Source organism: Chamaea fasciata, unplaced genomic scaffold (assembly GCF_029207755.1).
Source record: "Chamaea fasciata isolate MVZ Bird 193981 ecotype frontalis unplaced genomic scaffold, bChaFas1.0.hap1 SCAF_19, whole genome shotgun sequence".
Taxonomy (NCBI): domain Eukaryota; kingdom Metazoa; phylum Chordata; class Aves; order Passeriformes; family Sylviidae; genus Chamaea; species Chamaea fasciata.
In genome coordinates, this window is record NW_027094104.1 from 3973928 (window position 1) to 4044294 (window position 70367).

At 49.0% G+C, this 70367-nt stretch overlaps 2 protein-coding genes across 3 annotated transcripts in view; both read left to right on the forward strand.

Moving 5' to 3' along the window:
• Positions 1-12850: 12850 nt before the first annotated feature.
• Positions 12851-48753, forward strand: KCNJ16 (potassium inwardly rectifying channel subfamily J member 16). Of its 2 annotated transcripts, XM_066200585.1 has the most exons (3): positions 12851-12901; positions 26404-26511; positions 43473-48753. In XM_066200585.1, the coding sequence occupies exon 3, from the start codon at positions 43528-43530 to the stop codon at positions 44806-44808; it is 1281 nt and encodes a 426-aa protein (XP_066056682.1). In that variant the 5' UTR covers positions 12851-12901; positions 26404-26511; positions 43473-43527; the 3' UTR covers positions 44809-48753. The 2 variants fall into 2 exon arrangements, with proteins under 2 accessions (XP_066056682.1, XP_066056683.1); XM_066200586.1 differs by lacking the exon at positions 26404-26511 and having other exon boundaries at positions 12856-12901.
• A 13765-nt stretch (positions 48754-62518) lies between these two features.
• KCNJ2 (potassium inwardly rectifying channel subfamily J member 2) overlaps positions 62519-70367 on the forward strand; it is a 10283-nt gene continuing 2434 nt past the window's right edge. Inside the window, exons 1-2 of the mRNA XM_066200398.1 lie at positions 62519-62651; positions 67473-70367. The exon at positions 67473-70367 is cut by the window's right edge and continues 2434 nt beyond it. Coding sequence (XP_066056495.1) covers positions 67689-68972 — 1284 coding nt within the window. The 5' untranslated portion in view covers positions 62519-62651; positions 67473-67688 and the 3' untranslated portion in view covers positions 68973-70367. The remainder of the gene's footprint in view (positions 62652-67472) is intronic.

Sequence of the window (70367 nt, forward strand, 5' to 3'; positions counted from 1 at the left end):
CCAGCAGTCCCAAGGGACTGAGTAATGGCAGTGAGATGGAAATTTAATAACACACAGTGTCAGGGCAGAAATGGCAATAGCAAGAATTTTTGCTACACGATCAGAATATAAAAGATAAAAAAAAAAAAAGGAAAAGAGGAAGATGTGGTTATGAACAGAGGAAAAAGATTAATCCAGCTCTAGACTCTATCAGAGGAAATATTCCCAGACAGGAAATTATTACTGTTGTACTACTATAAGTTACTCTTTCTAGCTGAGACAATGACTTTTTCTTTTCAAATGTAAGAATTAATTTGATGTTCTGCATAACTCTTTTTACTCGGTGGAGTGGAGCACCAAACATGAAACTGGCACTAAAAAGTGGATGCATCAGTAACTCTTCAATCATTGATACTTTTGAAATCCTCCTTAGCCGAGCGTCAGAACACACAACTGACTTCCAAAGAAGAAATTCTGTTATTTCCTTCCCTCTTTTTCTTTTTTTCTTTTTTTTTTTCCTTTTCCCCTGCTATTTCTTGCCTCCTTTATTACAGCGATGTTTAGCATGTGCCTGCTGCGCAGAGCAGGCTCGTTTCTCTGCTCCCCACTTCCTTTTCACATCACTCTTAATGGGCCTTTAAGGACATCCCGGTGTTGCCGTGGCGTTATTTATGGCTCTGACATCACCCCTCAAGGTGAACAGCAGAGCCCGGGCTCTTTTACGGCAAATCTGCCCGCTGCTTTCTATAAAAACAGGAAAACAGCTGCAGCTTTTATAGGTGCGAATGAAGGTTTCTCCCCCTCCTTAAAAACGTCCACCTCGTCACGGGGAAGTTCAAAATGAGATTTTTTTTATTCTGGGGCGGGGGGAAACACAAAGGCTGAGTGTGGTCTGACAGGGCTGAGTTTTATCTGTCAGCCTCCAGCTGCCGTGAAATGAAAGGCAGAAAGCCATTCCAGATGTTTTTGTTATCACTCAGGACTTAGATGGATGCAGTGTGGGCAAGCACGGAGCAGAATAGAAAAAAAAGTGGCCTTGATTCATGGGATCAAGTTTTTCTTTACATCTTTTTTTAATGTTGTTACATTAATAGCTGGTCTGTGCTATTTACTTGTTTAATAAAAATAAACCCTTTAGATAACAGCCAATTTACCGGATCTCATTACAGGCCCAGCTAAGAAAATCTGATGATGGTGATGTGTTGCGCAGACAGCATTTATGAAGACTCATAAAAAGGAATTTGGCTACTAAATGTTACCTCTTCACGGCAGGTAAATAGAATTTGCATTTTTAGATGAGGGAGAGCACCAGGCTTGGCCACAGTTGTGTGAAACCTGGAGCTGACCCCGGGCTCCTTTTTTGACTCTGTACAGGAGAGGAATTTACTAATTTATAACATTTTCCACCCACTTGATATTTCCAAAGAACTGGAAAAATTAAAATCAGGCAGGTGAAAGGGAAAGGAAACATCTCAACAACCATTTGTAAAGGGATGAGGGTATTTAGTATTTAACAGGGAAAGCTTTTCAAACTATTCATTAGGCTGCAAGAGTGTGCACAATGTCCTTGTTGAGTGAAAATAAATCCATAAAGAAATACAGTAAAATTAAGAAATAAGCAAGTGGGTGCTAAGGTTGGCGGTCCAGGGAGATCTGCTCTCATTAATACTGATGTTAATTTGCCTAATGAGCTTCAAATCACATTCAACCTGGCCAAAATGTAGGCGCTAATATTTGAAATACAGAGCAGGTACCAACAGGTTCTCATTTGGAAAGGTGTTCAGATTCCTTTGGGATTTCTGGGATGTGGATGCAATGGGAGAGGAAGGATGAGGAACTTTGGGTTTTGCTCTAAAACTCTGGGCAATTTGGGAATGAGCCTGTAAATGACACACTGAGATCAGGTGCAGGCAGCTGCTGAGAGGGTGAAACTGAAATTGAATGGCAGGAAAAAAAAATCCAGGTGTGGATATCTGGAGAGATGAACTGGAGCAGGAACAATGAGTAAAAAACTTCATTAAAAATATCAACAAATCACAGGCATTGGGAGTTCTTTTGTTACAGGGGCAGAGCAGGCTCAGGAGGCTCCTTAGATCCCCACTTGTCACCCCAAGAGCTCATTTGGTAAAGAGAACTTGCAAACACCACGCCAAGAGCAGCTCTGGAGTGGTTTCTAGCGCCCGCATCTAATTAGAAACAAAATTAGCTTTAATTACTCTGAGGTGTTTTGTTGGGGTTTTTTTTCCCTGTTTTTTAATTGCAGTTTTAAAAGAAGCTGTTTCTATTATTTACACTTTTAACTGGTGTGAGCAAGGTGATATCATGGAGTACAAAACACACCTTTGCCTCCAGCCCTTCCTACACTTAACCCAAGGAAACTCCTGGACGAGCTGGAACATCTGAATGTCTGGATGTGTCACATGGAAAATTCTGGGTGTTGTCACCTCTAGGATGTGTCTCTGTGTTGGCGAATAGTGAGAATTCATGAAACCCTTTTGCTCATCCATTGGAGGACTCCAGGTGCTGATCCATTCAGGGGAGTTTGTGTTCCAGACCTTTGCACGGGAGGAAATCCAGTGTAAAACCAAAAATCAGCTCTGTTCTGATGGAAAATACCCACTTGTCTCCAGCTTCAGCGTTCCTAAATGGAGATAAATTTGGTTCCTAAACCAAAATTATCTTTACCTACAGACTGCAGTTTGTGCAGGTGTTTCTGCCTCCATGAATTGATGCCAAACCTCCCAGATCTTGCCCCAAATTCTGGGTACGGTGTTTGCACCTCTAGACACCTGGATTATAAGCCCCTGAGTGTTTCTTACTTGATTTCTCCTCCCAAAATGGATAATTTGCTGTGCCAGAGCAGTGCTGAGCTGCTTCAGGCTCCAGCAGCAACGAGAGGCTTTATTTGACTGAATGAGTGGTCAAACTTTATTCCTGGGACTCCCAGCAGCTTTTCCTCTGAGTGTTCCCCACCAGCCAACGGGGATGTGTGAGTGCAGGTCTGTTTAAATAAAGACAACTCATGGAAAACGTTCCCAGGGGCACTGCTGCCTGTCCTGAGCAGGGATCTTGCTGATGTGTGCAGCCTGATCCTGCCACCACAGCTCCCTCAGAACTTTAGAATTTGCTCTCTCCTTTTTTTTTTCATTTTTTTTTCCACTGTCAACCGGCCAAATATTTCAAACATTTTCCTCTAACAAATGTGTCCTTGTGGGGAAAAGTCCATTAGTAACAGAGTAGTTGCATCTTGTCAGGACCAGACTTTAATGGCTGTTTGAATTTTAACTACTATTTGCTAACTATTTCTGTTCAGGCCAACTAAGACCATCATAAAAGCCATTAAATCCCAAGTAAAGTGGCCCCAGTGTAGCTGCAGGGTGTAGCACTGAGTCTGATCTGAATTTATCCACTGCAAAGCAAAGCCTGTGACCCTCACAGACTTTTGGGGGCTGGAAACTTTTTCTGTTTTCCAGCAAGGATTGCCTAGAAGAATAAAAGTTCTCTTCTTTGCCCCCGGGAAGGCCCAGCAGGGCCTGCAGGTAACATGACACACCGAAATCCGTGTTCCTATTTGCAGCATGAATGAAGACACTGTCAAATGTCTGGCACCGAATTTCTAAAATATGTGGGACAATGCAAGCCAGTGTTTGGATGAGTGGAAAGGTTCCCTGTGCAGAGGGACAGAAAGTACAAAGCTGAGTGTGGCTCGTGGTGAGCAGGGCAGGTGAGGCAGACTGAAGTTGGCATTTTTTGACCCTTTTTATCCAGTTGCTGCTCCCTGAGCACCTCATGGCACCATCCTGGGAAGTGCTGCCCAGTGGAACAGCAGGAATGGGCAGGGAAGGGACGGGAATGGAGGTGGACACCCACGGCCAGGTGGAAAATTCACCTGCAGGAGCCCTCCCAAACCTCTTCCATGGATCAAAGGAGGGGGAAGTTGTTCCTCACCTCCTCAAAAACGAGAGCACAGCCCCTCCTCGAGCACAGCCCTGCCCTCCTCCATCCTGAGGCAGGAATAACAGGGGGAATGTGGATCTCCTGAGCCAGGGGAAATAAAACCCAGCCCCGGAGAGATTTATCCTCCACATTCCTGTTTCCTGCAAAGGCGTGGGGACAAAAATTAACTCTGCCAGCATTTGCACTTACTCAACAAATCTGAGCCGTTGAAGGTGGTTGGAACTAATAAATCAAAATCGGTGAAAGTTAAAAAGAGAAAAATTCAAGGCATGACTCTTAACTGAAAGAGGTTTTATCTTTAAATAGGTGTGAGGTAACAAATGAAGTAACGAAGTCAGTGCAGGAAAGGAGAAAGGTAGAACAAAGGTTAAAACAACTCAGATTTCCTGGTTGTTTACTTGTGGCCCAATCAAAGTCGACTGAAGGGAAGAGAAAGCCTCAGTGGGCTTTGGAATGGGCTGTTAAGACATTCGCACATCCTAAATGATCTCTGGATGTAACCAGTGCCTGGAGCGGAGAATGGAGAATTAAAAACAAGCACCGGAGGGAGCAGAACAGAGAGCTCACCAAGCCATTTTCCATGCACAGCCCTTTCTCTCCCAAAAACAGCAACAGGAAAAAGAGGCCAGCCCCAAACAAACCCCGGCCCTCACAAGTGATGTTCAAAACAATGTCTGGCGAGGAAGGAGAGCTCTGCTCCGCGTTCCAAGTGCCACAGCTGGAGACACAGATCCAAAAACGCTCCCTGAGTGCATGGATCAGGGAGAAACGGGTTATTCCCTGGGGAACAGAGACACGTTGGCTGTTGGAGCCCTGGGCACTGAGAATTTCAGGCTTTCTGTGCTGACAGGCACTGACCCCCAAGCAATCACTGCATTGACCTGAGGCCGTGGAAGAGGCTCCCAAAATTGAGTGACAGCACTGGGATTGTGGGTGTGGGGTTTGAATAGAAGTGTGCGATGTCACAGGGTGGAAAACTCAGAGTTTAAGGGTTTAGAATACAGTAATATATCGAGAAAGCAAGATGGGGGATTCAGGGCAGAGGCCGAGTCCTTTTACACCTTCTCCTTCACGGGTCTGGGTGGGGTTTTGTAATTGGGTAGAAAAATCCGCATTGCGAGCCAGGGGGGGTTGGTTATTGGGTTAAAATAAAAATAATTTAGGTGTCATTTCTTAATTGGACAATTCACACCTAAAAGACCTTGGAAAGAGTTATAGAGACAGAGCCATTTTCTGCTTTGTTAGCTAGAACTCACAGCTTGGGAGACTGTGACATAGACAAGAATTAATAAACATCTGAGTCTGAACACAAACTGCATCCCTCGAGTGTTTAATCCTGGCTCTGGCAACAGAAAAGAAGATAAGAAATCCGCATTTTAAAAGGTGCTGCCCAGGAATGCTTCACCTTTGCGGAGCAGTGGGTGCTGCTGGGGGCTGGATTCCAGGCCTGGCACACAGGGGGTCTGTTGGGGCAGCACTGATGCAATAGTGAAGGCAGCCCAGGATAAATGGTATTGAGATGAAAGGGCTCAATGGATCACGCTGGAAAAATCAATTCCTTGCGCTTCACTAACAAAAACCCCAAAGGTGAGGCTCTCGCTCGGAATGCACACCTCAGTGGCTCAGTAAATCACAGCACACACTTGGCTAGGTCATGGCATCATGGAATGGTTTGGGTTGGAAGGGACCTTAAAGCCTGTCTCATTCCACCCCTGTGGGCAGGGACACCTTCCACTATCCCAGGCTGAACAGGCCTTGGACATACCAGGGATCCAGCAGCAGCCACAGCTGCTCTGGGCACCTGTGCCAGGGCCTGCCCACCCTCACAGGGAGGAATTCCATCCTGAAATCCCATCTAGCCCTGTCATCTGTCACTTTGAAGCCATTCCCTGTGTCCTGTCCCTCCATCCCTTGTCCAGAGTCTCTCCATCTTTCCTGTAGCTCCTTCAGGCACTGCAAGGCCACAGTGAGGTCACCCCAAAGCTTCTCTTCTCCAGGCTGGACAACCCCAATTCTCTCAGCCTTCCTCCATCCCTCCGATCATCCTGCTGCCTCCTCTGTTGGAGTTTCTCCAACACCCCCACGTCCTTCCCATGCTGGGTACCCCTCACAGCACCCAGGAGAGCCACGCAGATCTCCCTTCCCTGGAGCAGCCTGTTCAGAATTCCCCTCTTTCCCCAGACCCCACAGTGCCGTGTCGTTTCCCAGCACTGGGAAGCCCCCACCCCAATTTACACCGTGACCTGAGCTGGTTGTGGGGAGCCCAGGCCACTGCTGTGCTTGGCTTTCCTGGTGTCCCTGAGGCCCAGGAAGGCTCTGGGAGCAGCACATCCCGTCTGCCCACTGGTGGTTTCACTGAATGATCCTGCAGTGCCTCACTCACAAGGCTAATTTGTTTCTAAATATGTTCTCTCTTTTTTTTGAATTTTATTTTATTAGGATCAGCTCAAGGGTTTGCCTGGTCTCAGCGCCGTTTAATGGGGATTAGTTTGAAGTGAAAATGTGTTTTCCATTTGTCAGAGAAAGACACCACAGGGAGCAGAGCCCCAGGGATTATTGAGAGCTTTGGGTGGTTCTGGGAGGCCAAAGGCCAAGCGACTCCAGCTTTCAGTGGAGTGTAATAATCCCCTGGAAAAGCACGGCCCGGGGTGTCTCCTTGTGCAATTATGGGATGGAAATGGCAGTGCCTGGCTGACCTGGGGGTGATTGGCTGGGTGTCACTAATGCAGCTCCACCAGTGTCGTTGTGAGGATGGTCACAACGCACAGAGAGACACAGTGAAAGTTCAGAAGGCTTCTTTTTATTACGGCTGCACGTTGTCTTCCATGCAGTTTTTACAAATCTCGAGGGTAACTGCTAATTGATTAATAGCTTTCTTGTTAAAGAGAAGTAAAAGACATTTCACTTGTCTATCAAATCTATCTGTTCTTGGGTTGTTTACGTATTTTCTTTACTGATTCTCATGGGACAAATCCCTCGTTATTACAGGTGCATTTGTTTTCTACCTTCAGAATAGATTGTGTTGTGTTAAAGGAATTTCTCATTCTCAAAACAGCTTCATGTGGGAACTCACAGATTACCTGTTAGCTGCACTTAGAAGAAATGACAGGCCAGATTTTTACCCCATTCCTACACACCAGGATCAGGAACGGGGTAAAAGCCAGGGAATGCTCTGCACTCCCTTCTCCTGCTCTCGTGGGATGCAGTGCCCCTCACTCCCCAGAACAAGAGTTTAGCTCTAGAGCAGCAAATCATGGAGGTGATCCCCTCGTTCCTGGATAATTAGTAATTTCATCCACCTCAGGGTACTTAAACAGTTAATTAGCGGCACACAGAATTCCTGTTTCTGGGCTTGGGGAGGTCACACTGCACAGTGTTTGCCTACTCGTGCCTGTGATTATGGGAGATTGAAATCTTTGTAACAATTAAATGATTTGCCAACAGAGGAACTCACTGCCTTGTCTCATCTCTATTTGTTCACTTCTCTGTGGTTGGTAGAACTTTTCCTTGTCTGCAGGGCACTGCTCTCTGCTGTGGCTGAGGAACAGAAAGATGCTGAGCAGCCCAGCGGTTCTGCCCGTTCAAACATTTCTAAAATCACACACACCATGCAAGACAAATGTGAATTTTTCTGGAGAACCTTCCCACCTCAGCACCCTGAAGGAAAGGTTTGGGATCTGCTGGGGCTGCAGCATCCCTGTGATCCTCCATCGTCCCTTGGATATTTGCAGCTGGAGACCCAGCCTGCTTTCTCCACAGGGTGAGGGATACAGTGATATTATTCCTATTGTTCCTTTCCTGGATCCCAGCTCTTTGCTGGCTGCATTTCTCGGGACAGGTTTGAATGCTGCCGGTGACCTTGTGAAAACACCGTCTTCATTATGAGAAGCAGGTCAGAAATCCCCCTGGGCGCAGTGAAATGCCTCACCTGCAATTCCTCAAATACTTTCCACTGCTGTTAATCCCTTTAGGTGCACCAGGCCCCCGCACACACTTTGCTGCTCACTAAATAGATATCATCTGGAGGGAGCTGGATACAACATTTTGGCACCAAACAGCCTGGAGAGAGAACACCTAGAAGAATTATTTGTGGGTTTATCAACACCCCCAGGGATTTCCTGGGATGGCTCCTCTGGAGGGAGCAAACCCAGCCCCGAGCAGGAAACGGAACTTTCCCCAAGTTCACCCTGGTGGAGGTCAGGCTTTGGCTCAGCTCATCGTGGAGACAGATGTTGAATTCCCATCAGGAGCTATGTTTTGGGAAAGCTGAAGAGGTTTTGGGAGCTGTGGTTTTGGCCTAGCTCAGTCTTGAGTCGAAAACGACCCTCCTGGGCAAGAGCCCTGAAACCTGTGGGGAACGTGCACAAAATGGGGTGTGTGATCTCCACGGGAAAGTGCAGGTCACCTGTATTCCCAGAATCCAGGTGAATAATCTCCTCCAGTTCACGAGAAAATGGTTTTCCCCACCCCCATGTCAGTTTTTACAGCCCTGGAGGTGTGTCGAGATAAGGAAAACTGTTGGGTTGGGATTGCTGAGTTCCCAAGAATAATGAAAACCAGAATTTTTCCGGTTTGTCAGTCACGACTCCACTAAAGCAGCAGTTACTATAAATTAAATGTTATAAATACACCCTTCAGACAATATTTTGTGTAGCTTTTAATTACTTTTATTAGCAATGCAATGACTAAAGTGGTGTTAAATTTTAAAACCAGCTTATTAAGGAAATTCTTGCGCATTCATTCAGTGACACCGGTTTGGGGTTTTGTATCCTCCTCTCAAAGGTCTGAAGAAGTCCCAATGAACTGTTTTTGTGAAACCTATGGGCATCAAGCCTGACCTGGGGATAAACTGGGTCAGATATCCCTGAAAAATGTGGATTTTTGTGGTCTCACCTAAGTTTTCTCTTGGGAAAGGTGACTGAACTCCTTGCACAGAGCCAGAATTCCCTATGGAGAAAGGCACCAAAAGTGGACTTTTGAAAGAAAAAAAAAAAAAAAAAAAAAAGCTTGTGTAGAGGTGGCAGCCTGGTCACAGGAAAATGGCTGGTCTGTGCTATTTACTTGTTTAATAAAAATAAACCCTTTAGATAACAGTCAATTTACCAGATCTCATTACAGGCCCAACTAAGAAAATCTGATGATGGTGATGTGTTGCGCAAACAGCATTTATGAAGACTCATAAAAAGGAATTTGGCTACTAAATGTTACCTCTTCACGGCAGGTAAATAGAATTTGCATTTTTAGATGAGGGAGAGCACCAGGCTTGGCCACAGTTGTGTGAAACTTGGAGCTGACCCCGGGCTCCTTTTTTGACTCTGTACAGGAAAGGAATTTACTAATTTATAACATTTTCCACCCACTTGATATTTCCAAAGAACTGGAAAAATTAAAATCAGGCAGGTGAAAGGGAAAGGAAAGGAAACATCTCAACAACTATTTACAAAGGGATGAGAGTATTTCGTATTTAACAGGGAAAGCTTTTCAAACTATTTCTCAGGCTGCAAGAGTGTGCAGAGGGAAATGAGAGGGGTCACATCTCTCAGGATGTTTGGAAGTTTCAGCAAAGCATCAGAAACTGCAGGCCAGAGCCCAGGGCAGCTCTCCTGGGCAGCCCAGGGGCCCTTGGTGGGCTCCGAGCTGTTTATGAATCCTGATGGATGAACAATCCTCTTATTTTACAGCTGTCAATGAAGGAGAAGAAAGAGTTTCCTGCGGGGTGAAATCTTCCTCCCAAGGTGAGGAATCCACTGGAGACAAATGCCAATGTCACATTCCAGAGCTTCTCTCCTTATTGTGTTTGGCCTGGGGCTTCCTCCACCCAACGCTGCCATTGGGCCAGCCCGGGACAGAACCAGCCTGCTCTGTCTAATAAAACTTTATTGTGCTGCTTTTCCAAATAACAATTCCTCTCCTGGCCCTTTGAAAGCCAGGAAGGCACACAGGCAGGAAAACACCGGCCTACAGCTCGTTAGGGACACTGGAGGAGCAGCAAAAAAGGATCTGACAATGCAAATCCTTGGCATTCCAGTTTCATTCCATTAATTGTTCCTTTTTATTATTATTATTTAATGAAGAACTCTCACCCCAAAACAAACTGTTTCCATAAGAAAACACGGGGATTAAATTGGAAATAAAAAATCATTTAAGTCTCAGTATCTGCAGAGTCACACCAACCTTTGTTTGTTTGTTTGTTTGTTTGTTTGTTTTTCCCGATGACTTTGTGAAATTCTTTTTCCTGTCAGTTGTGCTGTCTGAAATCCCAGAATCACAGAAGGATGTTTGGAAGATCCCACGGAACACTGGGAGCTGCAGGACAGTGGTGCTGTGCTCCAGGAGGATCTGGCTGTCCTGGAGGTGCTGGGACACAAAGGGTGGGAGTGATCATGTTCTCCAAGCTTATCCCTTCACTTCAAAGCAACTAAAGGCTGCCACATCCTTTTTCTGATCTCCCTTTGCCTTAAAAACCCAGGGAGAGAACTGGAACGGGAGAGAATCATTCTAAGGTGGTGGCAAACAAACCCTTTAACGTGAAAAAAAGAGAGGAGTTGAGAATGAAATTGTATCTCACTGAGATCTGTGGGATAAGTGAAACTGCAACAGCAAAAGTGTGGACGCAGAGTACAAAAAGTATAAATAAAGGTGCAAATATTCTCATTTCCATAGAAATATTGCATTATTTTCAATGTGTTTAGATGTGATTTTTGAGTTTTATCCCTCTGCAGGCAGAGGGGCTGTTCTGTTATCTGCCCTGAGATGCTCTTGGTGGCATTTTTATGGTTTTTATGTCCTCTCCTGTTTTGGAGTGCTCCAGACTTGTCTTGGCTACGAGCAGGAGGCTGCTCTGTGGTAATTAAGCCCTTCCAGAACCATCAACATTTGAATTACGTCTTGTTTTATTGCCCAAAGCAGAGATGCAGCCTGGCATTCCACATGGGACTAGAGTAAGGGTACGACCCAAATATTAATCCATTAATTAATTAAACCATTGATTTGTTTGGAGCTTTGCAAACTTTAGGTGGGCAGAAATCAAGACGGTGAAAAAATGTTCCCTCTGTATGTCAGGAGGTCGAAATGAGTGACAAAAACTGGAGGCTGCAGGAGAAAATGCTTCAAGGGTTTGTTTAGGGTTTTTGTAATGTTTGAATAGCCCTTGCCTGTGCTAAACAAAGCCATGATTGGTTTTCCACCCCACCCCCCCCCCAAAAAAAAAAAAGTTGTGAATTTTAGTCGGATTCCCTCCTGGATTCTGGAGTTCTCAGGTTCCGGCTTACACAACAGCAAAGCCTCAATGCAGGGCAGTTTTTCATCCCTGAAATGGAAGTTAAATAAGGCTTGCCCGGAGTAGACAAAACAAGAAGATCCGTAGACTAACTGGAAACGTCGAGATTTGAAAATTACCTGATAGGAAAAGGGAGGGGAGAGGGATCAAAGACGTCCCAGGGAATGAAAAATTCCTTCACAGCGCTTCCTGTTCTCTCTGTTATGTTAACCAAGGTAGGATTAGGTTTCAGCTGCCAAAAGAAATAACATTTGGGGATTTTTTTTTTTTGGTCTGGGGAAGTGGGATAGAAAGATTTAAGACAGCTTTTTCCGAACTATTTGCTTTTTGTCAAGCAGTCAAGTCTAGTTATTGTTATTAATTTGTATTACAGAACTACCAAAGTGGGGCTGGATTTCCAGGGTAGCTGGGGCTGTGGAAATGCCCAGGCAGGGACTGGTGTCACCTCACAGCACCCAGAGGGGCACCAGAGCAGAGAGAAAAGGGCATGTTGCCCTGAGCTGGGGAGTTGTGCTCCTCTCTCCTGGGTCAGGGCAGTGCTGGAGAGCCGAGCCAGCATTAGAAGAGTCAAAGCTGCCTTTTTTTTTTTAAATCTGAATACAAACCCACCTTGGATTTAGACACATTTCACCTTGGGCCAGCTCATTCCTGTTCACTCCTTTAGATTTGGGGTTCTCTTCTCATTTCATACCCAAGCTCAGATGTGGTCCCTGTGCAGGGATTGCAGGAACCATACCCAGAAATCCAAATGGGTTAAATTCATCTTCAAGAGCCTGCAGTAATTAAATTGAATTGAATTAATCTTCAATAAACAGGCTGGACATGATGTGAAAAGGGAAAATCAGGAGCTGGAACAATTCTGAAAGGTTCTGATGCTGCAGAGCTCCCGTGGAGGGATGGGGGTTGTGCTCCACCCTCACCTTTTCCCTGGTATCTTTTCCTCCCTGGGAAGAGGAAGGGCTCTGGGAAGCTGTATATTTACACCAGTCCTTGCACTGAGCTCACCCAGTCCTGCTGTACCACTTCAATTCATCCTGCACCTTTGATTTTTTTTGTTTTTTCTCTCTGCTCTTGGTTGAAGCGAATTCCATAATTCTTGCTGAGGCAAATCCCATCAGCACAAAAAAAGACATGGCCTGTGACTTCACCAGAAAATGAGATTGCACTTCTTGTGTAGGCTGGAAGTGCTCACCTCAGCCACGTGCTAATCTAGAAACAAAAGACTTCTTACAGGGAAAAAAAAATAAAATAGACTCTACTGTAAATCTGAACATGTTTATTCTGAAGTTGTCTTTCAGTGGCTGACTCCAAACCCAATCTCGTGGGCAAATATTTGCAGAACCATTTGAGTGATGAAGGGCTTTTATTGCCCGGGGGAATTTCCTGCTCCTTGCCTTTGAAAGGCTCACCTGGACGTGCAGGGTGGCCCCAGGTCCCTGCCCTGGGTGTCCCAGCTGGGCAGAGGCTGCTGAGGACCAGGCTGGGTGTTCCCTTCCCCAGGATGGAGCCGGGCAGACCCTCCGAGCTCAGCCCCAAGAACCAGGGTCAATGTTTAACCCGAGCCTCTGGAGCTCTCAGCTCGTGCCTGCCTTTATTATTAACCCAGCCCCTGTTTTTGTGCCCAGCTGCAGAGCTGCAGACACAGAGCGGACTTCAAAGAACTTCCTGGTGGCAGCCTGAGCAAAGGTAAAGCTCCTTTCGTGTCCTTCCCATTCCTGCACGGGGGAAAGCTGCACATTCCTGGGCTCTGCTCTTCTGCTGGGGCAGAACAACCTGGCAGCAGCCAGCTTGGCTTGATTGAGGCTTTTTTAATTAAGTCACTGCATGAACCCAGCTGATTTCATCCTAATTTGACCCAAACTGAAGTGTCTGTATCCATGGTTAAAGAGTATGCACTTTAGAGAATTTAGAGAAATAAGAGGATTTATTTATTTATTCCCTGGTACACTCTTTTCCACCGCTGTTTTTCTCCGCACCAGCAGCCTTGTCTCTGTAACTGGTTTGTTTTGGTTTTTTTTCTTCTCTGCAAATAATTTTTATATTTTCATGTTTTGTGCTCAAGTCTGTGAAGGTTTGTGTCCTTTTCTCCCTGTGGAGACACACTAGGGAAAATCTACATTTATATCAGTCCTTTCTCTGAGTTCACTCAGTCCTGCTGAACCATTTACATTCATCCTGCACCTTTGATTTTTTTTCTCTCTGCTCTTGGGTGAAGGGAATTCTAGAAGAAAACTTCTTGCTGGGGTTTCCCTCAGCACAGCACAGAAAAGGACAGGGACGCTCATCTCGTTTGTTCTGGTTGCTGTGTCAACGCGGTGGGAACACTTGTTTTTACATCTTGAGTATTTGTTTCTAAATGGTGAATATTTGTTTTTAAATAATATTTCATACGTGTACTATGTGGTCGCTCAAAACTGATCTGCAGAGGGAGGGATTCACTTGCTCAAATACATATTTTTTTTTATTTGTTGTGAGATAAATTGACATGAAAAAGAATGGAATGGAACTTTAGCCGAGGTGGAGCAAGGAAGAAAATCAGAATGATGATTGGGAGTGAAAGTTTAAGCAGGTACTTTCAGACATCCAGAAAGTAGCTGATCATTGTGTTGTGTATTAGACAAGTATTACGTGGTTTTGAAAACAAAAATATTTTAATAGAAATGGGGTTTGAAAAATCAAACCAATCAAAATCAAGTTGGTGAAAGAACTGAATCTTCCCTGTCTCCAGCTGCTCTGAATTCCTTTTTGCTCCGTGAGGAAATCCTGTAGCACAGGTGTGATCCCCAACAGCTCAGCCCCTGCTCGTCCTTGAGGGTGGCCTGGGTGAATTCTCCTCTCTGCCCTCTGCCTGCTGAAGAAAACTCTGATATTCCGTGTCCAGCTGTTGATTTAGGGGATCACTGGCAAGGGATAACAATACGGCCAATGGATATTTCCAGACCTTCCACCACATCTGGAGAGGTCCAGTCATTCCTCCCCCACTGAACAATCCTGGAGTGAATGGGAATATTGGAGGTATAAATGAGTGTTTATTGGAATATTGTCAGTCCAGGTCCAAGTGACCCCAAAAATCTAAATCATAACACAGAAAAAAAATGAATGAAGAGTTGCCTGAGTTGAGGAAATGGAAAGCTTGGCTATGAATGAAGTGAGAAGCTTTGAACCCCTTCCTACAATGGCCAGATTCAGATGCTGCCATTTGCCCACAGATTAAGAGATAAACAAGCAAAGAAAAACAGAACAAAACACAAACCTGGCCTCTGAAAAAACGGGGGAATTGGCAAAGTGAATAAGAACCCTGTGTCTGTTCAAAGGTGACCTGGGTCAGCAGAGGATGAATTTGTCATCGTTTTTTATCAGGAGTTTAATGTTTGTTAAGAGTCCAGAGATTTCTCCATTTCCTGAGTGGTTTTTCCCTCCCGCCGCCCCAATCTGGCAATTCTACAAAGCATAAATTGGACTTTAAAGGAATTTGCCTGGCTGGTTCTGGGTGCCACAAAATGCAAATACAGATGATGGCATCAAAAGGGCCAGGAGAGCTTTGAAGATGCAGATTTTGTCAGGGAGCCAGGGAGCCAATGGAGCAGGGAGAACTGGGATCCTCGGGAGAGGACACTCTGCCTGCTGGGGAGGGCAAACACACCTCAGGGAGGGAACAGGGACAGCTTCATGGCTTTCCCCTGCACAATCCCTCGGCTGCCTCATCCCAGCTTCAGGAGCTGAACTGGTTAAGGAAAAAACAAAGTGGAAAAGGAGCTTCCCACAGGGATCTTCTGGAGAAAGAGGAGGGAAAGGAGAAGTGGCTGAATTCTGTTTTGCTCATATTAAAAGCAGACAAAGTCCTTGTGCCTGAGTTAATTTCTGGCTCTGCTGGTGTGGGAGCCAGCAGTGAAATTCCCAGTCCAACAGGACCTGGAGCTTTGGAGGGGTTTTGGTTCATGTGTTGGTTGGGGTTTAGGTGAGTTTTGGGATTTTCTGGGGTTGTTTCTTTGGGAAGCCAGTCCCCAAACCATGGTGCTGATATTGAATGATAGAACACATTGGATTTCTCCTTATTTTCCTTCATGGACACAGGAACAGAGAGCAGAAAAACCTCATTTTCCAGCACCACTTCCCCATCCAAGCTTGGTGCCATTATCCTGAAAATAAACATCTTAAACTTTCTTGGGACAAAAAGTGCAAAGTAGAAACTGGTTTTTATTCCTCACTCCAGCTTCTTATTCCCCACAAAACTTCCCAGCACAAGACTCCTTTGTGTGCCAGCAATCAAGTCTTAAAACTCACAGATAATAACAGAAATCCATCCCATGATATGATCAGGGTTTCTTTCTCAGCAGCTAATGATGTTAAAATAAATGGAATTATGTTGCTTTTCATTTTTTTAAGTCGGTAAATTCCCAAAGAGGATTTTCCCCATTTCTACAATGTGCTTAAGGACTTAGAGCTCACTACCAAATGCAGATTTATTTTGGGCATGAGGGCTGGCATGTGGCAGCCTCTGCTCAGAGCTGCTCAGGCCCTTTTTGTTCTGCTCCAGGAGGGTTTTTTTCCCCATCTTCATCGTGATTCCTGAGGCCAGACGTGGCCTTTTGCAGGTTTTTGTTTTTAGTGATTTAGAAAAAGTGATAAACGCTTTAAAACAAAGAGCAAGGAAAGGCGGGGTTGTGGACAGGAGCTGGAAAATATCACCCCAGTGGGAAGTTTTTCCTTCTTTTTTTTTGAGGAAATTCCCGCTGAGTTGGGTGGATGCTGCAAGGATCCAAGCTGCAAGGGAGCTCCCAGCTCTGCCAAAAAACCCCTGCAGGAATCCCAGAGCAAGGAACACTCCCAGCTCCATCCCAGGGTGAGACACCCAAGACAGCCCCGGGGCGGTGGAAAGCAGGAAAACTGGGAGTATTTAGGGAGGGATTGTGCAGTCTGAGCTGTGTCTCTGTGTTTGTGGCCATGGAAGCAAGGCCAGGCTGTGGCTGAGAACACCTGGGTGTTTGTTGGGTTAACCAGGAAGGTTAACCCAACCTCAGGAAGGGCACCTGAGCCTTTTACAGCACTTCCTTTGATAAGCCAGATCAGATCCCATCACGAAACCAACAAGGCATTAAATTATTCTTGTATTTTGCAACGCAAAATAAATAAAATGCGAACTGTCGATGCAGATAAGATTCGAAAGCCACTGCAGGGCACAGAATACACAACACTGGCCTATCACTGGAATATCGTTTGGAGATCTAAAAATTAGGATTTTTAAAGTGCACAAAAATGGGGTTGGAGTACATGAAATGTCAAGGTTTTGTGCACATGGTGTGAGGGTGCTTTGTCTGGCAAGAACATTTTCCTGCTCCTGTTTCTCAGCCCTTCTTGATGGAGATTTTTTTTTTTAATTCTTAATCTACTCTGCACAATTCTTCGCTTTGTTCAGCACAAAGACTTGAAAGTTGCCAAAAGTAAAGTAAAAGTAAATGACAGTAAATTGGAGGAAGAGAAATCCAGCCCTTTAGGCAAACTTTTCCACCAGTGTTTAGAAATTCCCTCTCTCCATGGGATGAACTTTAAAAAAGTTCAAACCATTCCATGTTTCTATGAAACAGTCTCAGCCCGAAATTAATTATTAATGCTCGAGAGATATGTCTTGGACAAATTAATCCCAACCATCATTAAACCAAATGATGGTTTTAATAAACTACCAGATCAGATCCACAGATTTAGTGGCTGCTATGTTTTCTTCTGATAGAATTCTATGAACAGAAACATTCTGAGAAGAGCAGAAAGCTCAACCAATATTTTACTGAAAATAATTTCCAGGTAATCTTTTCTGCAGAAAAAAAGAAAAAAAAAAAGCACCTTTTCTCTGTATTCTTTCCGTGCTGATGAAAGGGCTTAGCAAGAGCATTCAGAGAAAGGATTTGCCAGTCGGGGCCTTGGGCACATTTTCAAAACTCAGACACTTCCACCTTGTCTTTTGTTCCCGGCTCGAATTCCCCAAATCCTCTTAGGTTAATTTGTTTTCCAGCAAAAACCCATATGAAACCTAAACCGCCAGAAGGGCATTTTCTTTCCCTTTTTTTTTTTTTTTTTATTTTTTTATTTTTTTTCATTTCGCGGTGCGCGGCGGAGGATTGAGCTCACCCCGCTGGGGCCGGGGGATGTCGGGGGTTTCCCTTCGGCGCTGCCGGAGCCGCTCCCGCTCGGGGCCCGGGAGCCGCCGTGGTGCTGAAGGGATAGCGCCGGACCGCGCCGCGCCCGCCCCGTGGCCGGCCGTGTCCCATCCCTGTCCCATCCCTGTCCCATCCCTGTCCCATCCCTGTCCCATCCCTGTCCCATCCGTGTCCCATCCCTGTCCCATCCCTGTCCCATCCCTGCCCCATCCCTGTCCCATCCCATGTCCTGCCTGTGTCCCATCCCATGTCCCATCCCTGTCCCATCCCTGTCCCATCCCGTGTCCCATCCCGTGTCCCATCCCTGTCCCATCCCTGTCCCATCCCGTGTCCCATCCCTGTCCCACCCCGTGTCCCACCCGTGTCCCATCCCTGTCCCACCCCGTGTCCCACCCGTGTTCCATTCCTGTCCCATCCCTGTCCCATGGTGTCCATCCCATGCCCATCTCGTCTACACCCCCACCTGACCCCCACCCCCTCTCCTGCCTCCTATTTTCCAGTCATTTTCCACAAAGGGAAGCAGTGTCCAAGTGCTCCAACGGGGCTTTCTGGAAGAAAAGTTGTTCAATACAAGATTCCTGCCCCAAGCTGGTTTTAGGGTGGAATTACAGAGGCGTTGAGGTTGGAAAAGACCTCTGAACTCACTGAGTCCAACCATGGACCCAAAGTGGTCAAATCCACTGCCCCATCTCCCCAAGTGCCACATCTACACCACATTTAAATCCCTCCTGGAATGGGGACTCCACCACTGCCCTGGGCAGCCTTTTCTGGGAAGAAATTCGCAGATGTCCAACCTAAACCACCACTGGTACAACCCAAGACTGTTCCTTTTGTCCTATCACCTGTTACCTGGGAGAAGAGACAGAGCCCAGCTCTGTCCACGCTCCTGTCAGGGAATTGTGGAGAGCAAGGAGGTCCCCTCTGAGCTCCAGACTGAGCCCCCTCAGCCCCTCTTGGCTCTCCAGACCCTTCCCTACCTCAACTGTTCTTCTTTGGGGTCACTCCAGCACCCCAATGTCCACAGACAACCTCCAGTGTGTTCCACAGAGCTCAGTTTCTCCTCTCCTGCCAAGAACACTGAGATTTTAAACACCAGCAGTGCTTCGTGCCCCCAGTGCTGGGGCCAGGAATTCCACTCCAGCCTGGACTGCCTCGGGCTAACGAGGTGGGACACACGTTATTCCTGGTGCTAAACTGCTGTTGTTGAACAGCTGCTGGATCCTGCCCCGGAGGGAAATCCATTCTCGGGTTGTATTCGGGGTTGTAAAGTCTGCAACCGTGCCGGGGAAACAGCAGAGCCACGGAGCCGGTCTGAATTATACAGAATGTTCAGTCACACAGAACAAGGGCCATAAACAGAGGGGTCAGGTGCTGGCTGGCCCCGGGCTGGGCAGGGACAGGAGCACAGCTCACCCCCAGGGCAAGGGTGACCTGAGCACCTACAGCTCCGTGGGCACAGCCCATTAGCAATTGCCCTCTGGCCTGTGGGACTGGCTGCATCCAGACGGCTCAAAAATAATGTAACCCCACTGGAGAGGCTGTGCACAGGCAGTGGGGCAGGTTCTGGGAGAGATCTGCAAGGAACACAGGGCCTGGAATTAGGAATGTCGGTGAAAATTCAGAATTTTTCTTACTCGAACGCTTTGGAAAAAAACCCAACTTTCTGTTCCTCAGTAACACCTGTATGACCAAGGGGTCAGCTCTGAGGTTGGCAAGGGCTGGGCTATTTCTGTTTGTCAAACATCCCACCTGAATCCCCCTGCTGAGGGCTGAATATTTAGGATTTCCATGGAAACCTGTTTCTGAGCCCCTCTTCCAGCCATCCTGACGCTCGCCAGCTGATCCAGGGGTGCTGGAGGTGGCGGCTGAATTTATTCAGGCAATCACATTCTCCCTCCCAAGGCTAATGCCCATGAATACGGAGTTAGCAGAGCGAACTGACAGGGATTCCATCCCCATGAACATGGATAATGTTCCAGCCCTGGAGAGCAGCATTTAATTGATGAGTGGGATTATATTTACACAGCAATTATAACAAAGTCAAGGTTGGCTTTCTGGGAAAGGCTATTTGCTTTGTCCTCGCTGCCTGGTTGTCCAGGAAAGCTTTTCTTTTATGGACCAGCAGAAAAAAAAGAAAAAAAAAAGAAAAAAAAAAAAAAAAGAAGAATAAAATAAAAATAAATGGGAGCAGATGCACTCAGCCCTTTTCATAGGCTGCAAATAGCCCATGAAGCCAACTCAGGAGCCACGCTGGGGTTGCCTTGGCTACCTCCATTAATTTACTCCGTTCTGACCGGGATGCTGATTGTTTACCCGCAGAGGAATTAATAGTCAGCCCCTGCTATCCTCAGATGGCTGCTCGGGACCAATGTAAAATGGATAAGGGCTCATTGTAAATCCCACATGAGTCAATGGGCATCTCTGTCCCCGTTCCCTTCGGGGCTGGAATTAGCCAGCCCCGCTGCCGTGCCCTGAAATATGGATTTTTTTTGTCCTCATGGCACCTCTGCAAGGTAAGGTAAAGCCACAGACTCGGGTCAGGGATGGAAAGCTGGGGCTGGAAAGGCGACCTCAGAATCACCCAGGAGTCCTGGCCCTCGCTGTCCCTCCAGTCCGGGTTTCTTTCCGTGGGTAGGGAGAGAGGAAAGGAGCCTGAGGTTTGTCCAACTTGCTGGAGCTGGAAACTGGGAGGTAATTTCACACCTTGTGTAGTCAGAGAGAGCAGCAGCTGCATCCAGGTGCATTTTTATGTGGCCTTGTGAGGATTCTCATAATCTTTTCTTCATGTTAGAGCTGGGATTAATGCACAGAATGCTGTTTTCTTCTTCGGACTCAGATGTTTATTAATTCTTATCTCAAGTACGTTTTCACGGGCTGTGAGTTCCAGCTAACAAGGTAGCAATGGCAAAATGGATGCCTCTAACTCTTTCCAAGGTCCTTTAAGTGATAATTACCCAATAACGAGATGACACTTATATTATTTATACTCTTAACCCAATAATTGACCATCCAAGGTCTGCAATGTGGACCCTTTCACCCAATAAGGAAAAACCACCCGAAACGATGAAAAAGAAGGAAAAAGAAGGTCTTAGACAACACCTGAAATCCTCCATATTTCTTCATATATATTACTATATACCAAAATCTCAAAATCTGAGTTTCCAGAATTCCAACGGAGCCTAGCTGGAATGAAGGAATGGAATTAGAAGCCGATGGCTTTGGAAACAGGAGGAGCTCAAAGCACCTCTGCCCCCTGGCAAGGCAGGCAGAAATGAGCAGGAGATGCCCAGAGAGCACCTGCAGACCTTGGGGGGAGGAAGAGCTGTGGTCAGCACCAAACCCCGATGCCACGCTCATCCTTCTTCATGGGCAGACGGGGAGCCAGCACCTGGAATCCTGACATTCCCAAATGGTCAGAAACATTTGTCCTCCTCCTGAATTCGGTGGGGTTTAGGTCCACCTTGGTTACTGCAGAAGGGGAATATCCCTACATGGCTTATCCAAGGATATCCTGTGCCAGAGACAAGGAAATCAACCTGGGGGTCTTGAGTTTTTACCACAAAAAGAGCTTTTTGCTTCCTCTCAGCCCAAGCTAAGTCCTGACATGGAAATTTTCTCCTCAGTTGACATTAGAATTAACTTGTTGACATCATTAGCAGAGCACATAATAGATAGCTGAACTGCTCTGGTATTTATCTTGAGGTCAACAGCTCTTGAGACTCCAGAGGAAAATTAGAAAAAAAAGCACAGACTTTTATTAGTAGAACTTAATTTAACTGTATTCAAACTTCATTAAGGAGTAAAAAAAAATGACCTTTGACAATGCACTCTTGCTTTATGAAGTATGGAATAAGAATATTAGATTAGTTTGATCCTGGTTCCTATTAGGCACCACAGTAGATGAGAATGCACAAATTCCCTCCCTGAGTCAGGACTCTTGGATGTCAAATCAAAGCCCAGGTGCTCCACAACCCATTTCCTTTCCTCGGTGTTTTATGTTTCCTAGAGCTGTAATTCTCCCCAGGAAACCAGCAGAAATCTTAATTCCTTACCCCCTTCCCTGCCCCGAGTAACAGCTCTGGTGATTTAAGCAGTCAAGCACATGTTCCTACACTGTCTGCACCTCGAGCTCACCAGGAACGGGGATGTGGTGAGGAAAACCATGGAGGAGAGGAAAGGAAATGACATTAACCTTTCCCATCTGATAAATAAGGGCTCCATTCAGCTGCAGTAATCCACATCCTTCCCTGGAGATCCAGTTAATGTAATACCTAAGGGCTCAGTTAATTTCAAATTATTTCCACACTGGCCAGCTGATTTCTTGGTGAATTATTCAGTCCCTGTGCACGTGGAACGGGGCTGGAGCCCTCCTGTCATTGCCAACACCCTGAACAACCTCTCAGGTGTGCCAGAGGCTCTGGGACACCCCCAGGGCTGTTCTGTGCCCCCACAAAGGGACTTTTGTGCTGATTTTTCATGGGAACACCACTCGGTAAGCACTGAAGGTCCCATGAGCTGCTCCTCTCTGCAGGGACCTCCTCCCTGCCCGATCAAACACTCAGCACCTGCAGTTTTTATGGAATTAAAAGAGAGTTTGAGCTTGGAATGGGTGGAAATTTAGAGCAGCAGCCTCAGCCAGGTTGCAGGAAGGGTCCTGCACATGTTTGAGGTGGTGGATTTGGATCAGTGGCCGCTGCAGGGCGGGTGGAGGGATCCACACTCTCAGAGGATAAAAGCTGGGGATTGAAATGGGATTTTTCCCCTTTCTCCCTTTGCCATACATGGATGGCTCCAGTGTCTGCTCAGCTGGAGGAACCTGTGGGGACAAGGGAAGTCTGCAGGTTTCCAGGGCAGGACAGGGAATCAGGGAACACAGAAACACTTGGAAATCAGTGGGAAATGCCAGTCTGATGTGAAAATATGGGATTTCTCTTAGTGTCAGGAAAATTAATCCACAACCACCAGAGGTTTTTGTCCAAAAGGGAGACAGAGGAGTCCTGCAATTTTATTTGAATAAAGAGAGAGTTCCCTATGGGATCTCTCAAGATTTTTAGAGGATGCAGCCTCCTTTTTATCCCAATTTCCCTCTCTCTTCCCCCATGGGCTGAGGTATTTGAGAGGTACAGACTCCCCAAAATACCCAATATCCCCTCCTAATGTGCACCCCCCCCCCCCCCCCCCTTTTTCCTTGTGTATCTGTTCTTCTTATCCAAATCCAGGGATGCAGCACAGTCCTGAGTGGGTAACAACCTGTGTCAATTAGTGGAATTCCTATGGAATTTATGCTTCCCCCCACTGCTTCTTTCACCTCTCCATATCTGGCCTTATCTACCATCAGCCCCACAGTTTGTTTGGGAAGACCCCTCATCCTCATTCCATTCAGTCCCTCCTCTTCTTATTTGCTCAGTAATTGTCTTTACAAACCTCAGTTATCATTGACTTAATTTTTGTTCCCGGGTCTTTTTTGGCTTTGCAATTATTTGCAGTGACATAATTTTCTGTCCTTCGGTAGCCAATTCTGGATCAGTAGGGCTGGCTACCACCTGCATCCCCTGGATCACATGTGGAATAAACTGCACTGAGCAAGGAATCATGCATGGTGAAAAGGTCAGAGTTGCTACAGCACATAAGAGGAAAAAACCCATTAATTTAACCCATATTCCACCAGGCAGCCACTAAAACATGTCCCATTCTCAGTTTTTCCACGTTTGGACCAGTACATGAGCTGACTTTTTTATTCCCTTTGTTATTTGTTTCGCTATTTTTCCATTTTCATCTACTTGCAAACATCTCTTTGCCCCTTGATCACATGTGGAATAAGTTTCGCTAAGCAAGGGATCATGTATGGTGAAAAAAATTACAGTTGCTACAGCACGTAACAGGAAAAAAAAGGATTTGTTTACCCCATAGTCCACCAGATAACCACCAAAACATGTCCCATTCTCATCTTTTCCATGTTTGGGCCAGTACATGAGCTGACTTTTTTATCGCCTTTGTTATTTGTTTCGCTGTTTTTTCTATCGCCGTCTATTTGCAAACAGCCTTTTGAGTAATTTAATTTTCCCACACATTAGTATTGATCCACAACCCCCTGAAACCATGGGAATCTTGTCATTGGCATCGAAGCATTTGGGATTAAGTTCCTACATTTTGAGACATGTTCCTTCCTCTTTGATTTTTTTTTTTTCCCTTTAGGGAGTGTAACTACCAGAACATAACAACCCAAAGTTGGGTGCAATTTTGCAACTTTTCTGATGCTGTAAGGAGCTGTGCTCCCAGGGTTCATTATGAGGCTGTCTCGAGACTTGCTGGTGAAACAGGAAAAACAAGAAACACGACCTCACTGCGGTGCTTAATTGAAGAGCATTTATTGACTGTTTTTAAGTTCTTATAGCAACTGTGTTTGCTGAGAACTGAGGGCTCTTGGCTTTAATTCACCCTGAGCAGACACAGCCTTGACAAAAACCCGTCCCACTCCAGGGCTGGACAGGGGTTGTGCTGGAAGCTGCATCTGGAGATGGGAGATTTCCCTCTCCTTGTGATGCTGTTCTGCTTCTCTCCCTCTCCAGGATTCCCATGTGGGATGAAAATGCCAGAGGTAAAGCAAGAGCATTTTTGTGGTGATTTCTTGGTGCCAGGGCAAGTGACCTGAACCAACAAAAAGAATAAACCCCTTTGCTAAAAGATCTTGAAGATTCTTCAAGCTGCAAATCTTTTGAAGAGTCTGGATCGTAACACTGAGGGGGGAGGACTGAGAGAAATCCAAATCGGGGGCAAAGGATGGATCTCTGCTGGGAAATCCACCTTTGGAACAGCAGTGCTGACCCTGGCCTGTGCTTAATGCTGCTGAATTCTTATCCTTGTGCATCTACACTGGGAATTCAGGCAGAAGGATGCTGGATTCTTATCCTCGTGTATCTGCACTGGAAATTTGGGCAGAAATCTGCTGAATTCTTATCCTTGTGCATCTACACTGGGAATTCAGGCAGAAGGATGCTCGATTCTTATCCTCGTGTATCTGCACTGGAAATTTGGGCAGAAATCTGCTGAATTCTTATCCTTGTGCATCTACACTGGGAATTCAGGCAGAAAGCTGCAGAATTCTTATCCCCGTGTATCTGCACTGGGAATTCAGGCAGAAAGCTGCAGCCTGTGACCGTGCTGCAGCCTGAAGAGCAGTTCCTGGCTTCCCTCGGCAGGCAGCGGTGCCTCCAGCCACGATCCGCTGAACTTTGCCCGGTTTTTGTCTGGATTCGGGGAACTTGTTCCACTGGCAGGGAGGATTCCGGAGCTTTCTGCCTTATCTCCCCGTCGATCTGAAGTGGGGAGCTGAGCGCAATCGAGAGCAGCCGCCTGCTGAAAGGGGCAGGGTGAGAATGCGGGAGGCAGGAGGGGTGGAAATCAGCCCTGGAATAGATGGAAGAGATGATGGAATAGGTGGAGTAGATGGATGTGGCCCTCCCCTGGTGCAGGAGATAAAGCTGAGTTGGCAAGAAGTGCAGCGAGACATTTTTGGATATGATGTCACGCTGGTTTCACCTCTAATCAAGCTCGCTGTAATGTTAAATTACACTGGCTTAAATTTGGGTTTTTTTGGAGGTTTTTTAACTTGTTTTTGTTTGTTTGTTTGTGTGGATTTTGTGTGGGGTTTTTTGTTTGTTTGGTTTGGTTTGGGGTTTTTTGTCGTTTTTTCTGTGGGGGTTTTGAGTGTTTTTTTTTGTTTGTTTGTTTTTAATTTTTTTCCCCAAAACTTTTGGGACCCTTTTGGCTTCTCAGAGCTGCTGGCGCTCAGCACAGAGCGACACCAGCACCAGCGAGGCAGGTAAAGGAAATTTCCGGATCCTCATTGCTCCAACCCAGGTGCAAACCTGACCAAGAGGAGATGGGGCTCTACTCGAGGAGTCTGCCATGCAAATTTATGCAGATGACAGTCATTAGCGTGCCGTATGTTTGTTTTTCTGCTTGCTGGGGAAGGAACAGGCAGCGGCTCTGCAGAGAACAGCCCTGGAAATGGCAGATTTGTGCCCAAACTGCCAACTTAAAAAAGCTTTAGAGGCTCAAAGAGGCTGATTGTTGGTTTCTTAGGGGATGGCAAGGGAGTGGGAGGGTGGAAATTGTTTCATCACGGGCCACCAACCTCCTGGCTGCTCTTTCCTGGCATTTTTTAGCAGATCCTTGTGCCATGGGCTGCCAGGAGCAAAGCCCAGGAGGGCACAGGCGGCAGCAGCAATTAGTTTGACACAGCCCTAATTAAGAATTTACTGATGAACCCGGGGTAAAATCAGTGTCTGCATCTCGGTTCTACACTGCAGCAGAGCATTCCCAGGGATGCGTTTTGTCCATCTCAGCCAGAACACCTGGAAGGGCCTGTGCAAGTGGCAGATTTTTACACTGACCTCATTTTTGTGGTCGCTGTGACCTGTTAAAAACCTGCCCCAGCTCTCTGGGGTCCTCTCCCCTCTCAGGTGACAGGGACAGATGCTGAGCTGGTCTCTATGCAACCAATTCAGAGCATGCAGTGAAGCAGGAATTGAAAATAACCTGCTGTCAGGGCAGGTTATTTTAAAACAATTAGGTCTTCAGCCATGTCTCGGTGACATTTATTGCACAGGCTGGTGTTGGGCTGCCAGGATAAAATCCAAGGCCCAAAGCCATCTGTGCTGCCGGCAAAAGGCCCTTTCCACTTTTTCAGCAGCCCTCTCGTCAAGGCTGCACTGAGGGGGCTGCAATTACCTCTGGATCAGTTATCAGGGAAATGGGGAAGGTTTGGGGTCAAGTCGGTTCCCGGTGTAAATCCGTTGGTTGCTTCACGCTCATTGCAAAGCAGACCTTGAACCTTTTTTTGAGAAAAACAATTGGGAAACTGCTGGGCTCCCCAAAGTAGCATTTTTCCCACCAGCTCGAATGTGCTGAAAGGACGGGATTTTCTGTGAACTTTTCCCAAACAGTCTTGCCTTTTTTTTTTTTTTTTTCCCTCCTCTTTGAGAGGGGGAGGAGTTGTGTCTAAAAAAAACAAACCCAACCTGTCGTTCTCAGCTCTGCCAACCTGTCAGTCCAGCCATGCAAGAAGAGAGGGAGAGAGACAGAGCAAAAGAAAGGAGGGAGTGAAGCAGAGATTCTTTCAAACCTCAGCAGGACATTAAGGTAAAGCCCATTTCTCGCTTCCTTAATTACGCCTGTCCCCCGTGTTTGTACACGTAAACAGAGATTCTGTTGCCTTAGAGAGCTCTAAACTAACTAAACACCCCGGGCGGGAATAAACTGCTCCTGGCTCAGCTGGAGGGGTGTTCGGAGAGCAAACCTGCCAGCTCTGTTAGTTGCTGTTTGGAAACACGGTTTGTGCGCCTGGAATCCATGTTCATTTGAATATTAAAGAGAGGCAGAGCTTGTTCGAGCCCATGTTTCAGGGAGGGTGCTAAGCTGGGTAATTGCAGGGCTGAGCCGGGCTCTAATTACCGCAGATCAGGGTGAGAACTTTGTCAGGGAGGAGGGAAATCCTCCCGGAGCTGCCGAGAGCAGGGTTCTGTCACCTTCTCCCGGAGCACCTGGCTGGGCTCCCCTGTCACCTTCTCCTGGAACACCTGGCTGGGCTCCTGGTGGCCCTGTCATCTTCTCCTGGAGCACCCGGCTGGGCTCCTGGTGCCTCTGTCACCTCCTGGAACACCCGGCTGGGCTCCTGGTGGCCTTGTCACCTTCTCCCGGAGCACCTGGTTGGGATTCCCTGTCACCTTCTCCTGGAGCACCTGGCTGGGCTCCTGGTGGCTCTTCCACCTTCTCCTGGAGCACCTGGCTGGGCTCCTGGTGGCTCTGTCACCTTCTCCCGGAGCACCTGGCGTGGTCCCCTGGTGGGGATGGGCTGTGAGACCACCCTGACCATGGGCATGACCCACTTTGGCTCCTTTCTGTTCTCCCTGTCCGCTCCCGGAGGAACTCAGCACCCTCTGAGAGATTCCTGAGGGTTCCCTGGGATTCCTGGGCCAGGAGGGCAGAGCAGCGCAGGCACAGCTCAGCCCGAGGACACTGAGTGCTGCAGAGTGTGAGAAATGGTGTTTGGGATGAGTCAGAGGGACGGCTCTGCCCCGGGAGCCTGCTCGGGGTTTGTTGGGACAGCTGGAGGAGTTGTCCCAAGGCTGAGGAACAGGAATGGACAATTTGTTGGGTCTGAGTTGTCTGTGTGTGACCCCGGACCCGTGCACAATTGTGCCTGTGCCAGGAGCCTGCTGAAAGGTTTTGCTGCTATGCCATGAAAATCCACAAAAGAAAAGGTGACAAAGCAAGAATCCTGCTCACCCCCCTCAGAAATCCCTCTATTGCCATCGTTCTAAACCCTGTGCAAACGTTTGAAGCTGTCCTGAAAACCCTGTGACACGTTTCTGAGCAGGCTGAGGGTGTGGGAAGGCCTCAGCAGAGGCAGGGAGGGGACAGGGTTTCCTCTCCTCGCTGTCTCTTTGGAGTTTTCATCCCTCACCTGTCCAGAGCAGCTCCCCTGGCACACAGAGCGAGCTGAAAGGCGGCAGTGGGACAATGCAGCTGTCACTGGAAGGCTTGGAATTCCTTTGCCAGGGCCTTCCTTACACACTCTTGCCTTCTGCATCTTCCCTGTTGTCAAACTTCCTCAAATCCTCGTGCCTGTGCTGTGGATCAAAGCTCTTTTCCAGGTGGTGGCCACCACAGGCCTGGAAATCCAGAGGGATCCGGGCTGTGAGGGCTCCTCTGTGCAGGTAAAAACCTTTGCCGAGTCCTGGTGTTCCATCATTTTCCTTTCTTCTGGGATCGTGCTCTCCTGGGAGCCCTGACTCATTCCCTGTGGGGATGGTGATGCAGAGTGTGATTATAAACATTCAATAAACAGAAAAAAACCCTTATTTTAGAGTGTTTTCTGTAGTACTGTTGTGAGCTTTCTTGCCAGAGCTGGAATGGAGAGGGAAGTGAACGTAGTGGGTGGAGAAGAGGAAGTGAGTATTTAAGTTTTGGTGGAAATAAACTTTACTCCGTGTTACAGTAACAGAAATTAGTCACTGAAAGAAGGAAAGGAGGAAAATCAACTTTCCTGATCTGCAAACTTCACTAATGAACCTCACAGCTCTTCTCTTCTCTTCTCTTCTCTTCTCTTCTCTTCTCTTCTCTTCTCTTCTCTTCTCTTCTCTTCTCTTCTCTTCTCTTCTCTTCTCTTCTCTTCTCTTCTCTTCTCTTCTCTTCTCTCTTCCTCTCCACACTCCACGATATCTCCGGGCTTTTCTGAAGCCAGAGCAAACACTGAGGTGCACTCTCCTAATTCCTGCTCTGGAAAAGGTGTGAAAGCAGTTGAGATAACGAGATCGGTGCTCTAAATCAGCCGAGCCCCGCAGAGCTGGGACAGCCGATCCATTACTGACCAAACCAGGATTATTGCAGCGCTTGTTGATGGATGGTTCGGCAGAGCCCGGCAAATGTCAGCTGATCAATCAGAGTTAACCAGCTGCAAACTCGCTAAATGCAGGTAATAATACCCGGCCAATCCATATTTTAGATGGGCTTCATTAGCGTGGCAACAACTCTGTGCTACAAGCGTGGGAATTGCCAGCCAGGTCCTCCCCGGGATTTCTGTACCTCGGTCATTTGTTCGGGGAGTTTCTCCTAAAGAGCTAAAACTTCAGCAAAGGGCTCGTTCTCAGACAAAAAAGGTTGAACTCGGGGCCGCCCCTCTGCCAGCAGAGGTTCCGAACAGCCCGTGGAAAGGTCAGGTGGAAAACGCTTCACTCTGAGAAAGTTCCTGCCTTTCCCCAGGACGCTGCTCCCTCACCTCAGGTTTGAAATGAAGAGCTAGACACGGTTAAGGGACAAAAGGCTTTTATTTCGGTATTTGATGGGGATTTTTATGGTGCAGCAATTTGTTAAGGTGGGATATGCTGAAATGCACATACATGGTAGACTGCACATACAATTGTATGGACCTAGTAAATTAGCATATTTAACAACGGTGCTCTAATGAGAGGCTTGAATGAATAGCGTGACATCTTTTTATCTTAAAGAAGATATATAAACACTTTATCTTAAAGTATTTTCTCTTAGATGGATTTAATTTGAGTTTATAGGGTGTGTTCTAGAGGGGTTTGGGTTTTTCACCAGGATGCTGCTCCCTCACCTCAGTGTTCCCTGGCGTGACTGGGATTCTGGAGAGAGGCTGATGCTCTGCCTCTGTTTCTGTTATTAGTCACCTTTCTTGCCCAATGTTCTCACCCCCAGCTTTTGGTGAGAAGGTTTGGTAACAGAACACCCCTTTCCAGTAATTCATTGTGCAATTAAAGCGCTGCGGGATAAATACAGACGAGCCCAACCAGCAGACAGCACCTCACGTTGCTGCCGGCTTTTAAACCAGGATAAGGGCTCGATTTGATTCTTCACCTTCTCATCTCCAGTTGTAGAAGAGGACTTGTCTGTCCTGTCTGGCAGGAGGCAGAGCTGGAGCTCAAGAAGTGGCCGTGCTGCATTTCACAGGGGACTGTTCATTTCTTGTTTTTCAGTCGTGATTCCATCACTGGTTCCCCTTTTTAAAGCAGATAAATTCATGGTCTGAGGCTGCATCCAGGGGACGCTAATCTTCAGCTCCTCAGCTGCTCTTTGTGGTAACGTTGTGGGCTGGAGAATTGGGAGATTGGAGAGGGTTTCAACCCTTAATTTCCTGTGGAAAAGTTCACCTGAGGAACCACTGAATTTTGGGGTTCTCCTTGCTGTCGTGGTACAGGAGAGTGGGTCAGCACTTCTCAGAGGAGATCTAAGGAGTGGCTTTTGATAAAAATCAACAGCCTGGCAAACAAACTGAAAAAAAAGGTGTAATTGTGGTGAACAACCATTTTCTCAGACAAGTTTTCTTCAAGGGAAAACCAAGACGGGCTCACAGAACTGTGTGAAAGGCCTGACCCAGATAAAAGAGGAAAATTTTACTGGAAAACAGCTGGAAAAATTTCCATGTTTAATAAAGGCATCTCCATTCCTGAGACAACTTCGCAAAGCATCTCCAGTTCCTTTTAAAATATTCTCTGACAAACTGGTTGCAAATTGGCCCCAAATTTTGTGCTCAGCAGCAGCAGGGCACTGTTTTGGAGTGGCAGAACCTGCATCAGCTGGCCCTGCTCACCCCTGACTTTACAGAGCCGATTTTGGATGGCCAAATGGCCCCTTTTGCTCTCCAGGAAATGCTGATCCCCAGCAGCCCTGGGAGAAAGAGCAATTTCCTACCTGGCTTTGTCCCACTCAAAGATAGACGAGGACAAATCTGAGCCACGGAGATGATGTTCACTTAATAAAAGTGGAGGCCATAAAACACAGGCCACTTTCCACCAGAAATCTCAGCGGGGAAATTGAAATATTTCTATTTCCACTCACAAGTCTTCACCAGCTGTTTGACTGCTCATGAAAATGCTCTCAGTTTTCCACAACTAAATGAGGACTCTTTCCAGGAGCGGCCTGTGGTGAGATCTCCAGTGCACTCTTGCTCTGGATAGACTCGGAATATTAATCTTTTCATGGTATTTTGTCACCACAACCAGTTACTCCACAAAGAAATGAGGCAATTGGTGCCTCATGCTAAAAACCTCCAGCAATTCCTGGCAGTTTCTGTTGTTCAGGCCTCGGAAAGGTTTTATTTGGACTTTTTCAGTGGGAATAAGTAATCAGTGCCTTGCTTTATCTCCAGTCTGCTCCAATGGAGTTCAGTGATTGGTGAGACAGTTTTGGATGGAGGTGCAGTTGCCCTGGCAACAATCGGGAGTGAAATCAGAACCTTTTGAGCAGCCGGTGGAATGCGGTTCCACTCGGATGACAATGGGCCAGAGCGCTTTAATGGGCAGAATGCAATCCAGTACAATGGGATTTATTGCCACTGTGACATCAGACTGACACGATCCCTGCAAATCCTTCAGCTTGTGACAGACCTCGGCTGAAACCTGCTCGGTGGAAAAAACTCGGGGAAATGCCGTTCATCGTTTTGTTCTCCAAACCAACCGGAGCCCGTGTGTCCCAGGGGGTTGGGAGGAATATCTTCCAGGAGAGTGAAGCCTAAGCTCCCTGCACAGAGCCCTAATGAGAGTCCTGGACACCAGGAATGGTTCTGAGAGACCAAAGGCTCCTCTCTGCAGGGTTCCGCTGGAGAACTTCTGCACTAGCCGGGTTTTACATGGCCAAAACAATTCCCAGCGATTTCCAGGATGGTAATTCAGGCTCTTAAACCTGATTGCATTTGCTGACAGACAAGACCTTGCAGGGGCAGGTCCTAAAGCAGCACTGGAAGAAAAGGTTCCCTGTTTGGTGTGGAGGGGGAATATTTCATCCCTCCTGCCTGCGTGTCTTTCCAGCTCCTGTCATAAGGATCCTTTTATTCTGGAAGATCCCAGAATTCTTTCCAAACGGATACAATGCCCAGGACCGGGACAGGAGAATGTGCTGCCTGCAGCTTTAAGGAAATTCAGGCTAGGATGCCAAAATCTGTCCCTCTACCCTAAACCAAAAGCACAGACAGGTTGGCATCCCTTGGGATGTCCCTACAGACCTCTGTCATACATAGAAATCCTGTTTTGGTGGCATCAGAAATAACCAGTAGCACTCATTTTAGGTAGGTGACCCTTGAACCTTTAACCAATTTTCCTTTTGAATCAATGGAGGTGGTTCCCATTCATTTTTTAATTTGAAAAGCAGATTTATTTTTTTTTTCTCAGTCACACGGCTAGTACCCTGCACATCCTTTCATTGTTGATAGGAGGCTTTTACAACAATCAAAGCCCAGAGCTGGTGAGCTGTTCCTCTCCTTGGAATCAGTCCTGGAGAACAATTGAGCCAGACAATGACACAACCTGGTTCTTGTCTTCCTCAGTGGGAAATAGGCTCGGAGCTTTGCATCCATAAACAACCAAGGGTGGGAAGGCGAGGAGTGACCTCAAAGCCGGGTTTTGCACAGCAGAACAAAGAGATCCCCGAGCCTGACTGGAAAAACTTCCCGAGAGCAAATCGATGGCATAAGATCATAATTATCAGCACATCATGGTGTGGCTGTGATGCCTTGAGAGGGCTGAGCTGGAGCAGAGGCTGAACAGAGCTGGAGAATAAAGCAGAGATTTATTCAAAGGCCTCCAGGATCCACCTTGGGCAGGACAAGAGCCTGGCCAGGGCTACACCCAAGGGGGGCCCAAAATGGTCCCCAAATGGACAAAGGGTCACCAGGTGTGACACTTGGATGAGTTTTGGTCCATTTGCACCTTGGGGTTGAATTGTCCAATGGCAGCTGCAGGTTGTGAGGTCCCATCCTTCTTGTTCCTCCCTCCAGCCAGCCTTGTTTGTGCTTTGGGGCTGAAAGTTGTCCTTGGTGTCCCTTTGGGAAAGGATTTGTTTTGTGTCCCTGCTGTGTGCAGAGCTGAGTGACACTGACTGTGAGCTCAGAGCTGCACCCCTGGGCAGCACATGACCTGAAATACTGGGAAGAGAAAACTTCTGGCATCAGCTGGAGCCCCTGGCAGCTCCTACAGACACCAGGAACAGAGTCCTGGGTGGCTTTGGCAGCATGGACATCGCTCCATCCCTGCAGCACTGGGCTGGGCTGGAGGTTCTGATCCCTTTAGGATTTTGACTTTTGTATTTCTCATCTATTTGTACTCCTGCAGATTTTTAGTGTGGAACTCTCAACTCCACACACAGTGTGAGGTGCTAACACCCCGTTTTGGGCAGACACAACAATTCCCCTCCAGGCCTGGGGATCGAGGACACCTCACTGCCTCAGGCCCCCAGGGATGGGAACAAAAGTGAGTTGGGGGCAGCAAACCTGGGGTAAATGACTTCATTACCTGAAGCTGTAACTGGAGGATTAACCCCCAATCTGCAAATGGACCAAAGTTATCCAAGTGTGAAAACCCGTGACCTGTTGTCCATTTTGGGTGGGCTTCACCTGCCCTAAATGTACCTGAAGGCCCTTCAATAAACACAACTGCTTTTTATTCCCTTAATTTTATCTGATCTCTGTTTTTAGGTAGCCTGAAAAGGCACCAGCTCATCCTCAGGATGTTCGGGGCCATTATTGCTCTCAGATCGCTTTCCCTTTGTTCCAGCACTCCTGGCGTTGTTCCAGCACATCTCAGGTCGCTTTTTTCATTCTCCTCAGTCCTCACTTTCCTTCCCTCCCGTGATCAGCCTTGCAGTTGCTCCCAAAATAAGAAACCCGAGTGATGGGGTTTTTTTGTTTGTTTGTGGTTTTGTTTTGTTTTGGTTGGTTGGTTTTGGATTGTGGTTTTTTGTTTTAGTTTGTTTTTGGGTTTTTTTGTGTTTGTTTGTATTTTGTTTTGCTTTTTGTTTGTTTTGTTTTGGTTTTTTTGGTTTTGTTTTTATTTTTGGGTTTTTTTTGTTGTTGTTGTTGTTGTTGTTGTTTTTTTTTTCTGTGGGTAGCACCACTTTGTGTCCTTCAAAGACTTCCCTTCCCAAAGATCTCTCTCATCCCGCGGTGACAGAGCTTGGCACCTTAGGAATGTTCCAGGGGAGGAATGCCACCAGCCTGAGCTCGTGATTTGGGGCTGGGCAGGCCTTGGCAGTGATTTGGGGTTTCGTTAATCACCTTTGGATTTGTGTGGCTCTGGAAGGACTCTGGCTCTGAGCAGGAGCAAGTGATGCTGTAATTCCATTTTATTCAGTGAAGACAGGAGTGAAAACGACCCAGGAAAAATACAGCACACAAAATAGGATAAATCTCCCACTGAGGCTGTGTACATCACTCCTGAATTTAATTTAATTTGGGTGACCCATCATTTATCCAACTCCCAACTAGTCTGGAGTGAATCAGGGGGCAGTGACAGTAAATTTCAAACCAGAGGGTGAAATTCTCTTCAGCCACGCTCTTGTCCCTGGTGACAGCAGCCCTGTAATGTGGAATAAATGAGAGAGACATTCATTTCACGGGCCCACGGCACCTGTGAGGCCAAACACAAAAGTTGTCTCTCAAAACAATCTTTGGGAATTGCTTTGGCAATAAAATCAACCCTACTGCAGTTTAGATATCATTTTTGTGTGTGTGTGGAGTGTTGACATTTGCAATGTAGCAGGTTTTTATTTGATGTCTTTTTGTTAACACGGGCTCTGATAAGATCTGCTCGCTCCTTCACACTGTTTGCCTGGAGAAGTAAAACAGGAAAAACACGGCTGGCTGAGCAGCTCCACGGCAAACAGCTTGGAATGGGCTCAGTTCCCATCCAGGAGCTCCTTCACTAGGCAGTGCTGGGGGAAAATCTTCCAAACAAAGGGCAAAACACAGATTTCCAGCCCTGGGCTTCGAGGGGCACAAATCAGCCTCTGTGCAAGTCACAGGGAGGCAAAAATCCCCTTTCAAACAGCCCCAACGTTTAATGTTTTTTATTAAAGGCAACTTCTAGATACATACATTCCTCACATCCACAGACATGAATAAGGGGCACAGGAAAGTTGGAATATCCCTGGCATACGAATACTGGAATATCCCTGGATAAGGGACACAGGAATACTGGAATATCCCTGAATATGGGGAATGGGAATATTGGAATATCCTGAACAAGGGCCACAAGAATACTGGAATATCCCTGCATAAGGGAGGCAGGAATGCTGGAATATCCCTGGATAGGGGTCCCAGCTGGCAGTACAGTGTCTCCAGGCCGTGCTGTCCCGTGGCCTCTCCTGTTGTGCAGCAAACAGGAAGGACAGGAGCTGCTGCCTGCCTCAGGAAGCTGAGCTGCACGGGGTGACGTTAAGGAAGTTGTCCCCGAGCCTGGAAGAACCCTTTTGGAATATCAGCTCCTGCCTGCCCCCAGATTCCCAGATTATTAATAACCTGCTGTGCTTTGGGAAGGGGCAGAGCAGTGAATAACGGAGCTGAGGGTGTTGGCTCTGTGAAATGAGTGCTCAGCACTCTCTGATCTCATTCTGTCATTGTTCCTGCCCTGCCACTCACCTACTGTTGATTACATTAATTCATTAATTACATCATGGCTATTCAGAGCTGCAACAAACTGTTCTCCTGCTCCTGGCCAACAAGGGCCAGGGGACGAAAAGCTCCTCGAGGAATTCTGCTCGGTCTCTGAAGGCTGCGGGAAATCCATGACATGAAGCGTGAGGTGGAATCTGCAGAAGGGTGGGAATGAAACTTCCCTGGGCATCAGCGATGCCTTGGGAAGGCTGAGCTGGAGCAGAGGCTGGACAGAGCTGGAGAATAAAGCAGAGATTTATTCAAAGGCCTCCAGGATCCACCTTGGGCAGGACAAGAGCCTGGCCAGGGCTACACCCAAGGTGGGCCCAAAATGGTCCCCAAATGGACAAAGGGTCACCAGGTGTGACACTTGGATGAGTTTTGGTCCATTTGCACCTTGGGGTTGAATTGTCCAATGGCAGCTGCAGGTTGTGAGGTCCCATCCTTCTTGTTCCTCCCTCCAGCCAGCCTTGTTTGTGCTTTGGGGCTGAAAGTTGTCCTTGGTGTCCCTTTGGGAAAGGATTTGTTTTGTGTCCCTGCTGTGTGCAGAGCTGAGTGACACTGACTGTGAGCTCAGAGCTGCACCCCTGGGCAGCACAGGACCTGGAATACTGGGAAGAGAAAACCGAAGGCATCAGCAGGACAGACACCCGTGAGTCAGGGGAGGAGGAAATGCCAATTAGTGCTGGCGCTGGTATTTGATTGCCTCACAGCTAATTTGCATTCAAGCCCAGGGGCCTGCTGAATTAAGGAGTAGGTTGGTTACTGATTTCCAAAGTGAGAAGCCTGGATGGAAAATACTTTTTTTTCAGCTGTTCCATCTCTGAGTGGCTGCCCCTGGATCCCTGGAAGTGTCTGGGGCCAGGTTGGATGGGGCAGGAGCACCCTGGTGCAGTGGGAGGTGTCCCTGCCCTCGGCAGGGGGTTGGAAGATGATCTCTCAAGTCCTTTCCAACCCAAACTATTCCATGGTTTTCAGCTCTAGGACGTGTCCCAGCTGTCACAGCTTTAGGAATTGAAACTGCAGGAGCTTGAGTAGAAATGGAGACTCTTCGGTCCTGTCAGCTGAGGATCAAAATGCTCTCAGCTGATGGGAAGGGATCCAGGACCAGGAATTTCCAGGCAGGAGGAGGGAGGACAGTGACCCCTGGGGGGTCCGGCTGCCCCATTCCAGTGTGGGATAGAGGCTGAGCCTTGGCTCCCGCGTTCCTGCTCACTCTGTTTCCCTGCTGGGCCATCCCAGTTCAGTCCCACTTCAGGTTCAGCTGCACTGGGGCAGACTGGGGCCCCCAGCCAGTGCCCCATGAGAGACACTTTGACAGCAAGAATGTGGATATTTGCTAAATATGTAAAATGAATCTCCACTTGTTGCACATCCTATGCAACAGACGACTTTGTTTTGAAAGACTGAGTGTGATGTCAGTGAAAATAAAACAGGCTGGTCATCTGCAGCTTTATTCCTATCTTTTGCAAAATATTTTTCTGCCTAAACACAAGCAGAAAAATAAAACATTAAAAAAAAAAACCACTTTTCCTTATTAGTGGAAAGTCTTGAATTGCTATTTGAGACAACAGACATCAGGAATATTTGAGCCAAACAAATTGCCATATCAGAGAACTGTGAGAATTAATCCCATAATGAAACAGTGTATGCGGCATTAAAGCAAGATTAAAACACCAAGTTATTTGACTGACCTGCTGGGTCCCGTCCCCTCCCTGCAGGAGCTGCTGGAGCTGAGGGTTGGGGAGAGGAAGAGACTCCCCAAAGGAACAGTTTTAGGTTTCCCCCCTGCCAAAGTGTCTGGGACAAAGAATGGCAGCGAGGCCCCAGATCAAGAGCTTCCAGTTGCCAGCACTTTCCATTTCTCCTGGTATTTCAGTGTTTCCAGTGCTGGCTCCTGGCTGAAGCCCTGCAGTGCACACAGTGCAAATAAATTCAAATAGACACTCACAGCTTTCTATGGATTTTGGGAATTGCTCTGAGTGGGAGAAGCAGGACTTGCTTCCCTTTGAACCCGTCCTGTGGCTCCAAAATGGGGAACCAGCCTTCAGCAAGGAGCAGCTTCCAGTCTGTCCTCTCTGACTTTAAGGGGCCAAACATCTTCATTTTTATTTTTTTTAATTGGTTTTGTTGTAAGCAGATCTGCTTTCACTTAGACAAATTAAATGCCAATATCTCTGTTGCTGTGAGTTGTTCCAGCGGGGATCACGGCACCACTGAGCGACTCAAAAATCTCTGCAAAGCTCTGCTGCTCTTTGGTGTCTACGTCCGGTCCCTAAAATGCTCAATTAGCACTTTGATATTGGTACTTTAGGTCTCTGTCTGTATGGAGGCATTGGATGAGGAGTCTAAGAAAAAAGTCATATTTTGCTTGGTGTGTTAGAATGAGAATGGTTTGGGTCGGAAGGGACCCTAAAGATCATCCAGTGTTTTATTTCTTTTACTTTCAAATAATATATACAGTATTAATAGATATATTATTTATATAATAAATATATAAATATTAATACACATTATAATATATCTTATCTTATTTTATTTATTTATTTATTTATTTTTACTTGCAATACTTTCTTCTGCTGCTGAAAAGGTTCTGTACAAAAAAATGCTGGGAGGGGCCGGGAGTCAGCTGCAAGGCGATGTCTGCAGAGCTGTGTGCTGCAGCCCTTGGTGACCTGCAGCACGCACTTGCCTCAGCTGAAGGGATGGGAAGAACGAAATTTTTGCTTTTCAAGGGAAATTTGAGCCTTTTAAAAAGTTCACTCCGGTGGCATCCAAGGTGTCACTGTGGGTGTGGGGGTGAAGCTCCCATTGGGACGGGCTCCAGCTGTGAAGGCAGCACAGCTGGGGTGCTCCTGGTCATGCCCTGACATGGGAACCCCTCTCGTACACCCCTGCTCCCCCAGATCTGGCTCTGGGGTCAGTTTAGGGGATTTTGTGTTCCCTTTCCCCCTGCAGAGCTGCCCTTCAGTGACCTGTGGGGATCTGAGCTAAAAAACATTAAATATGTTGGTTTAGCCTGGCAGAGGGCAGGGTTAGCTGGGATTTTGGGATGGAATTCCTGCCTGTGAGGGTGGGGAGGCCCTGGCACAGGGTGCCCAGAGCAGCTGTGGCTGCCCCTGGATCCCTGGAATTGTCCAAGGCCAGGTTGAACTTGGAGCAGCCTGGGATAGTGGAAGGACACATCAGAAGCAGAAGGACTGGCTGTGAGTACCAGGAGAAGCCCTTTTGCAACAAAAAGAGTGAGAGGAAGGAAGGAAAGAAAGAAGGAAGAGCCTTAATGCTGTCCTACAAGAGATTTATTTAGGTTTTGTGGGTGGTGGAGATTTTTTTTTTTAAGGAACAAGCGTTGGAGCCAATCCCGAAGCAGCTCCCGAGGTTCTGACTTGTCGCATTTCTGGTCTCTGGGCTGAAACCCTTCCAGGGTTACACAACAATGACTAAAACTGGAAACCTTTCAGATCATTTCCAAAATGAAGCAGGAAACTGAGGTGATTACTAAAGCAACACTGGAGAGAGACAGAGACACCACTTCTGTGTGGGGGGGTGAGAGGGAGCGCCCAATTTCTTTTGGAGGTTTGGGGTTGTTTTCTTTCTGATTTGATCTCAGAGCGGAGTTATCCTGGAACCCAGATCTTCACATTGTTTTGCTTAATGTTTTACAAACAGGCTGTTGAGTGAAGTTTGTCACCGAACAAAAATCCACCCCTATTGTTTACACAATGGGAAAAGGGAGTCATAAAAGGGGTGTAGCAGCAATTTGTTAGGTATTAGGTTACGGTGCAAGAGGGATTATCCTCACAAAACACTGAGCCCTGAACTCCAAATATCGGGATTAAACTGGCAATTACGTCCAGTAAAAGGCTCAGCCTGATGCTCGAGGCTTTGAAGTGACTGTTCTGAGCGAGCTGACAATCAGGAGTTGTTCTGGCACAGCTGCTCTGCTCAAGAGGAACTACATCAAAATATAATTGTGATAAGAAAATCTGCTCCTGCCGGTGTTTGCTTTGTGGCAGCTCTTCACTGGGTAAAAGCAGGCGCTGGGTTGGTCCCTGGTTCTGCCACTGCTCTCCTTCATGACCTTCGGAATACAGGAATTTCCTCCCGTATCTGACTGGGGAGAAAAGTTTTAAAGAATACCAGTTTGGGGGTTCAGCGTGGAGGCCCCTGAACACAGAGCTTTGGAGCAGTTCTGTATCTCCCTGAGCATTTCAGGATCCAACACAGTAAAATCCTGGCCTGGGCTTACATAATTAAGTATTATTCTGGTTTCTGAACTCTGATACATTTATGATCTAGAACAACTCTCTGCCATTTAATCTAAATAAACCTTTTGATATTTCTCTGTTTCTGCCTTCCTACCACCCTGCCTGGCTTTGCTGCTTTCTTTTTATCTCTGACAAGCTTCCATTTGAAAGGGGGAAATACATTTGTAAGAACGGAGAGCAAAATTCCTGTGAACTTCAGCCGTGCTGCAATGCAAGGGGAGGCTCATGATGTGCACAAACATGCCCAGAAATCCAGGAAAAAAACCCAGAGAAAGTAAAAGCAAGACAGAAAACGGGGAGGGTTTCTGTGTCAGTGTTAGAGGAAGGTGAAAATGCTTCCTGGCAACATCTGAGAGTCATTTGCAACAACAGATCCCCGAGTTTTAGTGAGCAGAGAATGTTTTTAAATCCTCCCCCAGCCCCTTTTGTTAATCTTTACCAGGTAACAGGAGCTCTCAGGGAATCGCGGGGCTTTCTTAGGGATGTGTCAAATGTTTCCAGTTTGAAAAATCAGGCTTTTGAAATGACTGCGAGTGAGGTTGAAGGTTCATCAGTCTGGCTGGGACTCCGTGGCCTTCGGTAATAATTTGGTGATGATCAGATTCTCCTGAGGGTTCTGCAGAAGTCAGAGGGAGGGAGAAACCTCTGGGCTCCCAAACTCCCTGCACTCGTCTGGAACAGGGAAATCACGTGTCTGCTCCATGGTGTCCCCAGGAACGAGGGACAGATCCTAATCCTGATTTACAGGATCCAGGAACCCTGCAGGGTGGGTCTGCGGGCCTGAATGTTCTGAGCCACATCAGTGTCACAGAGTTATTAATCGTGATGCATGATTATCAATTGTTTTGGTTGTTATTGCACTCCAGAGACTTGAGGAGGTGGCCTTGAAAAGTGCAGGTTTGGATTGTGTTTAAGCACAACCAAAATACTGGGCAACGATTTTCGATGCTTTGGAGTGGCTGAGGAGATTGTGTCCAGATATTTTGGGTCACCTGGGGCAGTCTGCTGTGTGAAATTTGGGATTTTATCTCACCTGGGGCAGTCCCCACTGTGCAGTTTGGGGCTTTATCTCACCTGGGGCAGTCCCCACTGTGCAATGCCAAATGCCTCTGAGAAATCCAAGTTTTAACAAAGCCAAGGAAGCTTAACTCAGGTCCTGGGAGCAATCCTTGTCTGGCAGACCTGCGCTGCACTGGTTCTTTTTTGCTCCATCCAGCTCCAGGGCTGGATATTTGGTTTTGGTTTTGGGAGCTCTGCATCACGTTCCTTTTTTATTGCTGACATACTTTGGATTGTTTTGGGAAATCCCAACCTGTTCCATGGCTTCGTATCCCAGCCCAAAACTCATCTCGGACATCCACGGGAGCATTTCTAAAATGACAGCTTGTACTTAGGAGAAGCCCTGTGCAGAGTCAGAGTTCCCAAAACCAGTCACCTCCACGCCAAAGTCGTCTCCTGGTTGTGGCAGATGAGCAGGAAATCAGAGTGACCTTTACTGCATTGTTGTGTGTCCATCCAAGGTTCTTCCCACCAAAATCTGAAGGTGGTGCCAGTGAAACACAGTTTTGGAAATGTGAAGATTTTCTCATGGTGACAGCAGAGAGCGGGACCCACTCAGGAGCCTTTGGTTCATGGAGTCCATTTGGGAGTCCTGGGATGTTTGGGAGTGTTTTCAAGGATCTCGGGTTTGGAGCAGTCAGTAAGACAAGCGGTGGAATCATGGAATATTGAGCTGGGAGGGATGAAGGGTGATCCAGTCCAGCTCCTGGCCCTTACACCCCAACAATCCCACCCTGGGAGCGTTGTCCAAACTCTCCTGGAGCTCTGGCAGCCTCGAGGCTGTGCCCATTCCTCTGGGGGAAGAACTTTTCCCAAAATCCAATCTAAACCTCCCCTGGAACAGCTCCAGCATTCCCTGGTTCCTGTCCTTGTCAGGGAGCAGAGGTTGGAGCAGCCCCTCAACACAAAACCCTACAAATGTTTTTATTTAAGATCACACTGGCTCTTTTTATTTATGATCGTATTGGCTTCTGATTACAGTTCACTTCATTTTAACACCTCACATTATGAGGCCCTTAAAAAAAACCCAAAACACAGAAAAAACCCCAACCCTCAACAGTTTCCAGTTTTTGTTTGTTGTTAAACACGACTTTGAAAATCTTGGGTCAAGTGTCTTCAATAGACCAAGCTGCAGTGTTTGTTTAAAACTCTGAGTAAAGCAAGTCATATGAATGTTTCCAAAGACCCTATTCCAAGAAGTATTTTTGGAAACATTAATGTTGTGTTTTTTAATGAAGGCCACATTCTGAGGCTACGACACCATATGTCACATTCATTTCTGGACTGGAAAAAAAAAAAAAAGGGGGAAAAAAAAGAGAGAAAAAAAAAAGAAATGGAAACTATGTTTGGCTTTTAAGTGTTTTTGGATGAATGTCTCTGCATGCTTGTCATTGTTCCTTGGATGAGGGAGAGTTCTTGGGCTGTTAATCCAGTCCATCCTATATATTTTACACTCCATGGGCCTGACTCTCCTCTGCCTGGAAGTGTGTGCAGTCATTTCTGCTCAGGCAAAGTGAATGAAGACCTGAGGAAAAGAATTCCCCTCGGGAAGTTGGTTTTTCTGAAATTCACTTTTCTTAAATTCATTTTCCATGGATTTCTTGGCTCCGTTGAAAACCTACATCCGAACTCTGAAACCAGCTTAAAAATGGGAAAAGAGCTTGTCATTTTTCCATCAAAAACTTGCAGTTTCTGGAAGAATAATGACAGGTTTCCCACAAAGATATTAGGGTTGGTTTTTTTGGGTTTTTTGGGGTTTTTTTTCCCCCGTTAGGAGTGTCAGTTAGAAGCATGAAATTAGCAAAAAATTGGAATTTTTCTGACTGGTTTGTGTGTTAATGGTTGGGATGTCGCGGAATGAACTGGAGGCCTGCAGGAAAAGGATTTGCCTTTTTAAATGACATGCTTTTTATTGGATTCCAGGTGATGAGGTCTCAATTTCTAACATAATCCTTGTTCTTGGTCACTAAATATGGCCCAGGACTGGCACTGCTCGGTTCTTCTCTGCTCTGACAGAGGAATGTCCTAATCCGCATCACTTCCTAAATTTGTGTCACCCACAACTTCCATTAACACCCTCCATGTTTGTTTCAGACTCATTAATCAAGATTTAATCATTTTTGGCAGCCGGATATTTTTTTGTTTGTTTGTTTGCCTTAGGGAAAGATTTCAGAGGCTTTCCAGGACCTCAGAGGGGTTTCTTTTTTTCATTTGAAATGTAAATAATTTTCTCCAAATTGAACAAACATGTCTCTGTAGCACCATCTCAGTCAAGTTCACTTCACAAGAGCAGGTTTTTCTGGGCAATGCTGGAACATAAATAATGATGGATGATTGTGTGTTTGATACAGTTTTTGGTTAAAACGCACCAGCACTGTATTTCCCTGCCCACGTGACTGAAGGTTTACCTCTAAATAAGGGGGTTTTCCTTTTTTTTCTTTTTCCCTAATGGAGGAAAATGAGGAAAATTGCAAAAAGTAATTAATTACCTCCAATATTTGGCCAAATTTAAGTGTTTTGTGCCATTTGTGACTGCTCGGGGGAGCTCATCCTGCTTGTAGTGTTGCGTCATGGGATCATTAAAGGAATTGCTCACAATAGAGTCACCACAAAGGTTAGATTTCTCTTTTCATCTACAGACCAAATTTTAGGGTTAAGTATGTTTCTAACTGGTTGAATTTGTAGCTGTCTCATATTTCCAGGCCTGCTTTTGGGCAAAGTAGTGTAACGGATGTCACAGCCTTCACCCTTCCAAAAATTACCCATGGAGTAAATGGGGGCAGATTTGGAAATTCAAATAAAAACAGGCTTTCTCCTTTATTTCGCAGATTTCCAATGAGCAAAGAAAACAACTCCTGGGACCTTCTGTAAGCTGAGGCAGAGATGAGGAAGGTGAATGACCAAAGTGGCTGCTACAGGCCTGTGAATATCCAGGGGAACAAGGTCAGTTACCGCGGCACCTGCCGGGAGAGCCCGGAGAAGGAGGTGAAAAAGCTGCAGAGGAGATTTCTCCACAAGGATGGCAGCTGCAACGTCTACTTCAAGCACATCTTCGGGGAGTGGGAGAGCTACGTGGTGGACATTTTCACCACTCTGGTGGACATCAAGTGGCGCCACATGTTTGTGATTTTCTCACTGTCCTATGTGCTGTCGTGGCTGTTTTTCGGCCTGGTGTTCTGGCTGATCGCTGTCCAGCACGGGGACCTGTTCGGCGACGAGGAGATCACACCGTGTGTGGCCAACGTGCACAGCTTCACGGGAGCCTTCCTGTTCTCCCTGGAGACCCAGACCACCATCGGGTACGGGTACCGCTGCGTGACCGAGGAGTGCTCGCTGGCCATCCTCATGGTGATCCTGCAGTCGGTGCTGAGCTGCATCATCGACACCTTCATCATCGGGGCGGCCTTGGCCAAGATGGCCACGGCCCGCAAGAGGGCCCAGACCATCCGCTTCAGCTACTACGCCGTGGTGGGGCTGAGGGATGGCAAGTTCTGCCTGATGTGGCGCATCGGGGACTTCCGGCCCAACCACATGGTGGAGGGCTCGGTGCGGGCCCAGCTGCTGCGCTACAAGGAGGACAAGGAGGGCAGGATGACCATGGAGTACCGGGACCTGAAGCTGCTCAACGACCAGATCATACTGGTCACACCTGTCACCGTGGTCCATGAGATCGACAGCGACAGCCCCTTGTACGGCCTGGACCGCAAAGCCCTGGCCAAAGACAACTTTGAGATCTTGGTGACGTTTGTCTACACGGGTGACTCCACGGGGACTTCCCACCAGTCTCGGAGCTCCTACGTCCCCAGGGAGATCCTGTGGGGCCACAGGTTCAACGATGTCCTGCACGTCAAGAAGAAGTACTACAAGGTGGACTGCCTGCAGTTCGAGGAGACCACGGAGGTGTACGCCCCTCACTGCAGCGCCATGCAGCTGGACAGGAAGGAGCAGGAGTGGAGCCGCGCCGAGAAGACGCGGGAGAAGCAAGCGGAGAAGTCTGCCCTGGAAATCAAGCCCAACCAAAAGTCCTTCAGCGCTGTCGCCCTCGTCACCAGTTGTGAGGATCCTGAGGAGCCTGTGACAACTTCCAGCCAGCCTCCTGGAGAGGATTCCTACAGGAAAGCAGCCGTGACCTTGAGCAGGCTCTCCATAGAGTCCCAGATCTGACTTTTCCTGCCGTTAAAACCTCTCCAAACAAATTGTCCCCTTGTAGCTCCTCGAATACAAACAATGGACAATGTGCAGCAGTATTTGTATTCCAGACCGCGTGCCCACACTGTCAAGCACTGTCCCACACTGTCACACCCTGCTGGGCTGCCAGGGGCAGCTCTGCACTGGTTGCTGTGGGCACAAGGGAGCAGCTTCCACTTGGGATGCCCTGAGAACCCCTGCACTTGAGCAAACCCTGTGAGAACTTCTTTCCCCTGCAGGGATCAGGGTTGGCCATGCCCACAGACCCAGCATGACCTCGGCAGGGCACACAGACCATGCCCTGTGCCCTCTGGGTCGGGGTGGCAAAGCTGCCTCGTTGGTTTGGAAAGCCCATTCCCAGTCCCTCCAGGAGGCTCTGAAGCTCCATTATCCCAACAGATGATTCCTCAAATGCAGCCTCATCCCGGAGGTCCTCTGGGGGATCTGTGGGTCTGTTCTTTGTAAGACAAAGGAATAACTGACCCCAGTGTTCCTGGGTGGCTTTGGACACCTGTTCACACCCTGCCCAGTCCTATGGGATCCATAGTGGGATGCTGGAGAGCTTTCACTCCCCAGTCATGAGCCATGCCCTGAAGTGCTGCTGCCTCAGCAGCTGGAGAAATACAGGAGGTAAAAAACAAATCAAAACAAGACCTCCAGTTTTAAATCAGCCAAATCAGGTTGAGCCTAGAGGAGATCATGTCTGGAGTGAGCTGTGCAATAGTTTATATCAAATCCTCTTTCATTTCACTTCACTCTTCTTTTTAGCGTGCTGCGCTTCCTTGCAAAGACAAAGATCGATCTGGAGAACAAACAGGGTGATTTTATCAAAATGAAAAATGCTTGTCTGAGACGGCTGTGCAAAAATGATCCTTCATGGAGAAATCCAGCAACTCCTCTGTCAGCTCCAACTCGGAAAAAAAAGGAAAACATTGATGCTCTAAAGGTGTCTGTGACGTGCAAATTCCGTGCTCTGCGCATCTCTGTAATTATTTAGTGAGCAATGCCTCATCATGCTTTTGCCCCTGATGATTGCAGCTCGTTTGAGTTGTGTTTAATTACCCTGCAAATGTAAAATAATCACATCGCAGTTCAAGGGGCTGATCTCAAATGACCTTAGCAGCAAAGAAATCCAGTGTTTGCCTGCCCTCTGTGCTTACTGGAACTCTGCTGTCTCCGCAGGAGAGTTCACCCCACCTTGCTCAGGTTTTTAGGGAGCTGAGGGCAGCAGGATAAGTTTATCCTGGAAATGTTCATCCCTCTCCGTTTATTGCAGAAGGAGATGAAACGACTGCTGTGGAAATGCTGGCTAACTTTAGGCTGCTAAAATTAGGTCTGACGAGTCATTCACATCATTCTGACTAATTAATTGGGTTTTTATGAGCTCATCACGTTTAATGAAGAAAAAAATAGCCTGCTAAGTGCTGGGTTTTTTTTTTTTTCCCCCTGCTATTTACTCCACGTCGTAGTAGGATTGCTGGATTATTTTAATGTATTTCTCTTTTGCTAGCACTTGTCTCTGGATAAACATGACCCCTTTGGGTAAAACTGAAGCCTGGGAGGTGTTAGTTATTTCCAAACTCATTAATTAGCCTATTTTATGTGCTGATTCATCAGCACCAACCACTTATAAGTGCAGTAAAAACCATCTCCTTGTGTCCTGGATTTAAACACTGGCAGACATGGGGGAAATAGTCTAGAAAAAAATGGCAAGGAATGTAGGAAAATGTAGGAAAATGTGGAAGGGTCTCAGTGCTTCTGTGGTGTTGGAAAAAACCACCATTGGGATTGAATAAAATAGAATATCACCTTCCAGACATGGGAATTAACCCTTCCACTGCCCTCAGATCCTGACTGGGATGCTTTTATTTCATGCTGGGCACCACTTTTTGGGAAAGATGTGGAGGAATTGGAAGGGAATCAGAAGATGTGGAAAAGCTGTCAGCGAGGAAGGAGGGAGATGGCTCACGGTGTTTCAGCCCTAAAAAGGATTGGGAGGCAAAGAGCTCTCAACCACAGGAACTGCATCTGGGAAGGGGAGAAATCTGGGGCTGGGAGAGAATGAGACAGGAAAAGATGGGATTAAACTGGGGGAAAAGGAAGGGAAAATAATTAGGAACACTTAATGAGGGTGAGAGTGACAGAGATGAGAATTTGTAACCTCTGTGGTGGCTCTGGAAAACCGGATGGAGAAGGAAAGAGAGACAGACATGAGACAGAAAAGCCAGCCTGGAACTTCCCAAGCCTTCCTCCTGTGGACACTGGTGTGCCAATAGTGTAAATGCTCTCCCTTGGAGAGAAAACAACCCTCAGGCTTCAAATATTTGGTGGTTCCCCTGAGGGAGAGATCCCAGGAGACTGCTCTGCCCTCAGGGCAAGGAAATGTCCTCCTCCCATGAGGCTTTGTGGTTAACATGTTAATTCCTTATACCTCATTGGTCCTTTCCCTACTTCCTTCCTTTTTACCCTACCTGATTGGCCCATTTTTCTATCCCTCCTTCTATCCTTCATTTCTCGTTTTTACCCTACCTGATTGGTCCGTTTTCAATCCTTCCCCTGATTGGTTCATTTCTCAATCCTCCACCCGATTGGCCAAGTTGTGTAGCCCCGCCCCCTGGCATGCCCAAGTAAGTCTCCACTCTCTCTGGTTGCCTGGTTCTTCTTCCCTGGATCCATTTGAGGGAGCAGCGGAGTAAAGGCTGCAGGGAACCTCCAGACAAAGACCCCGTCTCTCCTTTCACGTCGCCCTGAAGGCTCAGCTCACAACTGAGCTGAAATCACTGGGCTGAGCTGAAATCACTCCCTAGGCTGAGCTGAAATCCCTGAGCTGTTGCAGATGTGCCTGTGTCACCAGCTGTGTCCTTTTCAGGACACTCCTCTGGGGACATGGTGGCACTGACCGCCACTGCCCGCCGCGACATTCTGCTCTGTGATCCCCTGATTTCCACCCACGGGGAGTGTCCCACATGGACACTGCTGGCTTTGCAAGGGCTCACCCACGGTGTTTGCTTCATCTCGGAGTAAAGGTGAGGTGCTGGTGGGATGAGTGACCAAAATCCCCACGTTCCTTCCCAAGGTGCCAATTCCAGGTGCTGGGTGTCAAGGCAGCTCCCCCTGTGAAGCTGGGGGAGCTCAGCTGCCTTTCCCTCCCCAAGTTCTCTTCCCTGTGAGCCTCTGGGAAAAAAATTTCCTTTGGAATGGCTCTGCTGGAAGTGAAAGGAATCGGATTTAGGGATTTGTCCTGCCTATTTTGGCACAGAGAGATACAAATAATAAATACAAATACACAGGTATGGCTGGTAAGGTGTGCCTGGGTCAGCTTCTCTCCTGGGCGCGTTAATTCATAAAGAGCTACTTTATATTTTCTTCTACTTTTATCTCCAGCCTCTGATCCCAGCCTGTGCTGGAGACAGGATGCTGGGGAGCCACTGCCCTCAACCAGCCTGGCTGTTTTCTCTTTGCTATTTTAATTTCATTTATCCCAGTACAAACACTGTCTGTAATAATGATGAGCAACAAAGCATGCAGTTCTTCTTCTTTTTTTTTTCTATGAATATAGACATCAAAATAAAGAACATTCCTCTGCCACACACCTTGTGAGAGTGCATTGGGCTTTTCTTCTCTTCAGCTACGAGTTTTAATCTTCTATATCCAGTTTCTCTGGGCAGCCTGTGCCAGGACCTCACCACCTTCACAGGGAATAATTTCTTCCTGATTTTTCATCCATCCCTGCCCTCTGGCAGTGGGAAGCCATTCCCTGTGTCTTGTGTCCCTCTATCCCTTGTCCCCAGTCCTTCTCCAGCTCTCCTGGAGCCCCCTCAGGCCCTGGAAGGGGCTCTGAGCTCTCCCTGGAACTTTCTCCTGTCCAGGTTTATATTTAGGGGAGGGATAAAATAAATTTATATTTATTTTATAAATATAGTAACATAAAATATGATAACAATAATACAAAATAAATTTATTTTATACCCTGTGCTCTAGGTACAGCCAGTTCTTAATCCTTCCTCCCTAGGAAAGGACCTAGGAAAGGTTCCTCAGGACACTGGAAAAAACAGGATAAATAGGATAAGTAGGATGAACGAGAGGGGGACTTTTCCTTGCCCATCTGCTCTTTCTCAATGAGGATTTCCCAGGGAATTTTTTTCCATCCCCACTGCAGAGCCGAGCAATAAAAAAGCAAACAAGACTCCCAGAAACCCAACCAAAATGACAACACGTGCATCGCCCAGCAGGAGCACAGACCTGAGCCTCCAGTCATTCCCAATTAATTGGAGCAAAATTCCCTCCAGGCCAAAGGGAAGAACCTGGATATATTTTGTGGTGAAACAACAGGATCCTCCTGCTCTTCCAGAGCCTTGCATGTCTCCTTGGGGCTTCCAACTGCCAATTCCTGAAGCTGAGGTTCAGCAGCTCCTTCCCAGCCACCACTGAGAGGCAGGAATTGGAATTTCTGTGTGAAAGTTGCTTGCCCCATCCCCGACTTTTCCACAAAATTTACCAGCTGAAGCCAAATTCTGAACAACAAAGAGCAAACACAAACCACCCTGCACTGGCCTCCTGACTCATGATTAAATCTTCACCCTGGTTATTTTCCCTTGGAAAGCAGCACCGTTGTTCCGGGTCAAGATTCATTTCTGTCAAAGGGGATGTAACAAGGGTTTATTATATCATTTATTTTTCCAGCCTCGCTCACCACCATTCATTAGGGCTGCTGGCATCTCCTGCCCCGTTATCATGTGTCATTTAGTGCATAGTTCTTGTGAAGTTGGGTTTCAGATGTGGGACAGGACATTATCCCCTTGTTTATCCCTCATTTCTCACACGCTGTGCAGGAGGTCTGAGCTCACTTCAGGAAATAACAGGTACCTTCCAGGGCATCAGAAAAGTTGGGGGGGGGGGGGGGATATTGCTTGTAAGCTTTTTTTATCCCTTCAGTCTTTGCTGGTTGGAGGTGGGAACCTGCAAACAGGAGGAGATCGTGTCTGTGGTGGGGAGGAAAGGCCCAGAGCAGGGAAAAGGAAGAAGCCTCTGACAACAGAGTCACTTCCAGGCAGACAAGGGGAAGTGTGACATAATCAGGCTGAAAGAAGAAGTTGGAAGTTTTCATCTGGGCTGAAAATTGTGGATCGGTGTTTTCACAGGGCTTAAAAATCCCAGTGCAGGAGCTGCTTCCGGGATTTATGGTGTTTTGTGGGGTCAGTCCTGGTGGCTGGGGAGTGGCTGGGGACGAGCAGTGAGCAGTGTGAGGTTGGGCAGTGTTGCTTGGGGCTTGTGCTGTTTTTGGGGGGCCAGCAGGGTTTGGAGCCCTGACATCGACGCCTCTCAATGGTTTCTTCAGGCCAAGCAACGCAAACTTTCCTCGGACTGCCAAAAACGCACTAGAGTTTCCCACCCAGGTGTGTGATGGAATGGTTTGGGACGGAAGGGAGCTCGAAGCTCATCCAGTGCCACCCCTGCCATGGGCAGGGACACCTTCCACAGTGCAGCCTGCTCCAGCCTGGCCTTGGACACTTCATTGGGTAGTTTCTCCCAGGTATCTCATCTAAATCTCCCCCATTTCAGTTTAAAACCATTACCCCTTCTCCTATCACTGTCTTCCCATGTAACAAGCCACTCTATTTTTTGCCATCACCCTTTACAGTCTGGACCAATCCCAAACTCGATCCCAATCCTCATCCTGATCCTGATCCCCATCCTGGTCCTGATTAATCCTATCCCTATCCCTATCCCTATCCCTATCCCTATCCCTATCCCTATCCCTATCCCTATCCCTATCCCTATCCCTATCCCTATCCCTATCCCTATCCCTATCCCTATCCCTATCCCTTTTCCCTATCCCTATCCCTACCCCCATCCCCATCTCTATCTCTGTCCTGATCCTGATCCCAGTCCTGATCCTGATCCAAATCAATCCAATCCCTATCCCCATCCCTGTCCTGATCCTGATCCCCCTCCCTGTCCTGATCCCCATCCTGATGCTGATCCCCAGTCCCCATCCCATTTAATCCGATCCCGATCCTGATCAATCCCCATCCTGATTCCAGTCCCGATCCCCATCCCTGTCCCAAACCTGATCCTCATCAATCCGATCCTGATCCAAATCAATATGATCCCCATCCCTGTCCCGATCCCCATGCCAATCAATCTGATCCCGATCCTGATCCCCAATCCCCATCCCAGTTAATCCAGTCCCCATCCCGATCCCGATCCCGATCCCGATCAATCCCGATCCTGTTTCCAATCCCGATCCCCATCCCTGTCCCTAACCTGATCCTCATCAATCCGATCCTGATCCCAATCAATATGATCCCCATCCCTGTCCCAATCCCCATCCCAATCAATCTGATCCCGATCCTGGTCCCCATCCCGGTCCCCATCCCCATCCCTGTCCTGATCCCGATCCCCATCCCGATCCCCATCCCTGATCTGATCCCGATCCCGATCCCGATCCCGATCCCGATCCCGATCCCGATCCCGATCCCGATCCCGATCCCGATCCCGATCCCGGTCCCTCGGCCGCCACCTGGCGGCAGCTCCCGGAGCTGCGGCGGGCTCCGAGCGGTCCCCGGAGCATCTGCGGCGACAGCGGCGACAGCGGCGACAGCGGCGCCGAGGACGCGCCGCGCTCGGGCCCCGCCGCCTGCGCCCGGCTCCAGCAGCCCCTCGGGGGCCGCTCTGCACCGCCCGGGACGGGACCCGTCCCCAGATGTCACCCCGAACAAGCGGGGTTATAACCAGACAACCTGTTGCCGGTGAATTCCCAATATTCCCAGTATTTCCTGACCGCCCCCAGGAAATCTGGGCGCAGGTCTCGGATTCGGCAGCGTCAGGACTCGTTTTGTTATCGAGCTGATGCGGTGTTTGCTGGTTTATTTTGTATCGTTCCCCTGTATATTTAGCAGCAGGGCCGGGAGGGAGGCGGCCCGATTTGCCAGCTTAGGTAAATATAGCCGGGCAAACCTGGCTGCCCTCCACCAGGAACCTTTCAAATAGGGCAATGAGCTATTTGTGGCCAAAGGGACAGACTTGGGGACGTATCAGTGACCGAGAGCCGCCTGTTTGTTTGGGCCAGGGAACGTGTGTGCGTGTAGAGAGGCAACCCGAACGTTTATTATTGCGTAAAAAAAAAACTCCGCGCAGAAAAGCTCCAGAATAGAAATGCCTTAATAATTATCTCATTCTCCAGTGCCATGTCCACTTCTGGATGCACATTTTCCGTCGAGCGGCTCCGTGCGTTCTCTCACGCACGGGAGCAGCTCCAATGGAACATCTGCTGAGCCCTCCATGTCATCCTCCTCCTTCACATCCTCTCCGCGGGCTCTAGGAAGCTCCACAAGTGTCAGGCAGCTGCTCTGCTGCGACTACTGGGCAGTGAATTCGCTCCTCATCTTTGATCACAGGGTGTCTCCCAGCCCTGCCTGACAGGGGAGGGGACTATTTTTGGGCTGTCACGATCCCTGCTTGGCCCAGGTGCCAAAAGGAGCGGGTGGCCTCTGGGTGACCGCGGGGCAGAGCAGCAGCAGCAGCAGCGGGGAGGGGGCTGCCCCAGTCCCTGCTCTGCGCTGGGGCTCGGTGCAACAGCTCTGTTGGGTGTCTCCAGCAGGGATTTTGGCCTCGCTGGGGTAGCCACGCTCTGAGCGGGGCAGGAACAATTGGAATTGTACATCAAAGCTTTCAGATCTCCGAGTGGAAGATCAGAAAGGGCCCAGGGAGTGTCTCCGAGGGGAAACCTCCCCTGCCCTTACTCATGGGAAGTAAATGTGACCCCACCAATTCCACGGGAGGCTTTCCAGAGAGAGCTGTGGTGGGATGTGAAGTGGGAAATGAAATTTGGGAAGCGTTTTATGGCAATTCGTCACTGCACTGATTAAACTTCTCTCCAGCGGTGCCTTTTCCCACCAGCAACCACTCTGTTGGAAGGTGGTTTTTTGTCTTTCTTCACGTTTTATCCTCCTTTTTGGAGAAGTCCCAGGTGAAGCAGTCAGGTGTGGTTCGTTAGAATCCCACACAGCACCAAACCCTGCTGGTACAGAAGTCCTAAATCCACAGAATTCTTTGCTACGGACCAAAAATGTGGGAGAATGGTTTAGAAAAGCTCCGGTGACAGCAATGCTCAGGATTTGGGGAGAGCAGCTCCGGCAGGGAGGTGTCACGTATGAATAGATCTGCACAAATGGGGCTGAAGCAGCTCCCATCCCTGTCCTCCCACTGATAAAAGGGGATGGTCCCTGCCAATTCCAGCTCCAGTTTCGCCCCTCTGGAATAGCTGCACTTTCCCCAGCTATGTGTTTGGTCCGGGGTAATCAGTGCTGTGCTAATTTCACCTGAGATGCTGAAAGCCCTGGAACAGCCTCCCCACATCAAGGGAGGATCCAGGCCCTGCCCCAGCCCTCTGGGCCTTATTTGAGCAAAGGAAGTCACGGCTTTGACTGGAGGATTTGCTCCTGGGGGAGCCTTCTCCTTCCCTGAGCTGTCTGAAGCACAGCTGAGGGCAGAGGAGAGCCGGGTCAGGGATGTTTTGTGCTGGGAACCAAATCATCCCGGGCTGAGGTGTTGCCTCGCAGTGAATTACCTGATGCGGATTAAATTACTCACCCAGATCTGCTTCTTCTCTTTGCTCCCCTGTGAGAGGAGCCACTTCCAGGCACCACAACAGCACAAAGATGCTTGGAACCCTTTCACTCCTTTCTGGGCCTTCCAAAAAGATTCAAAGTCAATTTGCCATTTCAGATGAAGATTCAGAACAGACACTTCTTCAGCTTGAAAAAATTACGCCGGAGTACAGTCAGAGGAGAAGCAATTTGCCAGGGCTTGAGGAGTGTGAATAACGCAAAGAGCTCTGTGCAGCCTGCAGTGTGAAATCCTGCCCTGTGCACCCATCCTGCCTCCCCTGGAGCCCTGGCATCAGCAGCACAGGTGGGGGTGAAGGAAAGCTGAGCTGCTGGGGGAACTGGGACTTCTGGAAAGCTGCAGGATGGATTAGTGGGGTTTTGTGTGTGGGGTTTTTTTTTTTAACAAAAAGAGCCAGAATTGATGGGCATTGCTGGCACTTGGTCCTGAGCTCTGGAGTCACCCCACCAAGCGAGAGGAACAAAAGCAGCCCGTTGTTGCCTGCTCCAGGCTGTTCTGCACAGGATTTTTTATGTCACCTTTGGTGGCAGAGAGCACGAGCACCTTCCAGTACTGTCACCGTGACCATCCCCTGCTCATTCTGTTTCTCTCTTTGTCTCCTGTGCCTCTGATTGTCCCCACACGTGATCCCTGCCCTTTGTCGCATCAAGACAGTCCCAGCCTGGCTGCCGGGTGTCCCCTCTGCCTGTCACAGGTGACCTCAGGAGGCATTTGGCCCCCCCAAAAGTGCTGGGATTAAAGTGAAATATCTACCAGAGCACAGCTCTGAGGAGAGGTTTGTGCTCCGAGGCCTCTGAGGAGGGATGGGAACTCCTTGGAACAGCCTTGGCTTCTTTGGAGCCACAGACCCACGGTGGGACTCTGGACACCTGCCCAAAATATTGGATGCCAGCCCAGAGGGCAGGCAGGGAGGGATCCAGGGGAGGGATCCAGGGGAGGGATCCAGGGGAGAGATCCAGGGGAGGGATCCAGAGGAGGGATCCAGGGAAAGGATTCAGGGAAGGGAACCAGGGAAGGGAACCAGGGAAAGCATCTGGGGAAGGGATCCAGAGGAGGGATCCAGGAAAAGGATTCAGGGAAGTGATCAGGGAAGGGACCCAGGATGCTCCTGCAGCTCCCACCCCGCCTGTGGGGAGCAATTCCAGCCCTGAGGAACCATAGGAATCCTGGGATCTGTGATACCACCACAGCACCACGATGCCACCAGCTCTCACTGTCACCAGCTCTGACATTCATCAGCTTTCCAGGCTGATTGCTCAACATCTGATGGGAAAAAGCACAACCTTTCCCCCTCCAGTCCCTGTCACAAGGTTCTTTAAGAGGGTTTGGGCATCAGCTCAAATAATACCAGGGGATCAAAGCCAACTCCTGAAGAATTAGGGAGATTACAAAGAAACTCATGGCTCATGAGGCACAGCCTTTCCCAGTGCAAACCAGGGGAGAGGCTCCTCCTGCCACCATCCTTCCCCTCCTGGCACCTGGACCAGAGCACAGGACATTCAGTTTGGCCCAGATTCCAGCACAGGATGCCCAGGGCTGGGTGGGGAATCCTTCCCCTGGGCCTGGAGGCACAAAATGGCACCAGAAAAGTAAATAAACGTCTCAAGATGGTGATAGCAGGGGAAAGGAAGCCGTGGCGTTCACTTGCTGAGGAGAATTTCCCCTCTGACGACAGATTTTTCAAGTGGCAGAGGTGTTTTAACGGGTGGGCCTTGGAGGGCTGCTCCAAGTAATCAGCCCAAAACAATCTCAGGAAGTTTCAGCAACACTTCTGAGCTGGGTTTGGTTGTACTCATCTGGTCAGTTTTACTTTGGAGGGACATTCCGGGAGGTGCCAGCTGATTTAATTTGTGCTCCCCTTTCCTGGCCCTGCAGGAGTTCTGGGAAGGGTTGAGCTCCACCTGTGCCAGGGAGCAGCTCTGGGTGTCTTGGCCAGGATCTCCTCAGCTTCCCGAGCAGGGAAGGGCAGGAAAAGGGGGCAAAAGATGCTCTGAAACCTCGGGAAGGGCTAGAGGCTCCCACCCCAAAAAAGCTGTGACTGCTCCCCACCAGCTCCAGCATCTCCATCCCTGGTGCAGCTGGTGGAGAAATCCAGTCGTTGCTGATGGGCAGGATGCAGCACAAACACACCCAAACCTGCCCCGTCCCCTCTCAGGGAGGGTCTCCTGCTCTGCCATGGGGGTGGAAGTTCCCACTGGATGTACAAACCCCAGTGCTGCCTCCTCAGGAAACTCCGGCTTGTTTTCTGCCGTGGTTTTCCTTCCACAATGGCCAGTGATCTAACCCTCTGTTTTTAGCACAGTTTATTTGCTTTCCAGTGGAGAAAATAAACTCTGATATTGTCATTTATGTTGTGGCCACAGACTCCAGGCGGATTCTGAGGCTCTGGTACAAAGTGATAGGAAACACTGAGGGCATTTGATCTCAGCTAATCTACTGGGATAAAAAGTGTGAGAAAGAGAAGGGAACAGTCATTTACGTGGCGTTAGCAGAAATCAGATGCTCTCAGGTTTATAAGTGCAGTTTTCACTGGAGTGGATCCCCTGATAGGTAATAAATTAAATGCTAGGCAGCAGAAATGCAGCAGAACCATGCGGGATTTGCCAGAGGCTCCCTGGGCACTGCTGGGGGCAGGATCCATCCTGTGCCCACACACCCCACAGCAGCTCCCTCTCAGGCACCACCAAACCTGCCCTGGGGACGTGAAGCTGCCCCAGGTGTGAACACAAACGGGTCAGCAGAGAGATGCAGGAAAGGCAGGTGATCTGCAATGGTTTTGCTCAGAAAAGACAGAAAGTTTCCAGCTCTTTCTGCTGCAATCGAGCTCTTGTTCCTTCTCGCCACTCCCTTTTCCCATTGGAAGTTTTCCACGTCTCTGCCCGTGGTGGCACTGGCAGGTCTCTGCTTTCATCCTTGCTTGGTGTAATTAGAAAAACAGCCCAGCCCCTCTCTCTGAGCCTGCTGGGCTCTGCAGGGGAAGCTGGAAAGTTGTCTGAGCACCACGAGGGCTTTGGAGCGAGCAGGTGGCTTGGCTGAACAATCCCGATCCTCTCTGGCTTTTCTCCTGAAAGAGAATAATTGGGGTTGGAAAAGATGGGAGAGTTGGGATTGTCCAGCCTGGAGAGGTGAAGCTTCATGGTGACCTCGTGGTGGCCTTGGAAGGCCTGAAGGAGCTACAGGAAAGATGGAGAGAGACTTTGGGCAAGGGATGGAGGGACAGAGCAAGGGCAATGGAATAAAACTGAGACAGGGCAGAGCTGGATGGGAAAATGGGAAAAAAAATCCTTCCCTGTGAGGGTGGGGAGGGGCTGGGATGGAATTCCCAGAGAATTCCAGAAAAGTTGTGGCTGCCCCTGGATCCCTGGAAGTGTCCCAGGCCAGGTTGGACACTGGGGCTTGGAGCAGCCTGGGACAGTGGAAGGTGTCCCTGCCCATGGCAGGGGTTGGGATGGAGTTTCAGGTCCCTTCCAACCCAAATTCTGGAATTTTATCACTCTGATCCTATGCCTGCCCACAGCAGGGAACCACTAAAAAACCCACGGATGTCCTTGAGAGCCTTCTGCTTGGGGACAAGATCCACAGCCAGAGGTTTTCAAACCGAGATCTCCTCACCCTGCCATGCTCAGCTGAGCAGGAGCCCATCCCAGTTTTGGAAAAGCTGGCACTGAACAGCTGGAGCTGTGAGGGAGGGAATGAAAGTGCAGTCCCACACTTGTGTGTGTGTGTGAGCTGCTGGCACTTAACCCTTTTCCTTCCAGGAATTGTCAACATCCCCATGGCAGCTCCACGGGCATGTTCTCACTGCTCTGGCAAGTTTTATTAACTCCCTTTCCCTGGAGATATCCAAAGAATGGCAGCTGTGGGAGAGATCAGCAGATACCTGGGAGATTAATAGGAATATGTTAGCTTTAGGAATACGTCGTTGTATGGTCACTTTGATCACTCACACTAATTCTTCCTCATTGATCTGAAAATTCTTTCCCGTTAATTTGAAAATTCTTTCCCATTAATCTGAAAATTCCTTTCCATTAATTTGAAAATTCTTCCCTGTTAATCTGAAAATTCTTCCTCGTTAATCTGAAGACTCCTTCCCATTAATCTGAGAACTCCTCCCCACTGCTGTCTTTGAGCACCAAGTGCCCCAAGCTGGCTGGTGGCTTGAGAAGGAGGAATATGGAATATCGCTGTGTCACAAACAATGCCAGATGTCCTTTCCATTTACTGCACTTCTGGGAGATTTTCCACAGTCCTGGTCCCTGAGTGGTGCTGGACCTGCCTGCTTGGAGAAAACATGGAATGTGCCAGGTGTAGGTTAAATATCAGAGGAACATTTCCTGATCGTTTGAAGGCCTTTGACCCTGCACGGAGAGCTCAGAGCTCCCTCTGTCCCAACACCACATTTTATTGGGTCTGAAAGTTCAGCTGGGAACTAGAGAGGCTTTAAATTCGGCGCCTTAATTCGGTGAGCACCAAGCCACATGGAATAGAGCTTCGGGAAGGAGCTTTCCTTGGCAGAATTTGTGGTTTGCTGTTGGATTGGGAGTCAGATACAGCTCCTGCTAGAAGTGGATTTCTGTTTGGAATTTAGTATTTCAAGATTTCTTCACCTTGCCCCCCCACATCCACATCCTGCAGCAGCAAGGACTGAAAATATATTTATTTTTTTTCCAAAATACAGTGACTGGCTGGTGATTTGCCTTTAGGGTAAGCCTAACTAAGGCAGCCTGAAATCTTAAATGAAGAGTTGGGAAGCAAAATACACAGTTAAGAAAACAACTGTGGTTGGGGAGTGTGAGTTCCACTCTTCTCAGGTACATAAAGCCCAAATTCAATTTCCTCTGTCCAATTTCATCCCTCCCATGGACAAACCCATTTTTATCAAGCAGAACCGCACGTCTGTAGCTCCCACTTGCTTGCAAATCTATTTCTTTGCTCTCCCAAGTCTCATCAAACACGCAAGCTTCTCTCTGTGGAGTTTTCATTGGGTCTCCCCATTCCCTCTGTCACCAACGTGGGATAATTTTCCCTTGGAGATCCCAGAGCTGTTAAAGATCCAGTTAATGCCTAAACCCCAGGGGGTTACTGGGAATGGGGAAACCACCTTTTCCTGAGGAATTTTTTCCAGTTGACTTCATGGTCAGGGAAGAAAGGCAAACTCATGCCAGTTTACATGCATGGAAGTGGCGAGACCTAAAAAAACGAAAAAGCCCAGCGTGTTATTTATGGCATTTCTTCTCCTCTTGTGGAAAGCTTTGATTCCCCCAGCCCGTGTTTTCTTTGCAAGTACGATACAATTAAGCCATTTTCAGCTGGCAATAAAATCCTTGAGAACCAAAGCAGATTTGGCCACTTGAAGAGATGAGGACTAATGCAATCTGATAATTAGGTCCTTTCAGCGCCAAGACAGAAAAAGCAATTTAATAACGTCTCCTGTGGAGTGAGACGGGGGCTGAAGCCTCTGATCCAAGGCCTGGGCCTGCAACATAACTCCCAAATTTCCCTCCAGGGGGAATCTGCAAGCTGAGGGACAAGGGTGGCTGTGGTGACAACTGAGGGGACAACTGTGACAGAAAAAGGGGAGAGAAATTATCGAATGTTCTTCCTCCCCAGAGCCCTTCCTCTGCCTCGGTACCATTTTTTTCCTGCAGATAAAGGGTTTTGCCTTGAAAACCTCTCAGCCCACGACCATTTCAGGTCACTTTTCTAGTATCTCAGTGAGAGATTTCCGAGGCAAGGCCACGTCAGGTTGGAAAACCATTCAGGGAGAGAAGGAAAATGAGCCCCTCGCTCGGCACTGAGGGTTAAGTTTTCAGCTGTCTCACCCTCTTTGTCCTGGCTTGTTGCAACAGGAAAGGGTTTTTTAGAAACTTTTTTCTTGTAACTTCAGCTTCCCTGTTTGGAAGTTTGGAAGGGCTCCTCTCGCTGGAGCCCACGCAGGCGGCTCCGTTATGGTTTTCATTATCCGTGCAATGGGTTCAGAATCGATATTTCATTCGAAGGAAAGCTTTCTGGGCACAGCTGCCCCGACTTTGGGAAAGCTGTGAAAGAAACACCGGTGATGTATCTGCTCTCCCCTGCCTCGTGTGAAGTGCTGAATGGCTGAGTAAGCCTTACTCATCCGAGCAGATAAATCTGTAGTAGGGCTGCATTTTTTATCAGCCGCCTCGCATGAGTAAAGGCTGAGTAAGAGGCTCCAAAGCCGGGCTGCAGTCTGGAAAATCTTGGAGGTTTTGCACAGGGAATTGCTGCACCCACCCCTCAGCAGAGCATCTCTTTGCAGGAGTGGATCACAGCTCTTCATTTCACTGAGACGTAGATGGGCAAATGCTTCAAGGTGCCTCAAATCGTTGCGATTTTAGCAGCTCACGGGAGGTGCACAAAGAGAAACACGAGGGATATTTTTTCTCTGATACAGGTACCCGAACTGTGCTTTTCAAATCCTGCGGATTTAATTCTCTTCCTCTCACTAAATGGATAAACTAATTGCAGCCATCCCCCATTATAGATTTTGCTCCCCAGATCTGTAAGTTTGGGACTTCAGTTTGGGACTTCAGTTTGGGACTTCTCTTCCCCTTGCAAACGAAGAGAACCACCCAAGAACAGCACACACACAGCGTGATTGCCCAACTCGCCCAGATTGCCCAACCAACAGAAGCACTTGTCTCTGCTTCCCCCTCCCCACCACGTAAATTCTGCGCCTCCTGCACGCCGCAAACGTGGCGCTTGTGAACCGACTGCCCTCGGCCGTTGTGTTTATTGCTGCAACAATGCGGCACTTCCTCACTGGGGATCCGGGGAACTCAGCAAACACCGCTGGTGCCAGGCAGGGCAGTTGGTGGGATGGAGCAGCAGCAGCACGGGGAGGCTGTTTCTGGAGCCTCTGTGCCGGGAGGGAGCGTTTGGGCAAAGCTTTTCCACCGAGTGTTTAAAGACAACTCATGGCAGACTTGGAAACTTAGCAAAGAAATGAGGAGGAGGATGAGGAGAGTTTAAGCAACGAGGAGTGACTGCAGGCACTGGCATTGCTGTGGAAAGTAAGGAATCATATTTACAGCCTGCTCTGGACATTGTAAGAAGCTCTCTGGAGGCCGAGCCGCCTGGAGCAGTCTGTCTGTCCCTCAGCAGCTCCAGGCTGCCCTGCTGCTGATTCCTGCTGCCTTTCCCGGGAGCATCCCCAGCGCTCATTTTTGGGTGTTCCAGGGGCTGCCGTGGCAGTGCTGGGTGCAATTCAAGGTGTTTGTGGCAATTCCTGAAGCCTGGGGTGCTCTGCTCCCCCTGCATTCAGCAGTCACCTTGTTTTTCCAGCACACCACGGGCTCCCCCGTGGATCTCAGCTGTTGTCCCTTCCCGAGGGCAGGGACAGTGTCCTGCTGCGGACACCTGCCCTGGAACCCAACACCCCTGCACTGCCCAGTGGAGCCGGAGCTTGGCAAACTTCAGCCTGTGCTTACAAGGCTGTTTTTGTTCCTGCGAGGCTCCCGGCCAGGCATTTCATCCTAATTTTCTTTGTCTTAGGCTACGTCCACTGTAGGGAGGACAAGCTGTTAAAAAACCATGTGGATTTCTGCATATTTCAACCCTGGCCAGCCTGACCGAGCTGCCACAGGTGACTCAGGGAACAAAGCTGTGGATCCCACGCACTGCAGCCAGGCTCGTCTTTCCCTCGCTTCCAGCCTTGCTCCAAAAGATCTTAGAGCGGGGATCAAAGCTCTTGTTTTGGAAAGGGATGTTTCACTTAGTTAAAGAGAAGGATTCTCGGTTTTAGGGGCGGTGTTGTGTTTGCCTGGCTTCTCGTGCCTGCTAGGCTCGGGAGTTTGGGATGGGACACCCTGCACATTAGCATTTCCCTTCACTGAAATAAAGAAAGGAACAAAAGGAAAGAAACTTTTCTGTCTCCTGTAGTTTTTCTCACTGCCCTGGGCCTCGGACATCAGCCCAAAATTTGGGAGCGAGCGGGCAGCCAGCTCGCACCCGGGACCATCCCAAACTCCCGGTGAAGTCCCGCAAAAGCTTTTATCGCTGCCGAGGGAGGGTGAGGGGATGCCGGCGGCAGGTGCCGGGTGCCCGCGGGCTCAGCCGGAGCGTCCCGGAGCCGGGGAACGAAACCGCACCGGCGCTGCCGCCCCGCAGAGCCCAGAGAGCGCGGCCGGCCCCGTTCCGCACCGCGGCTTCTCCCGGGAGTCTCCGCACCGGGAACCCGCGGAGCTGGCGCCTTCTCCTGGCTCCCTCTGCATCGGGGATCCCGGCGTCTTCTCCTGGGGACCCTCCGCACGGGGATCCAGGGACTCGGCTCCTTGTCCCGGGACCCTCGGCACCGAGTCCCCGAGGAGCCGGGGACCCTCCGCAACAGGGACCCGGTGCCTTCTCCTGGCACCGTCTGCAGCGGGCACCCGGGGATCCTCTGCACCGCGGACCCGGGCACCTGGCGACTTCTCCCGGGACCCTCCGCAGAGGGGACCCGGGGACCCGGTGCCTTCTCCCGGGATCCTCTGTAGGGAGACCCAGGGACTTTCCGCACCGAGAACTCGGGGACCCTCCGCACCGGGGACCCTCTGCACGGGGCATCCCGGGATCCAGGGACCCGGCGTCTTCTCCCGGGATCCTCCGCACCGGCAACATGAGGAGGCTCCGCAGCGGGGACCGGGGGACCCAGCGCCTTCTCCCGGGCCCCTCCCCGGCAGCGGGAACCCGGGCTCCGTGCGCCGCTCCGGAGCATCCCCGCTCCATCCCCGCTCCTTTCCCGCTTCATCCCCGCTCCGTTCCCGGAGCGTTCCTGGAGCGTTCCCGCTTCATTCCCGGAGCATCCCCGCTCCATCCCCGCTCCATTCCCGGCTCCATTCCCGGCTCCATCCCCGCTCCATCCCCGCTCCATCCCCGCTCCATCCCCGCCCCATCCCCGCTCCATTCCCGGTTCCATCCCGGCTCCATCCCTGCTCCGCTCCGGCCCCGCCGCTCTCGCTGCCCGCTCCCTCCGAGGCCCCGCCCACCGGGCCACGCCCCGTTTCGTGATTGGCCGCGGGCGCGCGCGGGGCGTGTCCGGCGGGGCCGTATTAAAGGTGCCATGGCCGCCCGCAAAAAGGGGCCGCGGGCGGGCGGGAGCGCAGTGCGAGCGGAGCGGGCACCGGGCACGGCCTCGCCACGGATCTTACCCCTTCTCCGCACCGGCACCTCCCTCGCGGCCGCCGCAGGTAAGGATCGCCTCCTTCCCCCCGTGTCTCCCCGCCTCCCCGAGGAGCGGAGGCGATCGATGCGCGGCACGCGCGCTGTCGCGATACCCGCCCGCGATAAAACGTCCGCCGCCTCCGGCTTGGAGAAGGAGGGCGAGCTCCTGCCGTTTCTCACGGAGCTATTCTCAGCGCCTAAAATAATTCGATAGGTATGGCTGGAGCGCCCGAGCATCTGCTTCCAGCATCTGTTTGTGCTCATAACTTTCCATGCACCAGCTGCTCCCCCCGCTTTTTTTTCTTCCCCCCCTCGGGATATTTTATCCTGGGGAAGGGCTGCAAGTTCGCATGACAACTCCGTGTGGCACAAAGCGCACCGCTCCATCCCTTCGCCTTCTCCTCGCCCGTTGTCTCCTGCGCGGAGACAGGGCAGGAGCGGCGAGTCTCGGCACTCGGATGCACGGGTTTGAGGCTCCGGGATGGTCCAGAGGGCTGTGAAATGAACCTGTAGCTTCATTCATCGGCACGATGCAAACGGGAGGGCTTCTACGTTTTCGAGCGTCCTGCCAAAATAATGGGAAGCAGGGAAAAAAAAAAAAAAAAAAAAGAAAAAAAGCATCTGGGAAGGCAGCGAAGAGCTGTATTGTTTCAGCTTAGCTCATGACAGTGAAAGGAAAAAATACTGATAAGCAAAGGCAGATGGATTTGGGGGGGCGGTGAGCGGGGCGGGGGACGCTGGGGACCCACGGCTCTGTCCCCGCAGCTCTGTCCCCGCAGCTCCGTCCCCACCCCGCAGGCTGCCCGCACTTGTCTCCGTGGCTCAGCCTTACCTTTACACTTGTTTGCTTTTCCATCCCTCGCAGCCGGTGCGCCGCGTACACCCCCTGGTGATGGCTGCTCCGCTCGGGAGTTATTTTGTCACCAGCTACAAATACACCCGAGCCCGTCTCCTTGGCAGGACAGCAGATGCGAGCGCCACTTGTCCTTCCCTTTCTCCTATTTCTTCGCACCCATTTCCCCGCATCATGTGCTCTTTTTGAATTTTTTTCTCCCTCCCCCCCCGCCTGTCCCTGAAGGTCAGATCCTTCTCCCGAAGGCAGCTCGCCACTCCGTGTAACTTGAGTCGTGCCCGGAGCGGCGGAGGAGCCCTGGGGAATGACTTTTAAGGAGAAAAGGTTACAGGGGTGGCCGTGCCCGGCAGCGAGGGAGCAGGAATGTGGGAGCAGGCTTGGCCGGGGCGAGGAGCTGCTTTGTTCTGCTCTCCGAGGGCAGCGGGGAGGGCGCTTGGCTGAGGTGGTGCTGGTGCTCTCTTGGCAACATGTGCCCGGCTGGCTCCGCAGGGCTCGGTGGCGTCAGCCGGGGAATAACCGCTCCAAGCGCTCCCTGCTGCTCCTCTCTATCCCTCCCTTGTTCCTCTGCACTCCAGAGTTATCCCTCAACCTTTAACCTTGGCATCAATTCCCCTCCTGCCGTGCCTTGCGGTGTGAGCAAGGTCTGGAGGGGGATGCTCGGGGCGAAGTGAAGGTTTGGGCTGCTCATCGTGGCATTCCCCCAAACGCCGGCTCAGAAATGCTGCAGAGGCAGCACAGCCCCGTTTTTCTCCCTCCTCCAAACATCCCCTCGCAGCAGAGCCAGCCAGGCTCTCCCATCCCATCCCTTCCCAGTAATCCCATGTCCTTGCCACTTCTGGTAATTCCAAACTACGTTGCTTGTATTCCCTTCCAGGAGGAAAGGCCACCTGGATTAATGATAATAATGATAATAATCATCATCACACAGCTGGTGGTGACTGAATGTACAGCTCTGTGCGTGTCTGGCCACACTGGGCCCAGTCAGGCAGATACTGGGGTGGGTGGGTGGTACTGGGCTGGCTCCCTTTGCCCAGTGAGGATTGCAGGGCTGCTCCCACACCAGCCTGGAATTTTTGGTGCCACCAGCAGCTGATACTGGGCTGGAGGGAGAGGCAGCAGCATTGTCCAGCCTTTGAGCAGCAGGTGGATTGGCACAATAAGGAGCAGCTTTACTTTGCTTTGTTCCTGGGGTTTTTTTGGGAACTTCTGGTGGAAGTGGTCGTGAGGATCAGGGTAAGCACGGAGCAGGTGCTGGGGCAGCCAGTGGATGCACAGGGCATTCCACAGGACCTGTATTTCCAACAGCAGGAGTGAGATCAGCCCCTCTGGCTGACCCCTGTGCTTCTCCTGCTCCCATCCCACCCCTCCCACCCTGCTCCTAGCACTCGCAGGAAGAGAGGCAGTTTGTGCTGGAAAAGCAGGCAGAGAGCTCTGCTGCCCTGGAGAGTGCCAGAGCTTTGTGCTGGGAACTTTCAGCAGGCTGCAAAAGCTGCCCCCAGGCTCACCCCAAAGTTTTTGGGGTCCTGGGTACCAAAGGGGTGCAGCTCCACTCCCACAGCACAGCCAGCAAGGAGAGATCTGGGCAAGGGACAGGAGGGAAGAGAGAGTCCTCCAGGGGAAGAATATGACAAATTCACGTCCTCCAGGGGAGGAATATGACAAATTCAGGTCCCAAACTTCTAAATGCAGCCACACGACGCTGGCATTAGGATTTCAGGGATTTGTGGAATTCAAACAAGTGTTCTCAGGTCAAGACTTTGGTGGGAGAAGCTGCTTATTCAGACACTTCAAATGCTACAGCTTGTCTTTCCCTCCACCAAAAGTTTTCCTCTAAAATCCAGGAAAGAAAAGGGAAAAAAACCAATCTCCAGGATAAACTGTCTCCTGGGCTGTGTATTTCCATCAGCTTGGAACAAAACAGGCTTTGACTGTGGAAGCCAAACATGACTGTGATTATAGGATGTGGTTTGTGAAAGTGATCGATTTGCAGGGCAGTGCAATGGCTTTTCAAGAAGTTGTGGTGGGACTTTTTTGTTTTGGTTTTGTTTTTGTTTTAATGTGGGATGTATTAACAGTAATTTCACTTCCCTGCCATGTTCAGGTTTCTAATAAAAGCGGGGTTTTGGCCAAAACAAATCATTTAAGTGAGCGTTAAAAGAATTCTTTTGTATTTTTGAGCACAATATCCTGACGGGAATGAGAAACTCTGGGAACAAAAAGGTGTAAGAGGGAGAAAGAGCGGATCCTTACACAGCGGAGGCAAGACAAGCTGTAAAAGTAAGAAAAAGTGTCCAGAGTAAGTACGAGGTCAGCTCCACCAGAAGCGTTCAGTGCTGAGAGCTGCACTCAAAGGGGCATTGCGGAGCCCGCCAGGAGCTGCCAAAATGTCTTGTCTGAGCTGAAGTCACAGATGACTAATCTTGGCAAGGAGGCTTCGGGACACATTCTTGCACAACAAACAGGAGCGAGGGGAAAAGAGGAGGTGAAAGTAAACCCCGAGGAGATCCTGGAGGGAAAAGCAGCCTGCACTGAAGCTGATGATGTTGCTGTTTGTCACCTGCTCTTTTCCTAACAAGTGTTTGCTGAGCTCAAGCCTGTGTAACTGTGGCCTGAAGGATGTGGGAGGGCTTGAGGAGTTGTTTGAAATCGCTCAAGTCTTTGGAGCACCTCAGCAGGGCTTTGGGGGCTGCTGGTGGGAAAGGAGATAACATCTTATCTCCAGCTGTTGTCAGGCTCCAGTCAGAGGAAGAGCAGAGGTCCTGCCGGGCAGGGGTTTGCAGTTTTGTTGGCTTTTGGACAAACTCAGATGAGTTTTGATAACATTAATTTAGGAAGAGCGCCGTTATTTAATCCCCTGCTACTGTAAATGGTTCTGGAGGCTCCTGTGCCGTGCCGAAGGGGCAGCAGACATTCCTCTCCAGCCGGGCTGAGCTTTATTCCCTCCGTGGGCCATGTGTGGCTGGAGCAGTTGCTTTAATGCATCCTTTCTCCTCTGCAGTATTTCAATTCCATTTCCTGATATGCAGTACATGACTTAATGGGTGACGCACTTGTTAAAAGCTAGACCTGGGTCTAAGCCAGACCTCCCTGAAACAAGTTTTTGGTGGCTTTTCCCCTCAGGAAGAAGGGTTTGTAGCCTTTCTGCTGAGTCTTGGTTGGTGATATTTCAGACCCATGGGACCCCGGGGACCGTCCCCGCTGGGGATGGAAGGGGGTCCTGAGGGGAAAGTGCTGGGGCTCACTCCTGAAGGTGTTAGGAAGGCACTCAGCTGACTCTGCTACGTTTTACTGGTGCCTTTAGCAGGAGCGAAAAGGTTTAAAGGGTTTAATTTTTGGGAGGTTTAAAAGGTTTAATTGTTTTGTACAACTTAGGCCAGACTCGAGCATGAAAACTACAGAGATCCTGGTGAGTTTGTGGAGTTACAGAGAAGCTACTGCAGCCCTTTTTCTTGAAATTTGCTGAGAATACACAACTCCTTCTTTTGGCTTCATTAAAACGATTGCATGTGCTTTAATTTCATGGAATCACCGCTATCTGCGCTTCCCAAGTTTATTCCCCATCTCCACCTTCCCCTTTGCTCACCCCCTGCTTTGTCATGGGTCAGACAGCCCACGAGACACATCATAAGTCGCTGCAAACCACTTCAGTATTTGTGTTTGAACAGAAGGATGTTAACGGGAATTGTTTGTTTGAAAATAAGCAGAAATCGCAGTTATAAATAGCAGAGCGATCCTTTGCGTGCCCAGCTTTAAAGTGAATATTTCTCAGGCTGCTGTGACACGATCCCCTTCAGTGCTTTCCTTCGGGAAGGGCAATTCCTTCCTCGCGGTAACCATGTGTGACCCCTGTCCCTGCACAGCTGGGAATGCTGAGCGTTGCTGAAAACGTCGTTTAAGAAAGAGGGAACTTCCTGCAGGTCCACAGGTGTCGTTTTCCTTGATCCCTCGTGCTTTTCCTCCAGGATCTAAAGTGCCATTTCTGTTTCTCTTGCAGACCATGCCCTCTCTATGACGGTGGCTTGCTGAGCTCACCCTGCATGCCAGCAGACTGTCCTTGGTTGATCCGAGGGCTCCTGGGGACTCCGGCCTCCGCCCGGCTTTTCCGCGTGTGTGTGTTCCTGTAGAACTTTCAAAACTGTTTCTCCAAAGGGTTTTGCAGAAACTCAGACTGTTTTCTAAAGCAGAAGCACCTCAGTCCCCGGCAGTAGTGATGGGCAGCGTGCGGACCAACCGCTACAGCATCGTGTCTTCGGAGGAGGACGGCATGAAGCTGTCCACCATGGCCGTGGCCAACGGCTTCGGCAACGGCAAGGGCAAGGTCCACACCCGGCAGCAGTGCCGGAGCCGCTTCGTCAAGAAGGACGGGCACTGCAATGTCCAGTTCATCAACGTGGGTGAGAAGGGGCAGCGCTACCTGGCCGACATCTTCACCACGTGCGTGGACATCCGCTGGAGGTGGATGCTGGTGATCTTCTGTCTGACTTTCATCCTCTCCTGGCTTTTTTTTGGCTGTGTGTTTTGGTTGATCGCGCTGTTGCACGGGGATCTGGAGAACCAGGAGAACAGCAAGCCTTGCGTGTCACAGGTGAGCAGCTTCACCGCAGCCTTCCTGTTCTCCATCGAGACCCAGACCACGATCGGCTACGGCTTCAGGTGTGTCACCGATGAGTGTCCCATCGCCGTGTTCATGGTGGTTTTCCAGTCCATAGTGGGCTGCATCATCGATGCCTTCATCATTGGCGCCGTCATGGCAAAGATGGCTAAGCCAAAAAAGAGGAACGAAACCCTGGTCTTCAGCCACAATGCCGTGGTGGCCATGAGGGACGGGAAGCTGTGCCTGATGTGGCGCGTGGGGAACCTGAGGAAAAGCCACTTGGTGGAGGCTCACGTGCGGGCACAGCTCCTGAAATCCAGGATCACGTCGGAAGGGGAGTACATCCCCCTGGATCAAATCGACATCAACGTGGGCTTTGACAGCGGCATCGACCGCATCTTCCTGGTGTCCCCCATTACAATCGTGCACGAGATCGACGAGGACAGCCCTTTGTACGACCTGAGCAAGCAGGACATGGACAATGCCGACTTTGAGATTGTGGTCATCTTGGAGGGCATGGTGGAGGCCACAGCCATGACCACCCAGTGCCGCAGCTCATATCTGGCCAACGAGATCCTCTGGGGCCACCGCTACGAGCCCGTGCTCTTCGAGGAGAAGAACTACTACAAGGTGGACTACTCGAGGTTCCACAAAACGTACGAAGTGCCCAACACACCCATCTGCAGTGCCAGGGACTTAGCGGAGAAGAAGTACATCCTCTCCAACGCCAACTCCTTCTGCTACGAGAACGAGGTGGCCCTCAGCAGCAAGGAGGAGGATGAGATCGACACGGGGGTGCCCGAGAGCATGAGCACGGACACCCACCCGGACATGGAGCACCACAACCAGGCGGGGGTGCCCCTGGAGCCGCGGCCGCTGCGGCGGGAGTCGGAGATATGACTGGCGGGCCCTGCCTCTCCCGCGGGGCTGGAAGGCAAAATCCCCACCGTGTCCGTCGGGCAAGGGCTCGTTGACCTGAGAAGTTGGCCCAGAAGAGTTTGCAGACTACGGTACTGTGGAAGAGTGGTGTGAAGGCAGCAGACCCGAGGAACCCAGGCTGGTTTTAGGGCTGTCCTCAAAGGAGGGACGACAGGAAATGAACTCTAAACACAAAGCACTAAACACGTCTAAGTATGAACAGAAGGCACATATGTTGTAGAATAAATTATGTATATATTTTTTTACAAAACTTGAACTTGCAGGCAAGCTTTGGTTGGGTTATTATTATTTTTTTTTTCAACTTTTTCCAGAATGCTTCTCTCTAGGGAACAAGAATGTTTTTAATGGCATAACAAAGGCAAGAATCTGCCTTATTATTATTATTATAATTATTTTTTAAAAAGCTGCTGCTAACTACATGAACACAAATGGTTATTTTTGTTGCAGTGTAGTTTTTATTTTCTCTTGTGTAATTTAAAAAGAAAAAAAAAAAGTCAGTGTTGAACTTTTTGGGTTGAAAAGCTCGTGATCAGTTCAGAGAGGCCAATGTTGCCAGAAAGTTTAAACTCCTTTTGAGGCCAGTAGTTGATAGCTAGAATCAATTTCTCTCTTTCCAATTACATAAGGGGCATTATGTAATATCAGGCCAATCAGTAGCCTCCAGCAAAATTATGATTTTTTTGGGGGGAGAATTTAATTCTCTGTCTAAAGGAAAAACGAGACTAAAGATATGTATACATAAGAAAAAAGTACTAAGTTCAAACTACCTAAGTGGATACCAAAGAAAATGCACAGTTTTGCACAGTGGAGTTTATTTAAAAACAAAAAAACAAAAAAACAAAAAAAAAAAAGGAAAAAAAAAAGGAACAGGCTGCTTTAAACAAAACAAAAAAATTCAAACCTGAGACACTTTTTCGGGTTTGACTTTTTTCTTTTTTTTTTCTTTTTTCTTTTTTCTTTTCTTTTAAGACCTTTATTTTGCACCTTATTCTAAAGGCTTAAGGCTCAGATCTAAAGCGGGCTGGGCCTCCTCCTCTTTCCCCCCGTTCTTCCGTGGGGGGAATAAAATCCCTCTTTTCTTGGAGGGGAAAAAAAGCTGTTGTGGGAAGCAAACCAGCATCACCTGCATGTCCTCCCTGGCCTGCCCCAGCTCCTGAGCTCCGAGCAGAGGAGCTTTCCCTGAAACTGTGCCATGGACACGCTGTGGAGCTTCTGGCTGATCCCAGAGCCTGCTGGAGTTTGGCCACGGGTGAGCCAAGCAGCAGAGAAGTCCCCGGGAGGAGTTTTTTGAGGAGGAAGGAAGAGGAGGAAAGGGCCTCGGCAGCACAGCACTTGGGAGTGGCGGAGGGATGTGCA

Excerpts from the sequence above, each read along its gene's own strand:
- KCNJ16 (XM_066200585.1), top strand. The coding sequence starts at position 43,528 with ATGAGGAAGGTGAATGACCAAAGTGGCTGCTACAGGCCTGTGAATATC.